Source organism: Agelaius tricolor, unplaced genomic scaffold (genome assembly GCF_023055355.1).
Source record: "Agelaius tricolor isolate 1412-34295 unplaced genomic scaffold, bAgeTri1.0.p SCAF_3, whole genome shotgun sequence".
In the NCBI taxonomy this organism is placed as follows: domain Eukaryota; kingdom Metazoa; phylum Chordata; class Aves; order Passeriformes; family Icteridae; genus Agelaius; species Agelaius tricolor.
In genome coordinates this window covers 38282595-38354683 of record NW_027269263.1, presented here as the reverse complement: position 1 = coordinate 38354683, position 72089 = coordinate 38282595, and positions in this window count along the sequence as shown.

Here is a 72089-nt window from a genome sequence, read left to right as displayed (position 1 = left end):
TTTTATCATGTTCTAGTCCCTTTTGATGCTTTTATTTGGCATTAGGAATAGGTTTACACTTCTTTGCCAATAGTACGTTTTAAGCATCCAACAAAATCCTCTCATAGGCCTTGTGAGATCACAGCAGTGAGGCTATAGAGAAATTTTAGGGCCACATCAATTCTCCTTCTAATACAATAGGGTTGAGGTTTTTTCCTATGTTCTTTAGTATCTATTTGATTCAGGGTTTTTAGTTTTTTGGGTTTTTTTGCTTTACCAGTCTAAGCACCTTCTCAGTTTGTCTTGATATAATTCAACTGCAATTTAAAACAGCAGCCATGACTAATATTCCATGAGACAGTGTGTGAAGAAAAGGCATATTCTGTCCTTCAGCTTCCTCAGTATCTGTTTAAAATCCACTGCCAATTAAGCCCTGGAAGGTATACAGGAGAATCTGGTAATATTTTTGATAGGCACAGCTTAATCATTTCACATCTACTCCTTTCTATAATCATGCAGGCAAGTCATTCCACAGAGGTCCAAGCAGAATGTTCAAGAACTCCAGCAGATTTTTAATTACTCTCCTCTTCAGAGCTGGTATCTGTAAGAAATTTACACCAACTCTTTATAGGCTACATTGTCAAGATTAAGATTAGCTATTCCAAACTGCTTAGTCTTAAATAGAAAAACCCACAGGGAAGGGCCAAACTCCATAATTCTTTCTATAAGTAATAAAACTGCTGCCTTTTTCCTATGGATTTCTGACATATTTCCTCCTAATGTTCCAGGCATGTTATTTAAAAAAAATACTTTATATAAAATATTTATTTATAAATGCTCACTATTGAAATAATACTCTTCTATTTGTTAGCCAAGGAATTCAAACAATTCCTTTGGTATAAAGATTTAATTTAATTCTACTTGGCATGCCCATCATTAAATTCAATAAATCTTTTATAATATGAAATAAATTAAAATTTATCTGGAAGTTTTATATGCCTACTTCCAAGTCAGTTAACTTACAGTGGTACTGCAGTGCTAGACTACCAAAAAATAGCAGTAGGGGATTCTTGCTACCTAAAACTACCTCAGCCACTGAATAAAAATAATGAAGTCATGCAATGAGGTGATTGTTCTACTATCACAGTCAAACTGTAGCTGATTTGACTGTCACTTTTTTCTTGTAGCAGCTATTTTTATAAAATTCAGGAGAAAAAACTGAAGGCTAAACATTAATGGACTAGGCATGTGCTTAACTGCTTTTCTAAATATGTGAAGATTTAAAAACACATTCAGAAGGACACTGGAGACATCCTTGGCTGTTTCTCAATTGGTGTTTTGATTAGTAAATTTGCTTATACGTAACTGAAATATGTACTACAATGTTGTTATTATGTAAGCATAGCTTCCCAGAAATCTGTAAATTAAAAATTACTAAGATTATTGCTAATTCACCCTTTTTGTTAACAGTTAATAATCAAAAATAAATAGTGAGAAAATCTGTGAAAAATTCAGAGAAAAAATTTTTTAAAAAGCTCTAAGTACTTCCATCTTTATATAGAAATTATTCACAAAATATGATTTCAGGCAAGATTAATGGCTAATATTTAAAATAATGTTTGAAGTTTTATATTTATAATTTCCAGCAAGCCTTGAGAAGTTAGATACCAAGATCTCATCTCTATAAATTTGAAATGCCTAATATCACAGAGGCAAGTTGAAAAGGCCATTCATAAATTAATATGAAGTTAAATAAACAAATAGAAGTTGTTTGACAAGCAGGAAAAATACCAGCTAAACCTCCTTGTTGTTCATTTGTGTCCCTTATGGCCCATGCTCCACTTTGTTTTTGACAGCCCTTCCAAGGTAACAGCCATCCTAATGGCCAGTCAATAGCTTGGACATTACACATCTATTGATTTATGGGAAATCAGCAGTCAAAATGGATTGCATGATGTCTGGTATCTAGTGCCCTTTCACTACAGATAAATATTTTCATAAAGCTTCCATCACTTTTTCAAATATAGCTGAAATTGGACAGCTTGCATTCAGGAAGGAATGGAAAGAAAAAATACAGAGGATGTATGGATGGAACCCTTAAACTTGTAAAAAGTTCTGAGACCACTGAAGTTAATTAAAGATATAGGAAGATCTTGGTAAACACTTCTTTATTTCTTTTTCTTCAATGAACGGCTCTTTTGTTAAAAAAATCATACTTTATGGGAAGATAAAAATAAATGGAAGGTCACAGTAATGTGAGGACATTGTACCAGTTCATCAGTTATTTTCCTCAAGTCACTTTGATGACAAATTTCAGTGTGTTAATATTTGACAAGATTTTTTAATAGGTGAAAATAAGACCAATGCTGGAAATAGAAATCTGTTAAGAGTATTATTGTATCATGTAAATGATTTATTTGAGTACCTTAAGATATGAATTTGTAATAGCTTACAAGAGCATTTATTGTTTCTAATATCATCACAACTCCTCCCAAAGCATTTTTTACATGTATGAAATTAATTTTTAAAAAATTTAAAAATTATTTCAATGTTCCTTGAACCACATTTCTCAGATGCAATGATTTGGATTCTACCAATCAGCCTTGCTTCTCCTGAAGGGCACCTCTTCAGCAAGTGCAGGATAACCTAACTCACTGCCAGCCATGAACTTATTGTAAAATGGGGAGGTTATTTCTCTCATATGTTTGTACCTCTTTTTTCAAAACTGTGAATCTGAAACACTGTTCTTTCTCAAGTCTGATGTCCATTTTATCAACATATAAAGTCAATATCACCCTACTCACCAGCTAGAATTCCTGTTTGTCACTCTTTTATACTATGGCAAGCTTAGGAGATCCCTTCATTTCCTCTTGAAAATCTTTTTAAGCCTTGCTGTAAATGGTATATTGTGCTATGCAAAAGGCAGATCTCTGGAGGAAAGATAAAACTTCTCCATTTAGACTTCTAACAAAGATCAGGAAGAAACATTCTCAAAAAAGAAATGTAATCATGCGACAAATCAGTACCAGCTGTAATGAACACCTGAGACCCTTAAATCCTATAGGATGAAAATAGCTTTTTGGCTCCTTCTCTAACAATTTGAAAATGGGGCTTTTGAGGGCGGTATTATCTAACTTTAATTTGATGACACCTGCAGCATACCAATTATCTGAACAGTAACTCAAAGCCGTATCATGTTATCTTTTATTTCCTTTCTTGATTTACTAACAGTAGTTGATTGAAGGATAATTTTTGTTCTTTTTTAGTGTGTAAATACCATAGTTAATTATGAAGCAAGTGTATTAGTCTACTATTTGGGGTTTAGATACTTACTTGCATTGCAAGAAAAACTAATCCTTTTTAGTGTAGCACTGTATTTTTTTTTTTTGTTCATCGTCATAGTAATTGCCTCGTGATCTAGGGTTTTTTTCTACTTTTTTAAAATCTGTTTTTCCTAGTTCTGATTCTCAAAGACAATACCAAAAAAATTAGGTACTACTGGTAAATAAACAGTTAAAAATTGATTTCTTTTTGTTCCCTCTCACTCATTCAACTTGAATGGAGTTACTTCAAATCCATGAAGCAGTGTGAGGAACAGAATTAAGGCTTATCCTTTTATTTTCTTAAGCTTTGTTGCTAGCCTCCATACTTTTTTCCAGCACTAGATTAGAAAAAAAAAAAAAAGCAAACTGAACAGCTAAAGAAAAACTCCTAAACTTCTTAACCATTCTGTAACTAGTGATAGCACACAAAACATGAAAATTGCCATAATTTCTTCTTCCATGTGTTGTAGTCTAATAGGCTTTCATTTGAATCTCTAGAGTAAAAAGAAGCATAATAGAAATTATGCATAACCTGAAGACTGGACCTAGAGCCAAGAATTTATGGAAATAATCACAGATCAGATGCCTTCTAGGGCTTGCCCTCTTTGCTAAATAGAAGAAGATGCTAAATTAAGTTACTTATCACTTACTTATCATATCTAGTTGCTAGAGCATTTGTGAGGCAGCTTAAAAGCTTTGCAGTCTATTCAAGTCCAAGGAATGGACCTTGACAAGAGAGGAGCAAATAATGTCTATGTTTGCAGTCTTCCTGCTGGTTCTCCATTTTTCTGTTTGAATTGTGTCCAGCCTTTAAATTTTTCAAGTGGATTGTTGTTAAAGGAAGGTCAGTGAGGGAAGGGAGGTCAGTCAGATAGGGAAGAGGGGAAAATGAAAGGAAGAAAAGAGTGGAGAATGGCATCAGTGGGAGTGAGACTGAAGCAATGACTCCAGACAGACTGGTGTGAGCTGGAACAAATAACTAAGCGATACCAGGAGTGTTCAGTCTCAAAATTATACATAACATGGATAGTGTCAATGCACAAAGGTTCCTAGGTCAGCAGTAAGCACCAGGAAGCTGAATTACATTTCCAGTATTAAGTTTTTTCTATCTGAGACTCTCCAATCAGGGTGAAATGTTAGCAGAAAGGGAAAAGTGGCATGTGACCACATCAAAACTGCCTTTAAGAATTATTCTCAGGTCTCCCTGAGAGTATCCTGTTAGAATAGGTACTTACCTTAAACTTAAATAAAGTTTAAAACCAGCTATACCCTAGGTTTCCCTTCATCTTTTTTTTTTTTTCATTACACATCCATTTTAACAGGTATACAGAGAGAAGGAAAGCAAGGCAAAAGTATATCCAATACCTGAATCCAGGATTAGGAGCTAAGGATTTGTGACTAAAACTTCAGCTCTCTTGCATTGCATGGCCATTCTTAGAGGTGAATCTTTTGCTAAAAAGAAAATAGATGTAACAGACTGTCAGAGCAGGACTGAGAAGGTGGCCTGGATTCTAACATCTTTACCTTAATTAAGGCAGATACTCTCAATGTGTTAATCTTTCTATGGCCATTATGAATCTTATTTTGTAATTCCTTGGGCCTAGCAATGGTTATGTTCTAGAAACTTTATGGAATTCTTTTTCACTCTCTCTAAATGCCTTTGAGAAGAAACACCCTATTACTTCTATTGACATATATCCCTCAAAGGCCTAGCTCAGATCTGACTGCCAAAACTCCAATGCAAACACTTTCCTTGGATTTTTATAAATTATTACAAATTATAAGTTATTATATATTATAAACACAAAGACAGTTTCTGAAAAATGTGTTTGAAAATAGAATAATATGTGTTTATGTTCTAAGCCATACTAGAAAAGAATATATACTTTCAATGTGTTAATAGCTTTGTTGCCTCTGTAAGAAAATGAAACCTGAAAATTAAAAAGAAAATTTATTTTTCTATTTAAAACAAATAAAACTCTTCACTCAAATAATGACTTTTATCTTAAAGTTGTGATAACTATCTTGCTGCTGTCATGTTTCTCACTTTACTTTCATGTAACAGATTGAATAATCTCATTTTCAAACCATTTCTGATTTGTGGTTTCTTGACCACTTCAAGGAAACTTGATTGTTTACTTACACTTGTACTTTAATAAGTGACAGCATTAATTTGAAGACTGTAAACAGGTTTTGATGAGGAATCAAAGCCTTCAGAAATATAGGACCTATTAGTTTTTTCTGTTTAACTGATAATAGATGCTTTGCTGTTACTTCTATGTATCTTATTTAGTGATCCTAAGTAGCACAAAACTCCCTATAATGGAGAAAATACATAGTTCAGGGTAGTTTTATTTAAAAATTAATCGATGCAGTTTGTACCTTTACATTTTTAAACATTTATTATTAGACAGATCAAACAAATTTCCTTAGTAAAGGATTTAGTTCAATTTTTGATTTTGTTACAGTTCATCTGACTTCTAACGTTTTTCAGTCTTCAGTCTCATCAAGACATGCAGCAGATTTAAATTTAAATATTGCAAAAATATTTACCAATTTAAATATTTTTCCAGAAATAGTTTTAAAATCATGATTCACTTGAATTCATTGATAAAAGAGCTAATGAGAAAACAATGAAGGAAAGCAGGAAATATGTTTAAAAATCAGTGTGAAAAAAGGATGTACGACACAAACAATGGACATGTTTCACAAGTCAGCAATGTACCCAAGCTACCTCTAAACAAGCCCTGAGTGAGATGCCAGGAGCAGTTTCAGAGCAGGATAATTTTCTTCTACTGACAGTGCATTGAACATTGCAGATACACCAAAAAAAAAAAAAAAAAAACCAAAGAAAGAGAAAGATTACAAAAATACCAATAAAATTGCCATTTTCACTGTTGAAAAGTTTGTAAATACTATTTTTTTACATATTTTCTTTTCTTTAAAATGTGAATTTCTTAGAGTATTTCAGCAAATTTATTTAGTGCAGTGCAAGTCTTATTTTTGCTGCTTAGTGAGAAACTGAAAATAATCTAACAGGGAAAATCATGACATATGCAAACATTTTTCACAACCATATTTGCTCATATTTCTATTTATTCACTACATTCAAAAATCCTCCCAAATGGTAACATTTAATCCACTAGGCATTTAAAAACACAATGAAAAAGCAAGTTAGAAAGGAAGTTGAGCATTCAATTTATAATGCATTCTTCTATTAAGAAGACTAGACACATTTAACATTTCACCTAAGTAATGTATTTAAAAAAAAAAGTGACCATATGTAAAATAATTCAAGATTAGAAATAAAAAACTTAATCTTATTGTGTACACACATATGACTTAGGACCAATTGTATATCTTCTCTCTCTAATTTTATTTTATATATTTATGCTTATAAATATCTATATTTATATGTCTCCTTTGTAAAAAATTCCTTAAAATGTAATGTATGTTTTAACCTTTGGTCTGCTAAGAATTGGTTTTGCATCTTGGATGCTGCTTTGAAATTGGTCCCTAAGGCCATTAAGCCCATGTCTTGAAAGAACACTGTTGAGATTAACATCCATTGGTTAAACATTAGGCTGCCTGATTCATTCCGCAGCTTGTTTTGTGCATGCCCTATTAGGATTACTTAATAATTCTGTTTAGATTCATTACAAGAGGCAAAATTAATATCACACTGCTCTTATGAGCAGCATTTGACACATTTACACACTATCAGAATCATGTACCTAGAGCAGTGACATCACTCAGCAGGTTGATTGTTTTAGGGAAAAAAAAAATCTGATTTTAAATCAAATTCTCCTGGGAAAACACAAAAATGTACAACTAAAAATACAACTAAAACAATAAAAATATATTTTGAGGCTATATATTGATTTGAGGGCATCTCTAACACTGGAGGGAGATGCTTAAATCCCAGATTGCAAACCAGAATAGCCAGTGTGCTGGGGAAGTCAAAAATATAAAATCAATAGGAAACCCTAAGATTTCCTGGGGACATATCCCATAAGGACACACATCTGTTTGTTTCATATCCAGAGGCTGGATATGATTCAGGCTGGTATAGATTCTTTTGAAATTCAATGCTTTTTCTTTTAAAATAAAGCTGTGGTATGATGTCATCTACTAGCAAATTCATGTCACTTTTCCTCCTGAAGAATGCTCTAACAAATGATAGGCCATTTTTCTCTAGAAACTTTCTTTACCTGACAGACTGAGATTTTCAACTACACAAAGGAGAATTGAAGATCCATTAGAAACACCCCGCATATGACTCTGTAACCTTGTGGGGTGGGGACTCATCAGGGAAATAGTCAATTATGGGTTTCTTGTCAAGTCTGCTCATCTTTATTCCCCAGAATACTGATAACTAAAAAGCATAAAGGAGCCTCTTGAAGCAAAGAAAGAATTTATGAACACTATAAAAGCTGAATTATAGAATGATGTACATTCTAGGGCTTCTGGCTTCCCATCAATTTCTTCTGTATGGCTGTATATTCCTATGAATCACATAATATTCCCTGCAGAGTAGCAGAGGGAGAAGAAGAAGTGCTAACCTGCTAACCTTAGGCCTCTCAGTACTCTCTATAAGTAAAACAAAAACACCTTCAGGAATGTATGAATTTTAACCCCTTAACCTGAGATCATTGAACCTGAGTGTACAAATACTATAAATCCTTGACATGTTTTTAGTTCATTGTGAGCTCTATTGTCAATGCCAGTCAGTTGTTCTTAGGAAATGCATATTAAATGTTCTTAGCCTTTGGTACTTGGCTGCTTTTAGGCATGTGACAGCTGCTGAGCCCTGTAGACTGCAGCAGTTTTGGTGAATTTCAGTGAGAAAGTCACACTAGGCACTGGGGAAGTTTCAGTCAAAAGGGGAGACACCTGTGAGGTTTAAACATCTGCAAGATTAGACTTTTTATTATCATTTATAGCTTCAGCCTGTAAAATCTGTCTATACCCTTCATTTGATATATGTCTTCGTGTCCTTGGGATACACAGATCTAACAATTTACCATTCACTGCAGAAGGATAAAGAAAAAAATCAACAAAACACAATAGAAAAAAAAAAAGCCTTTGAGGTAGAAATGAAAACAAAATAAAAATATGATCTGTTTTTCTCAAAGCAAAGCAATGTGCTACTTTTGTTCCCTGGCTTACTGGAAAGTTATTTTGTTTGTCTAAATTGTTCAATCTTTTTTTTTTTTATACAAGCCAGAATTTAGCTTGTTTTTTCTGCCTAAGACAAGCAGTCAATTTTAATTAACTCAGTGTGCAGGAGTCTTTGGCATTTGTGGAAACTGGGCACACAGCCAATCCCCAAAGCACGTCTGATCAGTTTGCCTGGAAAGAAGTAAAGAAAAAGAAGATGTTTGCTTAGAGATCTTGGAATTATAGTCTGAAATCTCAACAGCTGGAAATAAAATTAATTACACAGTCCTGCCTTCTTTACCTATCAGTGTAACACCCTTAACTTCCCTGAAACAACTGACATAAGTCCAAGGGAGTCTGCTCTAGATGAACTGTTTACTGTATGGGAATATATATACCAGTTTAGTATTCATGTTTGTGTTGAGTTCAGTATAACCAGAGTACTTAATGCAATAATAATAATGGCAACACTATGTTATTTAAATTAATGCATGCCTGTGTGTGTGCTCATGCATTTTAAAAGATTCAGTAGAATCAGCTTTGAGGGGACAGCTAAAAAGTCATTGAAGGTTTTCTTTAATACATTTTAGACTAGCTCCATAAGACATCATTTTGTTGATAGGAGATCAAATTTTTAAAGCGTCGAGGTTTTTTGTTTATTTTCTTAATCTGAAATATAGAATCTTTTGTATGTTCTACCTTTCCTCTACTCCTCTAATAAAGCATCATGTGTATGAATGGTAAAGCAGCCAGTGTGAGAATATAGATAATTTATTTTACAATTGTCTAAACCTAGAAATAACAAGGTAACCTTTTAAGATTTGCAGTGAGAGTTTCTCAAGGAAAAAAGTGTACTTTATCTAAAAAATCAAATATTCACACTTAGCTTGATGCAGTGAATTCTAATCTAAGAAAATAGAAGATTGTTTTTCTCCTTGAAAAAGAGAAATCAGATTAAAATGTTTTGTACATAATATTCTTTGCATTATTTAAATTCTTAGACAAAAAGATGTTTACAATGTTGAAATTTAAAGCAAAGATTAAAATTGCCCATTGACACTATCAAATACAAACTTTTACTGCATTTTTAGAGCCTTAAAGGACATTTTAAAAAGAAAAAAAACCACCAGTATAAATTTAAACAAACTGAACTTTGGCCATTATTTTTGATACGCAGTGTCTAATCTTGTTTGTTAGATGTTTAAACACTTTTCTTAATTTCACAACATTCTTTATGATAAAGACAATTTTCATCAAGATACAAATGGAAAGAATGTGAAATGGAAAATTATTAGCATTGCATGTGAATACAGCAAATTAAGACCCTCAAAGTCTATAACAGTAATATTCTTCTTGTGGGTAGAGGGTTCAGAGCAAGAGTAAATTGCAAAGTTGGACCCTCAGTTTTTGGCAGTAAATTTGCATAGAAGCTTCAAGATCCAGTGTTTGGCACTTTTGTCAGTGTACCTAAGAAATGAGAAAATTTTCCACAGACTGTTTTAACATCTTTACCTTAAAATAAAGCTTCATCGAGAAATGAGATTTGGGAAATGGTATGTATAAAATTTCTTGATCCCCAGATGGGGAAAAAAACACTGAAGCCTAGCTTTTTTTCTAGCTTTTCTCCCTGTCAAAGGTCTTGAGTTCTGAAAGAACCAGGCTTTTGTGACCTTTATGATCCACTATGCTGTGGGCTTACCTGAGATTCACACTCAAGGTAATGCTATAAGCTTCATTACTGAAAGCTACTTAGTAGGACTTCAATTCAGTCAACATTATTCTGAAACCATAATGTCACCAAAAAACTATTTTTCTATAAATTCTAAATGAAAAATGCTTTCAGTCTGTGTCTAATGAGGAAAGTCAAACACACAGTCTGTTTCAAAATCTCTATTTAATAAACTTTATTAGAAAACTGTACACCTACAGTCTTCAACTTCATCTCTTGTTGCTTTGTCCTGCTGTCTTAAAACTTGAAGGCAACATTCCATTTTGAAATGCAATCAAGGTGGCAATCTTTTGAGAGGTGGAGCAGATCAGTAAGGTCACAGAGCATTACTAAAATTGCCAAGAAAGTTATTCTGGTGCTGTCTGGCACTTATGTCACACACATCTTAATCAGAGCACTGTCAGCATGAACACAGGAATGTCTGTATGTTCATGTAGATTTCTTTTTCTCCAGGATATCTTTCCCTATTTCAGCAACATGAGACACTACATGTTCTTCAGGATAGAGAGTGTCTTGTAGCGTGTGTATTTTTATCATTCACTACCAGATGATAAATTAGACATAAAGTAGGCTCATAGATCCATACAGAGATTTATATCAGGAGATTTGATGTAATGCACAAATATAGCAGCAGGGACTAAAAGAACTGCAGTATCAATTAATGTTTTCAAACCACTTGCTAGAATCTACACAACAAAATTTAAGTTACACTGTTCATTTGTTATTTCCCATTGTTTCTAACATGTTCTTAATCTGTATCTCCCACTTTACAGAAAAAAAATGCACAATATTAATCTCAGGGTGAAATAGGTCTGCATAATGTATCCCTTCACATTCAAAAATCAACAGGCTTTTTAAGAGATGAAGTAGAAGATAAAGCAAGAGAAATGTACCAGCAGCATTCTACACCATGCTTACTAGTCTTTTAGGTGCCAGTCTCCATAAAAAATTGTAGAATAGTCAACTGCATCTTCAGTATAGACTTTGTTGCCCTTTCCATCGTCATCACAATGATTTACATTATCTGCTATTGCTAAATATTTTGCTACCCCAATTATTTGCTGTCACAGACAACCACCAATTTAAAATTCAAAGTATAGCAACTTTTGACAGATGCTTCTCAAGTAACTTTTCTAGGTCACCAAAAGAAAACAATGTGATAGGAAAATAAGTACATTTCCCAAACCAAAATAATGAGTTACTCTGCATAGCTTGGGACATTGTTGTCTGCATCCATTATTCTTGAGTTTTAAAATCAGTTTTATAACATTTAGTAGCTCAGAGTAACATCAGAATATAATCTATTATATGGTTCAAAGTGAGGTGGTGTAGAACACAACACTCTCTATTAATCTTTGCAAAGGTTTAGAGTGGTTTCCACAGAATCTGTATTAAATTTTTATGGGTCTCTTTTTACTGTTTTTAACTCCATTAAATTCTGTGCAGCTGTTCAAAAACATTCTTCTTTTTCTTCTTATCCTCAGCCCTTTCCTCTGACAGCTTTGTTGAATTTAAACTTCACAAAACTCTCTTCATCTGAAAGGAGTCTTCTTGAAAGAGAAAAACAAAATATCCAGAGGCATATTTTCCATGAAATGTGACAATCCAGCCACAAAAGAAACATGCCTAGGAAGGAGGAGAATGCAGTGATAAAGATGGGGCATTAACTTTAATAATTCATTTGAGCAATGTTGTACTTTATAGACATAAAGCACATAAAGACCATCTACAAGAGCTGATAAGCAAAGTAAAAATCCATAACTGGTAAATTATTGAATTTCATGCTTCTATGGCTCAGTAAGCAATCATCCAAATGTTCTTGTACTACTCCTAAAGGTGACCATGGACGGTGACTCCTTATATGTGTTATAATTGATAAACAAAGTTCTTAGTGAGAAAAAAGCAGGACATTAAGCTCTACATTTTTCACCCAAGTTTCAGAGAGAAATGAATTTTGAACTGTACTTCTGCGTAGTCACAGAAACAGGACTCTTTATTTAATTATCAGATCTAAATCCAGCCATCTGGATGGAATTAGATGGAATCCAGCAGGCTGGAATAAGTTACTGAAACCTGAAATTCTTTTCACAAGCTGAGACGAAAAAAACTCTGTTTAATTTCTTTGTTGCAATGAAGATTTAGATTCTAAAACAAAGACGTGGAGGAAAAAAAGAGGCTTTTATCATTTATTTCTTATTACAAGGAAAAATTCCCATGATTATGCGGGAAAGAAATGTAAAGGGAAGGGGGAAAATGTTCTGTTTCACAAAACAGTGTACTCTATTTTTTTATTAAATAAAATATTCTTCCTTGATTTCTAGGGTAAGCTTGGGGTAACTCATGTTAAAGAGCAGAATTTTTTCATTTATTCCAAATTACCTTGAGATGTAACTTACATCTGTAATGTACAGAGACCCTCAGGACACCACCAAAGTAATCAAAGTGCATGATCTGCCACATACACAACAACCATCTGCAAATACCAAACATAAAAGTCTATTTGTACCTAACAGATAAAACACCTATCTATCTTTGCTTTTGGACAACAAAAAATGTCATTTTAATGTCATTCCTGCAAACGGAAAAGCAGGTCATTTTAAGTATTCCATAGGGAGACATTAATTATCAAGCCTACATCTGATGATGATACAGATGATAAGGATCACTGGTCTGCAGTAGACTATGATCAATCAGGAGCAATTATTCTGAAGTACCTGAGCTTTCCTTCTATTGTGTTTTATAGACAGTGTGGAAAATTTCCATCCAGATGAATTTGTCTCATCTTACTAAGACTCTACACTCTTTAGATATTTGTGATACTATTAAAACTAGCATTTTCTATGCCTTCTTTCAGTGCTAAAATCAAGGATTCTAATAATTTTATTTAATTTGTTCATAAATATTTAAGTTTCACTGAATTCTTTTATTACTATATTTATTAGGAAAAGAATCAGAATTTATACCCTTATTATAATTTACTTTTTTTCTCCCTCCAAATTGCTCTCATTTCCTAATCCCTGGGTTTCAAAGACATATAAAAACACAAGTAAGCTTCTTTGCTTCCCATCCCCCTTTAAGCCTTGATATATTGCATATATGTTTCCAGTTGCCTATCAAAAATCGAGATGGCAAGCTTCCAAGTACATCATTGCTTTTCCACAAAGTTTAAAAATTGTGTACTTTTTCAACTGCTCTATAAGAAACTATCAATATTCCACCAGTTAGATATGCATGTTCAGCAGTAAGTACTATTGAAATATATTAGAAGTATTAAACTGAAAGTAATTTCTTAAGTATGAATATCAGCATCTAAATTTCTTATAAAGTGAATTAAAGTGGGCTTTCTTGGCTTACTTAGCCAAGTAACCAAGAAACTTACTTTATGGAAAAATTACTTTATGGAAAACTTACTTTATGGAAAAATTAGCAAAAAGGAGTTCATTCTGGAACAGTTCTTGCTAGTCATCTTCTGCCCAACAGTGTCTTCACTTGACAGCTTCATACTTTTGGGTCCTGAAAAACATTTCCAAACACAGAGTTGGTGCTAAATTCTTTCATTTTTTGTGTATAAAGAGCTCACTAAATTTTGAATATGTCTATCCCTTCAGCACTAAGGGAATCTGATGTCCCTTTCCATAGTTATATTATTTCACTCAAACCACTCCCTCTCTGACCCCAGATTAATGAGTTTTACTAGCAGCTAAATAGAGTCTCAAAGGAGAACCCACAGAAACTGACCTGGGTAGCAATCCTTGTTTATGGTCATATCAGATACTACCATGCAAGGGATGTATTTTCTCCATATAATATTTTAAGTGTTTGTAGAGGTAATACTACATCATCTCATCTCAGTTAAGTCTTCAGAGACACAAATTCACCCTGTTCAAACATTTAAAGTCTTGAAGATAATGTCAGCTGAGTAATATCCATTTATTTGTATTCTTTTCAGCAATATTACTTGCAGACTTCATAACTCAGTCCACCACTCCAAAAAACTCTTTATTCATAAGATAATTTCCTAAATTCCTACAGAAAATTTCCTGTTAAATTCAGAAGTGAGATGAGAAGATGATAAAGTGCTTATATTCAAAAATTGGAAATTTATAAATTTAAATTATGTAACATGAAATTACTGTGGTAGCTAACAGGCAAATAACCTCTTTCTATCTCAGGTTGTATATTTCTTCTTTATCACTGTCTATGTATTCTGCTTACTGAACCCTCTCCATTCTTCTTGTTTCTAATTTTTACATATAAATACAGATCCTATCTCCTATCTATTGAATTATTCTAATACATTTTATTATGGCACTAAAATAAATTACAATTTAATTATAAATAATTATGATATTTATAGATCATAGCAATCTAAAAAATAGAAGAAAATATGTTGAGGGTGACCTGCCTTTTTTTCCTTGGTTGGTTTTGGTTTGGTTTTGTTCTTGGTGGAGATTTTGTTTCTGTTCTCTTGATAAATCTTTCAATTATTTACAATTCCACTTTTTATTAATATTTTCAGTCACAGATTTTATCAAGAAAGTATACTTTATGTTTTTCATAATGTCTTCAAAGCTCACAAAGGAATTTTATTTCAGTATAACTTAGTTTTCTTACTCATACTATTCTGCCATATTTTCATTTTAAAGAAGTAGAGAAGCTTTTCCATGAAGAAGCCAACTGACTTTATTACGGGAAATAACCAAGTGTCTGGTAGCTGAGCCATCCTGTTCTTTGGATTTATCATCAAAAAGGAGGGAAAGGTTAATGCTAGAGAGGAACTAGCTCTGAAACATAAAACAAGACTAAGATGGAATGAAAGAACCAACAAAGCAAAACACATGATGTGTCTAAATAATTGTTTCAAATTGAACTCCAAGCCTCCTGGCACTTGCAGTAAAACTTTTCCATGGTTTTATTTTTTTCATCTGGAAATTCTACCTAGAAATAGTGAGGGCTTTTAACACTTTTCTGAGCTTTCTGGATGTTGGCTTGCTGCAACAAAAACACAAGTAAGCAGCTGATCCTGTCATGCATCCAGGAAATCCTGCATCTCTACAACATTCTTTGGACAAGGATCTGTACAAATGTTGGAAAGGCAGAGCACTTAATACCATGATTAGACAGTTCCTTTGCACAGAAGATATACAGATTTGTTGCCCCAGTCAGAAATACAGCTGCAGAAATATGTGCATATATATACATGAAACTACATAAAAGGAAAATGAAGGCAGTTAAAACCAGGCTTTAATAAGATTCCACCTCTGTACTGTTTAGCCAGTACGACCACATCTGATAACTGCGTCATACTGCAGATTAAGTGATTGTACAATACAGGTATATATATTTCTATCCAAAAAAGTAAAAATTATTACATTCTAAGAAGTTTCTTTTGCATATAACTTCAACAAATGCCCCAGAATACAAAGAAAACGTCTAACCTTTCACATAAATATAGAACTTCCTGCAGTTTCCCCTCCTTCTGATTCTCTGGACTTTGTCACAAAGAGTTTTGCAGACAGAGATTATCCTTCTGATATTAATTTAGTGAAGAAAAATAAAAAGACATCTCATTCTGTACAGACACACATCTAAAACAGAACAGTCAGTATAACAGAGTAGAAATCAGTATCTAAAATCAGAAACAATTTCTTTTTTAAAAAATCTTGATTCTCCTTCTAGAAATTAGTCATAAATCAGTGCAAAAAAACTAGGCTTCTATCTAAAAAATCTCAATTTTATAGCAGAAGTAAAAGAAATATGATTTTCAAACGCTCTGGCTTTCAAATGAAGCTACAAAGACACCCACGAAAATATGATTCCTAAATGATTGTAGTGGATTTACCCTGGCTGTCAGAGAGCCCCCAAAGTTTCTTTGTCACTTCCCTCCACAGCTGGACAGGGAAGAGAAAATATATAGCAAAATGTTCATGAATTTAAAATTAATAGCTTTAGGAGCCAACATTTAATCATTTTAGTTAATGTTATATTTTCACCTCCCAATGTCTTTAGGTCTACGTGATTTGATATTCTCATAATTCCATTGCATTCAAGAGAGGAGTGTTTGGTCTTCTTTTTTTAGCTGACATGTACTAGGTATTTTGGAAAATCATCTCTGTGTGTGCTTAGATGCTCAAGAGCAGCTTTCAAATCAAATATAAGCTGATAATGCAGTTCAAAGAGAAGAGCTAATCCTATCAGCATACAGAAATTCATATCAGATAAACACATGTTGCATTTATGTTTCTGATATGCACAGATATATTGCTGGCCCTATTTTTGCTTTAATTTATCAACTTATCTATCATCACAGAAGTTCCTCTTTCAATTTAATAGTAAATAGACATTTATGAAAGTTTAAATATAAAAAAGTTTCTGTGTTCCCATTGAGCTACAAATTTTGCTTCAATCACTCATTATGGACAAGTAAACATTGAAAGAGCATCTGCTTTTCACTAACTCATCCTAATATCAACTGCATCAATTCAAATGGTCATGCATCTGGTTTTCAACTTGAATAAACAAAGATAAAATTAATTTTAATTTAATGTCTTTGTTAAATTTTATATTTCAAAGAAGAAAAAAAGATTGAATTTTTAATAGAAGAAATGATGGAAAAATAAATTATATGACCAAAGTGAGAAAAGCTAGAGGAAGTAGCTAAGTGGAACAATGATAGGTACAGTGAACTGAATAGAACCTTGTGATACAACAGCTGTGGTTACTCAGAGGCAAAAAGGTGTACATTCAGAAAAAGAAAAAAAAATTAAGTCAAATCAAATAAGAAAACTCAAGGAAAAAAGTGGAGATCAGAATATACAAAAAAAAGAGAACACAGATTTCAAGACACATACAAAAACACAGAAAAAAAATGAAATAAGGTAGGTTGTTGTCGTCACGGTGAGGGAAACTTGGACACTCAATATGAGTGTTTAGCAAGCTTCATTTATTGAAGAGAGCATCAGACTTTTATGCACAAGTAATAAGCTCATACATATTCTGCAAGCTAAGCAATCTATTGGCTATACTACAATATCAGCTCTTCCTCATACCTTAGGGATTACATCTTTCTTTTCTCATGTCTCTCTCACTGCTTGTTATTGTACCACAGCCCTGCTCAAGGACACAGCGTTTTGCAGGTGCAGGGACCCAGATTGGCTGCATCCTCCTGATTCTTGGTCCAGAACGTGGCCCCTGTCACGTAGCCATTCCTCCACAGTTTGTGACTTTCATTCCTATACTGTACTTCAAATATTTTACTGCTAGTTTAATTTAATTTGAGACCTATATTTAAATGTATGAATTTTCCACTTTCCTTTCCTTTTTTGATACACAGCAAAGATAAGATTGATAAGAAAGAAATGTATCCTATTGACAGACTATCAAAAGTGTGGAAATTTGAGAACTGCATATTTCCTACAATTTTTAATGTTCTGATAAATCTCAGGTAAGCTCAGCAACATGAAATTTTTAATAATACCATAGTGACACTGTAAAAAAGTTGACTACATTGGATCAGAGTTCACTTACAAAAGTTGGCTTTCCCCCAGTGTTATGTCAATTAAAAGCCACTCAACTTCCATGTCGTTGCAGTGTGTTGTAATCTGTTATCTAGTGCCCCCCATGTGCTACATTATCAGGGACTCTCTACAGTGATTAGCTTCAAAAATTTAATTAAAATGTAATTAATTTGATGCTTTGCTTATTTAGCAGACTTTTTGTGAAAATAATCTTTTAGATGAGACTTGGATTTAACCATTGTTTTAATATCAACAGCTGCTGAATGTTCTCTAAACTGTGAACTGTGCTTGGCAGTAACAAGCAGGACCCCCATGAATGAACACTCTATCTAGGGGGTAGAAGAGAAAACAGGCTGATTGAATCTGTAGTGAAGTTTCCCAAAATTATTGAAAGTCACACATTAGAAATTTTTTTTTTATTTGTGCATACCTTGACCTGCAGTTCCTTGTGATTATAATTGTAATCTCATTGACTTATCTGTTTATTTTTATGCATAACAGGATCAGTATCATAGGAAGACCTGGCTGCTAGTTGTCTTTTTCCACATGAAGTGAAGTTAGCCTCCATGTTCTGTCAAGACACCTTCTGCTGATTTTGATGTGGCAAAAATGGAAGTGGCACAGGTAACATTGAGGACTTTGAGACATTCCAAAAAACTATGTGAACGAAGTCAAAGCACTTTAAAAAACATAGCTCAGCTGTAAACAAGGCACCAGCTTTAGATACTTTCATTTGAGTTTGTCCCATGTACCTTGAAGCACCTGAGAGTTCTGTTATAGCATCTCCTTTGTACTTAGGGGCTGAAATGGGACAGTTCATACTACATAAGATCAAAGTCGCTTTCATCATCTTGGATGTCTTCCTTGCTAAAGATTAGGCAAGATGAGTCCAGGCCAATGACTTTAAAGCACTTGGTCAGGCTAAAATTGCACTTCTGTTGAAGATGTACTCAAGGTATTTCCTGACTGTAGCATTTAGACAGGCTTTTAAACAAACTAACAAATATACTGTCCAGCTCTGAGCTGCATGTTCCTGAGAACCCCTTGTGGATCATCAAATAAATTACATTATACATTTTTTATTAATTTCCTTCTAGCATCTGGATGCACTTTGCAATTCCACTGCAGGAAGACACTCCCTGGAGAGTTGCCACACTCCTCTATAACATCTATACACTTACACCTGGTTTTTTTCCATGGCAATGCATTTGAGTCTCCTTCAAGGAAGGCCAGCAAAGTATATTGACTATGGGGAAAGTGAAGCTTTCAAATAGCTAAACAGTCTGTCTCAGTTTTACTGGGTTATGCTCAGAGATTATTTTTCTGAAGTGGCTGCAACAACTCCAGGATTTATGGACAAAAAAACTGGACAAAAAAACTGCCCAATGTTGTGACTAAGTCTCAGCTGTTTTGGTAGAACTGAAAGCAGTATAAAATGTGCACAGTTCCTTTGAGAACAGTTTAGAAGGCACAGTCTGTCAAAAAGCTGTCAATATTTGTAATAAATAGCATTTTACTTCACTCAACGCAGGTCTAAATGGCACCCTGTTAAAAAGGAACCCCAGGAGCAAGACTCTGGAAATCCAAAAGCAATGAAAAGCTTTTTTCCTACACCTAATCTCTCAGCCACCCCCTCATCTATTCATGTCACATGTCCCAAGACCTCACTCAGTATCTTTATCCTTCTCGGCCACATCTCCCTGCTCCACATTTATCTGTTACCAGTTACAAGAATCACCCGCCCCCAATTACTACATGCCTGTTCAACAACCAATATTTTAGAAAATAATCTGAATATTGTATGAATTTTCTGCCTCACTCAGTTGTGGTCCTTCTAAAGCCCCTTAACAAAAGCAGATTGTACCAAGCATTTTTTCCTATTTTCTGACAAACTCTGGATTTAAGCTGACAGGGCACAAATGCAAGCTGAATGAATTACTATGGTATGGCCAGACTACCATGAATGGCAAATTGAGACCCTTTGTATCTTTATCAGTAGTACTGGTTAATTTCCAGAATGCATAATTTATTATAAAAAAACTCAACAAAACAACAACTACAAAACTGTTTCTGAGGAAATTGTACTGTAAAAACTTTTGACTACAAAATACACATTTCAGTCATCAGTCCAATTCAGATTTCCAGATTTTAAAGGAATTATTATTTTGATTGGTTGACATTTTAACAGCTTCGTTTTTCCAGGAACAAAGCTCCTTAAAAAGTTTGGGATTTGGAGAAGATATTAAAATCATAGACATCTTCAACAAATATACAAAAATATGGTATTCAAGATAGTAAAAACAGAACTTGAAAACTTTTTCCTTGTGATTCTACAATATGTCATAGACTCTTTTCACTAATCGGGAATATTAGAAATGTAGTATAACATTCCTTTAATCCTTGATCTACTTATTTCTGCTTTCATTATGCACCCTCAATATTCCTTTTTATCATTTCAGTCAGTTGGCAAAGTTTTTTACTGGACTGATATAGATGCCAAAGTATACGAACACATACTTAAAATTTGAGTAAACTTTTCAGATTTAGTAGATGCCTGATTTTTTTTGAGTATATGCTGCCTCTGTTTAAAAATCAAGTTAATTATGCAGTGAACTCATTTGAAATGCTTAGTGTGAACTTTAGCTTTAGTTTAACTATAATAAGCAACATTACTATAATAATCAGCAAGTTTAACTATAATGATCAGAGATTATTTTAATTTAAGGTTGACACTGATATTTTTACTGCCTCTGCACATGAAAAAGTATTTAGAAACTATTAGTCATGATGTATAATACTCAGGAAAAATAATTTTAAATTTTAATACATATTTAAATGGTGTTGGTCAGGATCTACTTTTCCTTAGACTGACAAGGTGTCTCATCCTGGTAGTTGTCTGAGTTGATGAGGCATTTAAAAACAGGCATAATGGTAGGTCTAGCAGTCTGACTGAAGTCAAGATGCTTTTTGAATACTTAAAATTAGCCACATGGTGAACTGTCTTAAACAGGATAATAGTGATTACAGTTATTACATTGTCATTTACAGATATGAAATCACCTCTGACTGGAATTTTTAAACTGTCCAGACAAATACCTAAAGAGCATGCTGTTTAAAAAATACACTGGCTGACAGTGGATGTAGATGAGCAAATTACTTTTTTCAAATTTTGAGATTATTTGATGGCATAAGACAGAGAGATGTGTGGAAGAAAGATTACTCTAAATAAGTTAAAATGTTGAAATACAAGCATTCTAAGATCTAAAAATATGTATTGTTTTCCAAAAAGACCTTTAAGATGTGCTTAAACAGTGAGATTGTTTATATTACATGTATAAACTCTGTATCTATTAATACACACATATATGTCCAAGCATTTTCCTTACTATTTTAGTTAGATATACTCAACTGATTCTATGATTCTAAAAATAAACTTATTATAAGAAAAAAAAGGTGTTTTTAAGGCATTACATCATCCTATCTTCTAGAAAATGTACTATTTTATTAAAATGTTTTCTAAGATTTTTGACTCCTGCTTTCCATCTACTAGATCCACTGAATCAACAGAGATTTACTCTATAACAATAAGCCCACCCTGTTCCCAAAATTACTGCGAATCTGGATATGAAAATTAATGTTTCTAGCAAATTTTTCTCCCTTTCCCATTAAGTTCTGAAACCTTTCCTTAGGAGCCAGTTACATACAAGTTCATCTCTTATGATCTGCATCTCCTCAAAGCAGAGTCTAAATTTATTCAGCTATATCTATACTAGAAAGTAATTTGTTGCATAAGTGGATGAAAGCACTTGGTGCTTAGGTCCATATGCTTACAAACATGGTTTCTTCTTCAGATTAAAATCAGTCTGGAACATATCTCCATGGGCATTTTGAAATTAAATTCACTTAGTGTGGGATGAACTACTGTCTAATTATGCCTATCCATCTCTGTAGAATACAGAGAAAGTAAAAATATTACTTTTAAACCAAAAAAAGTCCATTTTTAAGGCAGTTAAATTCAGGTTAGAGGATATGTACATTATAACTCTTACTGTATTTAAGAGAAGCTTTATGTTCCATTTTTCTGAATATGTTCCAAAACCTGATCATATCATTCAAAAGAGTCCTACTGACTCCAGATAGCCCAATATCAGCAGCCCAAAGGAAATTTTATTCAGCTCAATTTACCCACTGCCAGTGTTTACCCATATACAGGGTTTATTAACACATAGCATCATAGTGTAGTGCAGTTTTTAAATATTGGGTTCTCCAATGGACATTTACTTTGTCTCCTGCAACAATAGACTCATCTTTAATAGCAAATATTGTAGAGTTAGTCTTGAATCCTAGTCAGATGCTTTAACATTTTAAATACAGTTGATGTTTCTACCGAATTTTACAGAATACCTCAATACCGAATTTTTAAGAATACCTCAATTCATGAAATTAAACTATTGCATAACTTTTAAGTCTATTGAGGACTAGCTTCCTAATAATATTTAACTCTACTTCAGATTATATTGTGTCATTTGAGAGTTTTTCTCTTTGACTGCCTCCAGTATAATTAAACCTTCCTGATACTTTGGTAAATCTTCTAGAGTTGAATCAATGGATGCTATCATCTCCTCTACTAAAATAGATTTGGGCAGTAATGAGATTTTTAAGCCTCAATTTAAGCTGTTAAACTCCTTTTCACTTATTTTTAATAGCTAATGTATAACTATTTTTACAAGTCTGGAATGATTAATTGTAGCCTGCATATCGAAATCACTTTTAAATGAGCTACCTCACCTAGCTGGACAATAAGATGGACATTAATAATTTTTTTCAATGCCTGTAAAGATTTTTCAGGCTCTATTGAACTTTGAGCTGCTGATGCCAGACCTTTCTGTTAGCTCATGAAAGTAATTCTTAAGAGAGTTTGTGTGCATCTACCCTGTACTGCAGCTGCAGAGCCCACTATGAACTTTCAGCTTCTCTTGGGGTTTGGCATATATTATATATGGTACAATTCAACATCTTTGAGCACAAGTGTGAGCCTCTTCCACAGCAATTTTATTGGATTTTAAGTGAGATGATTATTCTTTGCAAATATTAATGTGGTTTTTTGACAGTCCTTATTCTAAGGAAATCACCATTTTGTATAGATGTTGGACAGTTACATAGGGCCTGTTATCATCATTGGTTTAATTATAATTTGTAAATAAAATGCAGTTGTTGTAATCACTGGTTAAACCAATTATTTATTACAGGAGAAAAAATGATTATCTGTCATTTCCATTAGATATGTTTTTCAATGATGAAATAAGCACAAAAATATATGAATGGACAGTGCTACAGAGGTACTCTTGGAAAAATCTAAATATTCCTTAACAATCTTTATATAGATATATTTTAAAAAGTAAGGGTTTGCTGTTAATGTATTTCAAATAATTTTAACAACTTGTTTTAGAATTGAAAGATATTTTCTTTTTAGAGTTTTATCACTTTGTACCTTCTATTTCTTTTTTTTTTTTACTTCAATTTAGAATTAGTGAGTTTTGAGAGTACAATATTTAAATGCCCTTTAAACTCATGAGGTTTTCAACACTTAGAGTATTATGTAACTTGCAGAATAAAAAGATATTAAAATCATTCCCTCTGAAGGTCTAGTTCTCAGTTCTTTAAAGATCTATAGTCTAGATCACTAATCTAGACCATAGATCTAGGTAATAGGCCTATTACCTAGAATCTTCACAGATATCTTTAGGTTGAGTAAATTGATTCAGGCAGGATTAAAAGATGTCTAGAAGTCATAATCAAAGCTATAAAATTATTACAGTCAGGAAGACTCCAAGGAGAGTCCATTTTAAACTGTTTACTATCAGGGCATCTAAGGCAGTGACAACATCCTATATAATATTAAGAGACTACTCAGAAAGGAAAACAGCAATCTGAAAATAAAATTTTAAAAATTAAAAAAAAAAAAGGCAAAAAAAAACCCCATGCAAGAAAACATGAAGAAGACAAAATTTCCTAAAGGTTTCTTAAAATCAAAATATTTTGCTTCCCCATAAGCAGCATGTTGCAGTATCAAAACATAGACATAAAGCAGAAGACACAACATGTTTCCAAATAAAAAACACTTTATGTCAGGAAAGGAGAAAAGCATTCCCCATTCTTAGTGTGTGTTTACTGGCACTATGGTAAGATTTTTCCACAGAAATGTAATTCCATATGTTGGGTACCAAGTACTGAGGGGGTATTATTCAACATTTTTGGCACCAGACAAACATTTCTGACTGAAAGAAACCACCTTTTTGGGTAAAAAAAATGTGAATAGTTGATACTATAATATACCACTAGTATATTTTAAAGAAAAAGAACTGATAGTTTAGGCTTGCTCACTTTCAATTGCTGGGTGTAGGAGAACAAAAAATAATTTGATCACTTGTACACTGTGTTATTATCTGTCCGATGCATAGAATGTTTAGAGTTTCAAATGTCATCACTCTAGGTCCATAGGTTCTGTAAATCCAACCTGGTATAAACTTATTTTAGCTTAGTGATTGTATTGACATTATATGTACAAGATAACAATAGATTTCTCAAATTACATTGTATTAGGCAAGCAGTGTTCAGTTCTAACAATAATCAGATCACTAATTTATATGTAAACTTCCTAAATTCAATTACTTTAGTGTCCCATGCCTTTACCCATTACCTTTACTGGTCTTGTTTGACCTGAGAATTTGATTGTCAGCTTTCACAGTCTCTGAAACACAAACCATTTGATTCTAATCTGTTTTCCCCAACATTTTAAGCAATAAGAAAAAGGTTATTTTCTTTTACAAATCTCCAATGAATTTTGTCTGTTTGCCACTCCAAGTCTGTCAGCTATGGCTTGGCCTCAGGAGCCAACTGCATTCTGTATCTCCACAGAAAATGTCAGCCTGGTGTTGAACATATTAATAGAATCCAGTATAAACAATCCCCAATAGCTCTGTGCTTGGAGTCATGCCTTAAAATTGATATTTCTGTTTACTGATTAATTGCCATTTGTTTTTTTTCAGATGCTGTCCATTCCAGGGAATAGGGTTTTTATTTAGGAACCATAGTCATAGGGATAGTATATGCCATATTGTTTTGGATTATGAAACATGGAACATCAAAACAAATTATTTTCAACATTATCAATATCTCAGAACAAGTAGGATGGTATAATCAATGATGAATTAGATAAGCGAAATTGGAACGTTGCTGTTTCTTTGATTAAAAAATATCGTCCTACACAGCTTTGCAGCTTGACTGGATATATATACAAAATACAAATTTCAATACACTTCCCCTCAAGATTCTAAAATCAAATAGACCACAAAACTATCATTTATTGCACAGAATGAAGCAGCAAGGCTAGTAAAGTGCAACACAAAATAAAATTGTTTAAACTATGAATGACAACCCCTGTACATGTTGACACTGCATTATTTTTATTACCCTCTTTTTGTAAATACCCATAATTCACAGGTTCAATAGCAGGTGACTGATAGATTAAACATGCTGATGAATGAGCAAATGAGGAAGATTTTTTTTGTGTCCATGTGATTTTTGAAAAGGGCTGAAAAGGACTCCCTTCTTTTTCCTCTTTATGAGACTTCCAGTTTTCAGAGGTCTCTTACAAGACCATTCAAACAGAAATATATGTCCCTATAGGTGCAAACATTCAAAAGCACAATCAGAAAGCACATGGATATATGTGGACTGAGTACATATGCTCCCTTGCTCACTAAGCTCCATATATCTGCTTTTTTTTTTTTTTTCTGATTGAAAAAGAATTTCAAAACAACACTTTTTATTATAAGGGAGATTTTGCATAAGTAGCTTGGAAGGCACAACTTTAATTTATTAGAAAGTGGATAAGGGCAGGAGGGCAGACTAAAAGGTCGCAGAACAAGTAGGCAATCATCAAAGACTGTAGAGCTCATTCTAGTCTGTCTTCACATGAACCAAGTACTAGCAAAAAAAGAATATATCCCTTACTTTTAAAACAGCATTTACTGCTTTAAACTCTGTTTGAGGGTTAGACCTCCTCCCTCAGGAGTCAGTGCCTGGTCCAGTATTTCTCAGTATATTTGTCAGCAGTCTGAAAGATATGGTATAGACCATGCACAGTTTTGTTGATAAAAGGCTGGGGGTAGCAGTAAATTTCTTGAGAATTGCATGATTTAAGAAAGGGGCAAAGTCAATCATGTGTTACAAAATAAAGGTGAACAAAGAATAGGTTTTGTGAGAGGCAGGGAATATTTCCCCACCACATGTAGAACTGAAGTCAAAGATCAGAACAGAATAATGAAATTGGGTGCTGGAAAAAAGCATCTTCTTATTATGACTGATCACTTCTTACTGCTGATAATGCATTCTGAATTTGGTTTTGATTGTTTGTTTTGTTGTTTTGGGCTTTTTAAAATATAGAAATCAATAGGAATGAGGATATGAAGCATATAGTTGGGAGTTTTTTCCTCTAAAGTTGGAAACAGGAACTTTTAGCAACTTATTATACTATGAAATATTACTGGCACAATTGCTCTTACCAAGCACAGGTATAACCTGAAACAGATGTTTGCAGGTATTGATTATCTGTCATCACTAGTTGTTGACAAGTACAGGATTAGAAAGGGCTTCACATACTTGAAAAAATGGGTCCATGTTATCAAAGCTACCAAAGGTGGAAATCATTCTTTAAAGATTATGGTCCTATTCAACCCATTTTGAATGTGTTGAGAAGTTTACACTTAACATTCTGTCCAGAAGTATGTTCAAGTGTAATAACTAAAACCTCCAAGCCACCCAAGAAATAGATGAAATTTTAAACACACTAACATACTTTGGAAAAATGTTTTGTTTCAGGCAATGTTAAACAATAGCACAATGTTCAGCAAATGGAACCAGATTCTCTCTTTTGAGCAGAAGAGCTCAAAATTACAAAATTTCCCCCATTTTTTCCTTTTCCTATTCTCTTACAAAATAATTTCACAATGTGTGTTACTGCTTCATTTCCAGCCGTTGGCATGCAGAACCTTTTTAAATAACAATGCTAGCATATGTTCAGTAGTTCTGAACTGGTTTCCATTGTTAGAGAATACATTTTAAAACCTACCACCCGTGATAGACTGCCATGCTTGGAATTCATTGAGGACAGCATTAATTCAGTTGTCCCCTTTTCAAACACATGTGCACAATTTCATAGGAAGATTCATAAAGGCTTGGGCCCTCCTCTAAGTGGAAAATCATCTAAAGCAGCCTAATGTACTAGGAAATGTACAAATATGTATGCATACAGAAATGGAGACTTTCACAGGAAGAGGAGCCCAAATAAAGAGAAAAGAATTGTTTAATGACATGTTACATCTACATTTTTAAACTTCTCATCTGAGAGCTGTGCTAGTCTCTTTTTCACTGTTGATGAGTGAATCAACAGAATCTTTCAATCAGCATTAAGAACCACAGAGAACCAATGCTGTAAAGGCTGTAAGAAAACAACCCGTAAATTGTTATGAGTTTTGAAATAGGCTGAATATTCTTGTCACCTCTGGGGAGCAGAAAGTGGACTCTCCATCAAAAAAAAAAAAAGACCAAAAATTCATTACTTCCCTTTCAATGAAAATAAAACATGGCTTACCTTTGAAGACTACTCACTTCTCACTTCCAAAATTGCTTTCTTACAAAAAAGTAATGCAATTCTTACTGCATTCAGCTTTTAGTTTACTAATGTGGGGTATTAGTTTGACCTTGTCTTTCTATCTTTTCCTGAATGCACACTGTAGCTCCTGTCACCAAAATATTATCTATATTGGAAACCATGATTCACAGTTATAATTTTAAATATTCCTCCCCTGGTATAACTCCCCCACAAAACATTACTTACTTACTAAAATCATGTGTAAGTAGGCCTCCTACACGCTGAAGTAATTTCATATGACCTATGTGTATTTAATACCATTCAGGGTACTTGACAGAAAGCAGACTTTCTGAAAAAAATCTGAAATCTGTGCTACACCAAGGAAATAAATAAAAGGGAAGCCTCTTAAGTTAGACACTTCTGTATGATAAGGGTTAGGGGTCCCTTACTTGTCTTTGAGAAAGCAATTAATCTATGGCAACCAAACCCCCTAGTGTCCTTCATGCTATGCCCAGAAAGTCACCAGATGTGAGCTGTTCCGGAGCAGGTAAATAATGCAATATTTTGAAATCCCACTGAGCTAGAAAGGCTCTCCAGAAGCTACATTTTCCTTTTTATAGGAAGAAGGGACCACTCCCAGGATTTCTGCTGACTGCAATATCACAGAGCAGTCAGCAGAAATACCATTTCCTTCATGTCTCAACACCATCCATGTACAATCTAATCCAGATCAGTGTAATTCCCTGGCCCACTCAGCTGGTTTAAGGGAAGGTTGTTTGATATACTCTGGGTGCTGCATGGGAGAAGCAACAAAATTCTCAGGAAGTTCAATAACAAATTTTATTTGCAAACTTTAGAACATTAAGGTAGAATAAGGTACTTAGCAAATTTTAAAACATCCAGGAAAAAGTATGGAACTTCACAAACTTTAACTTAGCCAACTTTAACTTATTCAGACAAAACAAGGCACTTATGAAGGATGTGGAGCAGTGGCCATCCCACCTATACAGAGCTCGCTGCACTCCCTGCCCCACTTCCCACCTAGCTGTTTTGAGTCATCCAGTCCCCTACAACTGGTTTTAATCCAATCTAATTTTCATGCAGCAACTAATGTCTTTTTTTTACAAAGGTACAAAAAATTATTTGTGTATCACTTACAAAGATTTTCTACCCACAAGAACATGATTGCCACAGTAATTGTGTGAAATCAGAAAGGTAAATACTTTATTATAAGACTTCTATGCAGCTATTTTTAACCATGTATTTATAACTTCATCCACCCTATTACTAAGTGGCCTATGGCAAGGGTATAACCAGAAACAGATAGGACTTTACACCATCTGAAACAAGATAACAATTTTAATATTGGCAGTATTCAAGGGCCAAAAAAATGCCAACAATGTAAATTGTGAGAAACAGAGATGGTAGATAAATTTGCTCTCCAAACATGATCTTGCTACTTACATCTTGAAAATATTATCCCCAGAAACCCAAAGGAATAATCAAAAATAGTATAGACAGGTTTATCTTCCCACAAGCATTCTATTAATCATGCAACAGGTTAAAAATTATTTGCATGAATGATCTATTTTAAATTATCAACATTTCCCTCAAAAATCTCTTCTTATACAATTTAAAGCAAATAAACCATAGCAGAAAAGAAAGCAGTTAATCTATCTTTAAAAGAAAATTGGTGAAGAACAATAAGTGTTGACTATACCTGCTGACAAAATAACCAGAAGTGGAGATTATCCTGAAGGCCAAACCTTAGTGCCCAAGGCTTACAAGCCTCTAATGAAGGTTCAAACATTTAATATTCCGCTCATAACTTACATTAAAATGAATGAGCAAAAAAATTCCAATTTGTAAGAGTCAGAGCACTTTGTGTCATTCTTAAAGCTGAAGAGTTTTATATGTGTATCTGTAGCTCACTAATTTTGCAGTCCTTCACAGTATAAGCCTTCAGTGTAGACAATCTTTTTTTACAGATTTAACTACAGTATCATTGAGTCAGTAAATTATAAAATGAGCAAAACCAATTTTCTATATAAATGCTATGGAGATAATACTTTAGTATTACAAATAGTAGCAATATTATATAAGAGAATGTGTAAAGATGTATGGGATGATAAATGCTGATAATACACATGGAGATATCATGGAGAAACTTCCAGACTAAAAAGAAATGCCTTGATGCCTTTGTTTCCTCATGAAATCCTGTTTACCTAATTAGCATGTTGAATTATTCACTAAACTGTGATATTATGTGGTCACACTAGCAGCAGGCTGCATGCAAATTGTAAGTTGCACATCTCCTGACTTTCAAAGCCAATAGCTGAGAAAATTGTGACAGCTACTTAATTTTGTTGTCCATTCTCAATTACATTGCTCATAACTGAAAGAGGGTTGCTGATTTGAATCAACTATCTCTACTTCGTAGGTTTCCAAAGGAAAAAATAATGTGTTTAGCTAATTCAGGAAAATAATTGTTTCAAGCAGCAATTTTAAGATACTCTTTTATAATTGTCAAATTAAAGGCAAATGTCAGTCAAGTCTATGATTTCCTATGAAATAATGCACGGCAACCAGTTTTGAGCAGAAAATCTTATCAGCATGTTTAATGTTTAACTCATTTTAAAGATGGCTAAATTGTGAAAATTTTAATGACTCTTTTCCCCTTTCATTGAGGCTAACTCTCACTGGCTTCACTGGCCATCTTCTGTATTTTCCTTATTCTTCATTTTGTGAAACTGATACAGTGAGGAATTTGTCTGAGTTAGAAATAAATGTGCCTGATCAGGATTAAATGTAATTTATAGCCAAGAGCAAACTGAAAATGAATCATTTCTAGTTTTGCACTACAAAATTTGTCAACTGTGATATATACCTAATGTATTATTATTATTATTATTATTATTATTATTATTATTATTATTATTATTATTATTATTATGGGTTTTTTAAAATTTTTAATTTAATTAATTTATGCCCTTGTTTGGTCTACTCAAACAAATTTAGTCTTTGTTTTTAACTTCTTACATTGCCTTAACAGTTACAGCTAGACAAAACCAAAACAAATTGGACTCTGTTAATAATAATATTTATGAGAGTTTCAGAAATGGAATTGTATGTCTCTCTTAATAAAAGCTGGAACTGCACATAAACATCAACAGAAACATGTTTTACCCAGAGCATAACATTATAGATGGCTTGGGTCATCCAAAGTCTGAATACTAAAATAAGTAGTAAAAATATTTCTGGAGGAGTGGACTGTTATACAAATGAACCATTCTGTTTCTTATTTTTTTCATTCAAGCGTTAATGGGAAAAGAGTAAAAGGATTGAGCTAGTGCATTATATTTTAAGACTTCAATGTATACATTTGCAGCCAAATCAGTTTATCTTTTAGCAGTATGTTTCTACCTTAAATCACAATTACAGAGATTATAGAGAGTTGCACTTGTAATTCTGGGTTCAAAATAATGGACATCATGCAGATAAGTACAGCTTACTTATTATAAGTATCTAGCTTGATTAACAGATTTCAAGGCTGGATACAAAAGAATAAAAATGCCACCAGGGAAGGCGTTAATATGGACTGCTATTGGGCATGCTTCACAAATCAATGTTAGATTTAATATTTGAATAATTTGGAAGATTTTTTTACTCTCTTCTAACCTATTAACATATATTCTTAATTTATGAGGACTTTATCATAGCCACAGTTAGGTTACACAACCTTTTCCACTGTTAGGTTACATAACAGTTAATGAAAACCTCTTAATAAAAATCTTCTCAGCTAAAAAAGATAGAGTGAAATAAAGAACAGAATAAGATGTTATTCGCAATTCCCATATTTTTAAAATTTTCCTGAAATGTTATCTATACACTACATATTTTTAGATTGATGGCCCCTTATTAGAGATATAATTCATACACAAAGTCACTACATCAGCAAATGTACCTTCATGGGAGACATCAGTGAAGTATTGGGCATTTTCAAAATATTACCTACAGTTTAGTTGCCTGTACTTAAGGTACATGCTTCTGCATAGATAAGCCAAATTTTCAATTGTTTTCAGTTACAAAACTGGCCATCTACTTAAACATAAAAAAGGTCTTCTTCTACTTCTGGAAATAAAGAGAATTCCCATATTTTATCCCAGAATATTATGATTAAAATGAATGGAAATTTAAATGTATTCCAGAATCGACACATGAATAACCATCCAAGCAACATTAATCCTATCTAATAATGAAGATGTGATGGAAGAAAACGCTCCACACATTTTCAAATTACTTCACTTTTATCTGATATCTAGAATGATAATCAGTCATATTATCACCATCATTATTATCAGTTGTATTATTTGTATACAGAAACTTATATACTTTCATACCTATTTCAAACTATTTAATGTATTTATTCTGCTCCACCATTGAATAGTCTGTGGGGAAAAAAAAATATTTGAGGAGTCAAACCCTGTAATATGTTTCATTGCAAACAATTCATTCATTAATCTCTCAGTGATTTTTTTCTTTCTATTTTATTCTATTAATATAACAGAATTAAGCTTTCCAACATACAGAACTACAACAGACATTTAGGAAAATTTTGTTCCTGACCCAAGGAGCTAATATTTTAGCAGGATTTACCTGTAGTATTCATTTGTGTAGGAAGAATGTAAAAGGACAAGTTCACTTTCCTCTCTGATAATTTTTCATTTTTTCTGAAGTATTGTATTTAGAAGATGAGCATGATTATTACTAGAACATCAGCAGCTAATCAGGTCTTATTAATATATTCAGTTATATTCCAATATTGTGTAATCCCCCCTTTGATGCAATTTTTACAACTTAGGTGTGGTATTTCTGTTTTCTTTCAGGATGGAGCATATTTTTCTAGTAGGTCACCAATGTGTCCTCTGGGGTGGCACATTTTTTAACATAAGTTCATTAAACTCCTCGTTACTGTTAGAGAGCATGGTTCTTTCTGTAGATGTAGATATTCAGGAGCTGCTGTTTTCTTGTCACTGCTCTGGATCTTACTCCTGTTATCTGAAGCACCTCCTGGCTCACATTTAGGAATGTATTCTTGCTTAGCTGTTGGTTTGGCAACATTCCTGCTCACAAGGTTGTGTGTTGGTGTGAAGAGGGAGTAAATATCATGGCTGAAAATAGCCTCTGAGGATTGACTTTCAAGCATATGAAAGTGATACACCAAATTCTCAGAGAATGACAGTGTGGAAATGGAGTCTCGATTTCAGTGTCATAAATGCTATATGAAAAACATAGGAAGATAGAATAAATGACCATTTAATTTATCATTTAAATAAGAATTAAAATGTTTTTTGACTGTATAAATTATGAATGTACAAATTATGCTATGATTTCTTCTTCCTTCAGTGATGCACACAAGAACTCTTCTCAGTCACAGAGCAGTGATTCACCACTCAAACAGCAGGAGATAGCTGACAGCAGGAAATGGCTGACAGAAACTGTAACTTTTTTTCTGCCTGTGTGATCTGGTGAAGAAAACAACAATCTTAACTGTTTACTTCAGATAAACTCTTCATCTCTTGGTTATGACCATTTGTTTCAAACACTGAGCTACCAGAGGAAAAGCAAGATCTGGAAAAGAGGACAGGAAATTATACATCCTAATATCTTTCCTGAAGAGATTCTGAAACAAAGATGAAGGAGATTAAGCCAGGTCTAATTGTGGCTTTCATGAAAAGCTTAAAGTACTAAAGTATGTCAGTGATTTCAATTAACCTGATTTTCTGTGTATCTACCTTTTTAAGAAGCTGGAGAAGATCTTTCACCACACAATATTTCCATATAGCAATGCAGATTTTATCCATAACTCCTGTCATCTGTTATCTTAAGATTCACAGTAGTTGAGACAAAGAATCAGAGAAAAGCCAGTATTTTCTAATAAGGCATCACAAGATGCAACAGCCACATATTTTCAGTCTTCCTGATCACATATCAGGTTAAGTTTTGTTTTGCTTTAATGGGTTCAGAAGAATCAGAAATGAAGCTTCATTTGAATATTATTTTCTCTGACTTTAGGGATTATTTGGAGTCTCAAAAAGCAATGTATTTTTGTCTCATCTTTGAGCAGCTATATCACAGGTGAATCATTTGTTGGCCTGCTGGTGCAACTCTGTCATGAACAATTTAAAGTGTAATTTTGTCTTTCCACTAATGCATCCAGCATCTCTGTAATGGTGTTCTACTATCCTGCAATTTTAGATAGGGGAAAAAAGGAATAATTTTAATTATGTTATAAAGTATTCACCATGATAACATTGATTACAGGGTTATTTTCTATTTTGCTAAAGATCTTTTTCAGATATTACAGAATTAGGCAAAATTAATTAATTACCATAAAAGAATGCAAAAAAAAAATTCCCTAGGTTTTTTCTACAATAAGTACAAATTTTAGCAGAAGGAGATGGCTGCAATGGAGTTCAGTTTTCCAGTTGTATTTATTATCCATTGACCACGTTTTACATCATGTAAAGCTCATAATGCAAATGAAACTTATTTTTAAAGTACTACTTTTCAGTTTAGAATGAAAATGCAATTCATATTTTTACAGTTATATTTAAAACCTTAGAAAACTCCAAATATTTTTATCTTAGAGCTACTGATTTTGTCAAAGATATACTATTTTAAGAAACATATCATGCTAATAGGAAATGAGAAGTTTCCCTGGTGGTTATAGACAAAATCCAATGCATTTTTAAGCAATATAAAGACTGAACAGTATAAAAATCAGCCAAATATTTAAATGAAAGCCTATTCCCTTTGCAGGATATCAGAGACCTTCCAAAAAGCCTAAACTGAATCTGGACTGAAAACTTAAAATCCAAATACATTTGGTAAAATTCTGGAAGGCAATCACTACAGAATAAGTAAGCAGAATAACCACTCCAAAAAAGAAAAATAAAAGTCTCAAGCAAAATCAAACCAAACATTCTAAACATTCATTTTTAGAAATGTGTATAAAGTCTAGAATACATATATACTGGACAACTTAGAATATCTAAATGCTATAGACACTAGGATTAAAGGTTAAATATAAAAGCAAACAAAAACATATGCAGCTTATTGTTACTGGTTCAATTAACTTGGAGTTTTCTTAAAACCAATTAAAAGAAAATTATTAAAGACCTCTGGATGTGACAGGCAGCTGCTATCTGCCATCAGAATAATAAATGAATACTCCCATGAAGTTCAATGCTTTCAGTTACCTGGGTAAAACTCTGAACTGCTGAAGTCTATAGCTAACTTCAAAAAACAGTAGCTCTGCAAGATTTTTAAGTACTTAAACGAGTTTTATCATGGATTTGTACCTCTTGTCTGGATTTCCTGGATACCTAGGGCAAGTACTTAAGTAGCTTTCCCCACAGTTATGTCCAGTTGTACCAGTAGAGTACAAGACCTTCTGGTCCCTATAAAGACATGACTGTCACAGCAAATGCTGCAGTTGAGATGGCCACAGCACACAGAGTATCATCACATGGGTTCAGAAAGCTTCAACCCATACAGGGTAACACCAAAACACTTCAGAAGGCTTCAGGTGCCTGCACATATAGAGCAATGACATTCCACTTCAAAAGGCTGCAAGCATCTGCTCTTCTTGCTCTTCAGCCCTTCCTTATTAGCCCCTTCCTGTTGCTAAGTTGATTATATAATGTGAATTCTCAAATTTTTGTGATAAGAATTATTATTAAAGTATTGTTATAGTATTTGAAGTTAGCTTTCCTGTGTTTTACTATCTCTATGTGTGATCACCTACAAGACACACGTCTTTTCACGATCCTGCCTTTTTATTTATTAAATACTCATATGTTTTTGGGGTTTTTTTTTAAATCCAGATTGCCAGTCTCTCCGTTTATGCATGACAACTTCCATGACAACTTCCAAAGTTTAGAAATTAGAGATGATGAGGAGCTTCTTTTCAAAAGCACCAGTCTTCCACCAGAAAAAAAAAAAAACTAAAAAGCAACCAAACAAAAGAAAACCTCAAAAAAAAATCCAACCCAAAAACAACAAACCAACCCCCAAACATTTATTTTAATGACATCACTCAAAACACTGGCAATGGTACACCTTTTTTGCTAGGCAGAATGGACTTGAATACTTTTCAGGATCACATCCAGTACTGATGACACACATATGTGAGAACAAGAGTTCTGCTCCTGGTCCCCATTTCAATAGATCTGAGGATTTAGTTCATTGATAACTGCTGTATTAACATTCATTCTTTTAATGCACACAACCACCTACAGCTATTAGAATACAAAATAAATGCAAAATATGGCAACCTGTAGGGAACATAGAATCCTGATTTTTGTAAGAAATAATACATGAAAGGAAAAATATATTTCTTTAATGAAAATCTAAACTAATATTTTAACTGCAAAAGTATTTTCTAACAAAAAACTGTTTTACTAATCTTCTAAAATGAAAAGACAACCACATCCAGAATTATAAGCATTTTAATACATAGTCTTATTGACTTCATAGCAAGCATCCTTATGAACTGCTTTACTTTTAAGATTATAATTAATTATATAAAATCTAATTATATTTAAGTATGGCACACTGTCATGCAAAAAAGGTGGCTGTCAAAACAGTACCTTTTAAAGTAACTATTTTGAAGTCTTTATTCTTTATGACAAAAACAGAATTTCTTACTTCTGGGGGTGGGGGAAATGAATACAATTTATTTGTAGTATTTTTCAAGGAAAATATCAACTCTGGTTTTCCCTGGTTACACAACACATCAGAGAGATATGTTGTGAGAGAGAATGTATAGCACTGTGCTAAATATCTTGTCTAAGGGGTTTGTTGTTACTTCATTCATAAATATTTTCTTTCTCCAAAGTGCTAAATAAACAAAGATAAAATGCAATTTGAAACATGCTGGGAAAGAACATTCTACTCCTAGCTGTACAAACAATTTTTGAGTAGTTGGTCTGGGGGATTTTTTTTTAACCTTTGTTTTGTCATAAGCAGTTTGAGTGGTACAACTCCATTACAGAAAAGAAAGGCTGTGATGGCAGAGGTACCAGAAGGGAGTACCCAACTGTAATATTGAAACTGGGCATGTTCAAACCAGGTCTCAAAGACACAACTGTGTTTAAGTCCACGCAAACCTCACATATCTTGATTTTTAAGACCTATACCCATGTTTCTATGAAGGAGATAAACTGAATTCTTAAGCATAAGTATGTTAAGTCCTCTATAGCTGATTAAACATCTCCAGAGGGCAAAAGCAAGCAAGAATATTGAAAATTTTAACTCCAGAGATCTCCTTCCAGTCTTTCTTTGTGAGTTATAAAGGTTGAAGAATAGAAGAAAAAAATCTGTTCCCTGCCTCCTCAATGGCATGTTAAAAACCAAGTAAAAATTATATTGTTCTCTGTTCCACAGCACCTCCTGGACAGGCTAGGAAAGCTGGGATTCTGTTGATGCTTGGAAAGGTTTTAGGAGATGCAGTAATTCCACAGTTGTTGGCTGATCTACTATTGTTCACGGAACTGTAAGGCAGCAGTGTTCTTGGCACTGGCTATGTTAGTAAAACAAACAGACCCATTTCATGTAGCAGCAGTGAATATTGCATGAGGTTAATTATTAATGGATCTTTTCAGTTCACACTGGCACAGGACTGTGACAGAGCTCACATAGTTCATCTAGGTATTAGCTCATATTTCTCATATCACTTTTCCATCTTTCCAGATTCATTTGAAAGCCAGAAATTTGAATTTCTGCTTGTAGTTTGTAAAGCTTTGTGTTTTGAACAAATGCATGACAAACACTTACAGATCTGAATTACTGCAGATTAAATGCACATATTTCATTTTGTTTTTCAGTATATTTTTCTATCTGAAGAAAGAAAAAAAAATTATGAGAAATTAACCTCTCCAGCAGATGCACTCTAGAGTCCACACTGATGCATAAATATGGAAAATGATAGTTTGAATTGGTATTTCATCATGTTCAGGAATTAAATTACATATATAATATTGCACTGCAATGAGAAAGATTCTAATAATCCCACTTCTTTTCATGTTTATTTTACCTTTATTTTTTTAAGAGAAGAAATAAGCAGTGAAATATTTTTAACTACAATAATCAAAATAAACTACAGTTAATTTATTTTTACACCAGGAATGCCAAAATATTGAGAGGACTTATTGGCCTAGATTCAATAAGAACTTTGAGCTGGGTTTGAACATTAGCCTACTGCCTTAGTTCCTCAAGTACTCCAGGAACTCTCATTAAAAATAGGAATATAGATTTAAATCATGTTTGTCTGAAGAGGCAATTGATCCCAGGCTGCAAGCATTTCTTTCTTCCTGCAGCATAGAGGACTTAGGAGCAAGGACTTAGCATCCTTCTTCCTAAGTCATGATGAAATTGAAGGGGATATATTCCTTTTGGACAGGATAGAGCTAATTTTCTTCATAGTAATTGTACAGAGATGTCTAAGCACCACCCTTCTGTTGGAAAGGAGTGAATGAATTCCTTATTTTGCTCACATGTGTGTTTTTTTTTTTTTTTTGCTTTGTCTATATAACTGGTTTATATCAACTCATGAGTTTTCTCGCTTCTCTTTCAATTCTCAACACAACCATATGAGGGGAAGTGAGCAAGCACTTCTGTGGGGCTTAGCTGTTACTGGATATAAGCCACAAAAGAGGCAAAGTGAGCACCTTGTTTGACATGCCTGGATGCCTCAGTATCAGTATTTAACTCTAGGCATTTCAGAATTTTTACAAAAAAACATGGAGGTGGCTTTCTGACTGAATCTTCAGCAAATAGTACAGCTGTCTTAAAATAAAGGCATTAAAAGCAACCTAAGTCAGATTTCTATCTGCCAAAATTCATTCTACAAAAAATTTGAAATGTGTCTTTTTCTAGCAAGAAAAATAGGTAGCACTGAGAGACATGTAGCTAACACTTGCCACCTTATGTATTTTGGTCCCATCATCTTGGGTTGTACCATCTCTTGGGAGAAGAAGGTGCAGCTGCCTCCAACTCCTCTCCTTTCTCATATCTCACTGCCTCTCCTCAAAATACTTGCAAACAGTTTGTTTCTGTCAAAATTATCCGTTATCTATTATATCTGTTATCAATCTGTTATCCATTATCACATATCAGCCTTGGCAAAGCTCCCTCCAATGACAGCTAATAACTTGGTTTGAAAGCAAGTGTCTTTGCCTGCTACACAGAACCTTCCATTTGCCCTCTCCATCACTGTGAGAAACTTTTTCAAAGGCAGCCCTGAAGTGTAAATGTTCTTTGTGAACATTAAAATGACATTTCAGTGCTTGTCTGGGTATTATTGATTTCATCTAACAAGTAGGTGAAAGTCTCCAGGGACCAGTGCTGTGTAATTGCTGCTGTGACACAGCCAACTAACACCATTCTGGCCAGAAGCTTTTTGATCATAATCAATACCAAGTTTGCTTCTTTCACGCTTAAATTTCCTTCAATAAAATATGGTCATGGATGGTATCAGACTGGCAAGTTATATTATTTCCACTTTGACAGTCAGACCCTCATATCACCTCAGAAGGAAGTTTGAAATCTGAAGTGATGTGTTCCTGTTTTCCTTTATATCAGCCACATTTTTTTTAATTCAGTGAAAGCTTTTTCACCACGCATGTTGCCTGATTCCCTAAATTGATTTAATTTTCAATTTCATTAAATTCCTTGGGTTTCCATTTCTTATTTAGAAGCAATGGGAGAAAGCAGTAAACCAGTAAAAACCAGTGAGGATTGGTTTGATATCTTTTCACAATAAGTATCAAATGAAGGACTATGTCATTTCTACCACCGAGTGGTAATGGAAATTAAATACAGATATATATTTGGGGAAGTGAAGTAGTAAGAGGGTGCTCACGAAAAAGCCGTATGTCCTTAGAAATAAAAGAGAGAAGAAAATGAGGCCTCCAAACATTTTTTCCATGACAAAGATTGGAGTAAATGTGATCTTTGTGTGAGAAAAATTAAACCTAATTTTTTCTCAGTAAATATCTGATACAATTTTTGTATGTATTCAAAAAATATTTTTTTTCAGAATTTCATATTTTGTCTCCTGAGTCAAACTTGAAATTCAGGCAAGCACATTTGTTTCCAGGCATGTTTTTAGAAGGAAGATTATGTCCCTTCGAAAAAGTAGTGAAATGAACCCATAGCATCTTGCCTTTCCACTATCCATCAAAAAGACAAAGAGTGAAAAACAAGATGGCGGGACATATGACAAAGCAAATTCTAAGATTTTTATCTAAAGTGCCCATGACAGATTGGCTGATGGACCATGATCTTTGTCTCTGGATTCAGCCTGGACGTATCTAATGTTGAATCCTAAAGTTAGGATTAACTTTAACTCACACTCAGCCCTCACTGGATTCAGTGGAAAATGATGAAAATATATGTTGCTTTTGACTGTCTTGATTGCAAAAGGAGCCCACCTCGATATTTACGCTATTTCAGACAAGGATGGGTGAATCTAGGCTTTTCCTTTGCACCAAATGGAAATTTGTCAGTGGTGGGGAGGCATGGTGTCTGTATATCAGCTTTGAAATGGTTATCTAAGGTTAAAAAACTAAAAGTAGCAGTGAATTCACTCCTTCCTTCATCATAGCTTATTTCTACAGCTAAAGACCATGGAGAAGATTCAAAACCCTCCACAAGACCAGATTTTTCAGGCTACTTCACAGACATGAAAAATGACATGCAAAAGAAAGTGCACGTCACATTAGCGTCACATTAGAAAAACAAAAATGTTCCTTCCTGCTGCATTGCAACTCTGTATGGAGGCTATCAAAGTCAGAAGAAAATGAGGTGACTTCTTTCTTAACTTCCTTTTGATGCATACTGATAAGCTTTTTCTGTCTTGATTTTTTACTTAGGGATCATTAGGAATTCTTATTGCACATTTCATTGCATGGTTGGGCAATTAACACTTCTAAAAACAGAAAAAACTTCAATTTTTACCCGGAGAATGACAGTTTTTTAAGACTTGATAAACATCCTTGTAGAATAGAAGCTGCACCTTTTGTCAGAAACGTGAGGATCTGAACAATAGACCCTTATTTTCAAGTTTGTAATTTCCGTTTTTTTCCTTCTCTATGCTTTATCACTAAAAGTCTGGCAAGATGCTGGGTTTGTATAAGACTTCAGAAGAAGACAGTATTTAATCTAGCAATGGGATGTCCCTAATAATCTTATGTCACGCTTAATACTGAACTTCTTTAATAGGTGATGGACATTCCTGCAAACAGAGCACGCTAAATATGATGCACTTATTTCTGTTTAAAAAGAACATGCAATGAGAAAAAGGAATTTGGATAATGTCTTTGACAAATTCCAAGAGTCTGACACAATTATGCATGTATTTCTTTTATCTATTATACAATGAAATTACAATTTGAGCACGTCAAGGTTCCAACATTACAGATACTAATAGCACTCTGCTATATCACAGAATCATAGAATGCACTGAGTTGGAAGAAACCTACAAGAATCATCAAGTCCAACCACTGATCCTGCCTGCACAGGACCATCTCCTAGAGTCACACCATGTGCCCCAGGGTGCTGTCCAAATGTTTCTTGGACTCTGTCAGGCTTAGTGTTGTGACCACATCCATAGGGAGTCTGTGCTCAACCCCCTTGTATATGAGAATATGATACTGCTGAAAGTAATTTCTAATATTTAAAATTCAATAAACATCCACAATGCTTAGAAGGGCCTGGTTGCAATTCTTTTCTTTGAATCAGTTCTAGCTTCTATCTTGGCATTTCTTTGTTCAGTATCAGTTAGTGGGAGAAATAAGCATATTGTCTCCTCTTCCCAAAAACTCTGGGGAAAGCAGCTCAGAAACTTAAAACTACGTATTGCATTCTTCCAAACTAACCCATTCAGCAATGCAATGTTGCTCATAATTGAGTACTATTTAGTGCATTAATTCAATTGGGGATTGCTGATAGTTATATCCCAGTATGATTTCCTCAAAGATATCATACAGACCCTTGATAAACAGCTGAGGAAAAAAAATCAGGGGATTAAGTGTAATTATCACAAAGTGGTTTTCTATTAAAATAATTGAATCAAAATTAATTGGATTATGTGTGATCTTCAGCAGCTCCTAGAATTTAAACATTAATTAAATTATCATACTTCTCATTCAGAAATGGAGAGCTTGAATATTAGCTATTTTGACACTACCAAAGCAGAAGAAACAAAATATAAAATATTTGTGCTGTATGTAATGCTCACTGTTACTATGGTACAGAAACATAGGCCCACTTTGGTAATGCTGAACTTCTTATTTTTCACTTACATTCTATTTAATTATTGCTTCTTGATGGAAAAATTCATGATAACTGGCAAACGATTCTTCTTAAACAATTAACAATATAACATCCAATAAGAACAACCTTATTACCTAATTTTGCCTGAAAGCTTTTCAAATGGAAATATGTGTTATTTCTTAGTAGAAATTACATTAAGTGTGTTGGACTATGTAGAAAAAAAAAAAAGAAAAATTTGGTTGTTTTTCTATATTATTGGAGCTTGAATATTCTATACGTAGAATACTATTATTTTTAACTGTACCGTTAATACAATGTATATACTTGTAGTTGATTTTCCCCAATGAAACATTTTTTGGAGAAAAGAAAATACACTTTTTTTAATGTAAAATTGACATGGAGCCCGAGAAGATAAATACTTCATTTAAAAATCCCTTTTAAACACAATTTAAAAAAAATTATTTGAGGTAAGATAAATTTTAAGCAAAAATACATTTTCCCCTATATGCATTGCTATCCCCTATAGCTTAATAATAATAATAATATTAATAATAGCAACAACAACAGCATGATTGTATGATTAGTTCAAACTAAATAATCCAACACAAATGAAAAAAAAAATCTCCATTTAACTTTAACTCCAATCTCCAGATTTAACTTGAACATTCAGAGGAGCAAGTATTTTGTGTCTATATCAAGTTGTCCGTATGTGTATGGGTACTGAGGGTTGCACACAACACAGTCATTCTCTAGGGGTTCATTATACCTTTGTGCCATTCTTTATGGCTCCCCCTAAATGCCAAAGTGTGCATGCAGTGGGTCATTTTAAAAGGATCATAACTTCAGCAAATACTGTCTGCCTTTCATAAAGAGAGATTTTTTTACACATTATGGATGCCATATATTTGGATGTATAATCAATAAAGGCAAGGGTAAAAGGTAATATTGTGGATGACTGTCTAGCACAATGAGACAGGGCCATTGGGGTACTGTTGGAAAAAAAAATAGAAGTTATAACACATTCAATGCATTTTTCAAAATGTACGTGTTGTGACTTCTGTATCCGTAAAAGTCTCTGATGATATAATGAACTGTCTAGGCTGAAACAGTAAATGAAACTTGATGGAAGGTAAGACATAACTGGGAGTGGAGGCAATCAAGATTTTTGGATTAAAAACTTTTTCATTGTCTCTTCTTATTCTGAGCAGAAAATGCTCTGTGAGGGGGACTCCTGATGTTTTTAATAGAAGTGAGGCTGCTGTACCCAGTGGCTTTCAACAAGAGTCAGGTGCCTACCACTGAAAATAATCTTAATTATCTAAAAGAAAACCGACTATATTCAATGTACTCAGGCACTTATTGCAAGCTCCTGTGAAGAGATATTCAGTCCACCATGAGTCTATCAACATTTCTATCACATCTATTAGGCAGTAATAAAAAAAATGAAATGTAAAATGTCATTTTAGGTTTTATAATGAATGCAAATATTTAATTCACTTTATCATTAATTTGCCTTACTTGATCCATGTTTCTTTTTTTAATGTCTCTGCCAATTTCAGCACTGTAAGCTCAATATTCAGAATCATCCACAGTAGTTATTCTAAACAAGGAGGGTTGGGCACACCCAGCATGTATGCTGAGCTTCTTAAGCACGATGCGGTGTTCTAACAAGGTTAAACTGCCTAAACTGTTAGCCTGAATTATTCATAGACTTCAATGCATAAAATATTTTACATATTAAAGTCTGTGTGATCACCGTTAAGCTACTTCAGTATCATCTCCACACGTCACTTCAAGTCCATCCGCCTCTTTCCAACACTTTGTTACAGGCTCTTGATATCCAAGTGTTACTGACAGATAACACTGCAAGTGTGGATGTGGAGGTACTCTATAACTTGGGAACTATCAAAACCTTCATTAAAACTAGGTCATATAAAACATAGTTGAGATAACAAACAGTGATTAAAAAAAAAGTAAGATCCTAATAATAAGAAAATGAGATGACCACATGCAATCAGTTCTGAGAAATAGAGCAGTTAAACTGATTTAAGAATCAATCACATTTGCCACATAGATATAAGACATGAGATTTCTCATTGCATGATACGTAGAAAGCTCATTTTATAGGAGTAGATGTTTCAAACTCAAGTAAAAAAAGGGTAAATTTTCCTACATCATTTACCTGTATTTTCTGGTTAATATTGAGGGGGGGGTCAATTTGAGAATTTCCTCTAGAGTCAAATTTGGTTAGTATTTCTAACATGGTTAGTAAGATTTCAAAGTTTATGCCATACTTGTATGGAAGTGCATGTAATGAGATCCCCAAACTATCAAAAGCCCATTAAATCAATTTGTCAAATGGAGCTTCTGAGAATGTCACAACTGTCCAACCAAGATATTATAAAAAAATGCATTAGCTTTTTAGAAGCATATTTGAAATAGAAGGTAAGACCCACTCAGGGTGTCTCAGAGACCAGAGCTTAGAAGGAAGTATTACTTCTTATTACAAAAATAATTTTTATTACAAAAATAAAAGCAACACACCTGGATAACATTAAATTCTCACAGGTGTTAAACATCATTCATCACAGTAATATACAAAAGTAGGTACAGCTGTAAGCTTTATAGAGACTCATGGAAGTACTTGAAAACTTTTTTTTTAGGTTGTGTTTTGATGTTTATTAAACTAATCTGGAAATACCATCACATTCTATTAAAATTGTCATTAGAATCTGATGCAGGACATCTGATATCTAACCAAGAATGATGATCAAATTTAACTTTTAAACATTTGTTCACTGTCCTCTACAATGTTCTGTCCATATACTTGGAAGGTCAAAACACACAGAAAGATTGCATATTTAGCCAGCATCAGAAAGTGATGGTAACTATATAAAATATGATGTCCAAGTATGAACACCAGCTGTCAGCTTCCATTTGGAAGTAGAAGCCTGTAAGTGGGTTTACCAAGACTAACAAGTGAACCTTTCTGTCTTGCTGTGGAGTTAAAATATGTTAAAATATCACAGTTATAAAAGACATCTGGAAATGGTTTAGATTAGAAAATGAACAAGCAATTACAATACATAATTCTGAATTCCTAACTATATGCTCCTCATGATCAACTATAAATATTTATATAATTTGCATTACTTTGTTAAAGTTATCAAATATTTTGATAATTTAGATAAACTGGCTTTGAGAACCATGACCTTGCTGAGCTCATAGCAACCTTTACAGTTGAGTTATCACCTCTTGAAAAATGACATTATAATGAAACTGCTGACACAACCTTTACTATAGCAATGCTTCCGTAAGGAAATTTATAACAGGCAATCAAGACTTGGGATATCTCAGGTACAGTCATCTCTTGACACATTTCTTGGTACCAAAATGATCAAAGAGTGACAATTAAGATGTTTATATTATTGTAATAGCTTATCAAAGCAATGCTGGAAAGAACAATGAAGCAATTCAATTTTTAATATACTTTTGTTATTTCTTTGGGAAATAAAAAAGTATATAATTCTTGTTTAAAAGAAAACTGATCCTAGAAGACTACAATTATCATTACCTCTTATTCCCACCAAATGTGTCATGGCCTAACATATCAAACCACCAATAAGATCTTTAAAAGAAAAAACATCAAAGATGTATATAATACTGAATTTTGGCTTAAAAGGAAATAATTACCAGTGTGAAAAGGAGGAAAATGTTAATCATATGGTGATAGCTAAATATCTCAATGACTTCACAGACCAACATTTGGCATTGCAGAATTAGCATTTATGCAAGGTTCATGTTGTACTTGATTATGAGCTCTGAAGACATACCCTTACAGGCACATCCTTGTCATAGACACTCAGGTTGAATAATCTGAAGACACTGCTGAACTTCATATAATATCCTAAATGGACCACAAAATTCAACTTTGTGGTATGCTTCTTTGTTTTTATAACAGATCCCCACAAACTACAATCAGGAAATAGTATTGCATTTTCTGAAATGCTTTGTCTGTCACATATTCTGTGGTTCTCTATAAGGATACAACTTTTAATCTTGTAATGTTGCATGTTTTGGGTGTGATGTGACAGTGTCTGCCAAGTATCAAGTAACTGTCATATAATTGATGAACTAAACCAGCATATTTCCATTTCTTATTACACAAACCTTATCAAATTCCTAACCCTGAAGTAGATCCTGAGGGAAAAACAAAACAAGAACTGCATAAAAGATAATTGTATGTAACTAGCATGGGTTTTTTTTCCTTTTATAAATCAATTTTTACAAAGTTGAAAGCCATCACATTAGCAAATGATAAACATTCACTATGCCTAGAAGGTAAGAAAACAGTAAGGTCAATTGCAAATCCAAATAAAAAATAAAATAAAAAACCAACAAACATTTCTCAAAGTTTTTTGAGACAAGATGTATCATATTAAATTAGAGAACTGGCAAATATAGAGGTAAAAGATCTAAAGCTTTGCCTTTGGTATTCTGCCTGTTTAAAGATGAGGTAAAGCGACTTTTTAAACTAATGTATTTCAAGATGTAGCTGAGACATCACTTCAAAGTTAAAAGTTCAATAAGCAAAAGCAAGTTTTGTAACTCAAGAAACAACATTCAGAAAAAGAGACTTCCCCTTGTTTGTCACTGTAGTGAATTCTTAAGTTCACATTTGGGAGAAACACTGCAGTAGAAAAGTGCTATATTTGGGCCTTTGCAGTCCCTGGGGACATGTCAGTATTCCCAGGCATGAAGAAAGAAAAGACAGAAGCCATCTCTGATCCAGAAATAATTTACAAAATGCTAGTTTACTAGAAACACTCTAGTGCACTAATAGTTTCTAGAACGGTCATGTGGGGACCCGTTCTGTTTGAGCTGAGAGCATGAATAGCTCTAGCTAGCAACCTTCACACCCTACAGACATCCAGGAGGGGGTGATTGACCTTGCATGATTTGCTGTTTACAGCCTTTTTTACAAAACTGGAAGAACTGATGACACTCTCTGTCCACAGAAGAGTTGAACGTGTGATGGTGAGAACAGCTTCAAGAGTGTGGACTCTCCTTCCCACAGAAACAGAAGATTGGCTGAATCACAGTCTGTGAAAGCAGCTTAGTTCTGTCATCTGTATAAGGAAAGGTAATTCACAGAGGGGTTTTTTGGTGGGGTGGGGGATAGTTTTGCTTGGCTAATTTATTTATTTGTTTTTAATGTTCTCTCCTGCTCTGTGTAAAGGGAAAAACACCTTGAATACAAATAATGTGAGCAGGTTAAGCCACTACTGATGGTGAGTTTAGATAAGCAGTTTTCCATTTGAAATCATTCTGCTGCTGACATCTGGTGAAGGATTTTGCAAGAGTTTGCAAGCAAAAATCTTTTATGTCTAGGATTAAGTGATTCTTGGTCTATACTGCTGCAAACAGCAGCACAACTGCAATCTTATTTCTGAGTCTTTGTCAGTACAAACCTGCCTGTCCTGTTTCACCCTCCTTTAAGAGAGTTAAGAATGTAGACAGTAACAGTAGTCTACTGAGGAACATTTCTGAAGTTCTGAATTGGGTAGATGCTTTAAATAATTTGACTTTTTTTTCCTTATCTTGCAACAAAACATCATCTTTACAAAAGAAGCCCTGACATTTAAAGTGAATTTCTTCATTATTGCATATATATTAAGATGTCTTTCTAGCTTTTGTTTAGTAACCCCAAGTCTTCATGGACCCTGATATGGGTAAGCAGAGAGCAAAGGTCCTGTCAAGTGAGAGTGACTCAAGAGCTTTCTGTATGTCCACACTTACTTTCTCTGTCTACCTCCTCAGACAAATTGACCTGAGGCATTAGAACCACCATTTCTTTTGTTTGCAGAGATGGATCAGAGGAATTCTGTACCAGACTGCCTGAAAGCAAGACTTGGCTCTTCTTGGCCTAGTAGAGCTGAATTAAAGGGAATACTTAAGTGTCATTGTAGAGTTTCTAGTGCTTTTGTAAGAGTCTGAGAGTTTCCATGCCCTGAAAATTCTCAGGGACTGAGAACTTCATGGATGAGGCTGACTGTTACACAGGGCACTAGCAGTCTCCAAGTTACACTAAAAAAAAATGAAAAAAAAGGTCACATTCATAAATCATGTGAGCTAACTGGACTGGTTATTCACAATACAGTGATTTGACAGAAATATGTACAGCTTCCATATAGAAAAGGAGACCTCGTAATTATTCCTTCTGAATGTTTGCAGTCTTCTCTATAAAAAAGGAATGGAATGATCCAGATATAAACTGAGACATCTATGTGGTAGCTATATGTGTCTAACTGGTGGATACAAATTAAGAAAACAAATGCATGAATATGTACAGATCAGGTTTTTTTTTCTTCTCACTACACAGCAAAACTTTAATGATAATTTTATAATAAAAAAATGATATATGTAATATATGAGTCCAAAAAGAATTAAACTAAATCTAAATAAAATGCATTGCAGCATTAGCAGTAGGAAAATAACTGTAGATATTAATAGAAATTTTTAAAATATAGAAGATAAATATGAGGTTAGCTTAAAAATTCAATCTTCATTATGCTGTTCCAGACTCCGAGTCAAGAGTTTGACTACCTCTCTGTCTGTCATTCTCCTTCTTCAATAATTTCTGTTAACCCTTTGAAAACAAACCTAAGAAAGGCATTTAGATCCTGAAAGATATTAAAATCTCATATTTGTGCTTTACAGCACAGTGAATGAAATTAAGAGTGAATTTTTTTAAGCCTGGTTTGTATAGCTAGCCAACAGAAAAATTACTTTACTTGTTACTAGAGATTGGAGACTGTGCTCTTTTTAAATAGTCAGCTGGGCATGAAAAGAAAAGGTGTCTTCTCTGAAGGTTATGTGGTTCAACTGGAGAAGATCCCTCCTGGAAGAGATGGCTCTTTCCCTGTAAGCAATGAAAGCTGAGAACATACAAGCCAGAATCCTCCAGCATAACCTGGACTAAAAGGCTCCAAAAAGGGCAGAGAGAAGACATACTGTCTAACTAGCACTAGCAGAAAACTGATTTTTCAAAAATACAGATGCAATTGCAAAAGATTGCAACCATTTTCAAGACCTTTTCAAGGATATGGTGGGACAAGGAATGATTTTTTTCCAAAGCCTTACTACCATATCAAAACCTTTAAATTATGCTCATTCATAAGGGTTTTTTCATGTAGATTATGTTAAATTAAATTGTGTTAAATTAAATGCATTCTAACCTCAAACTCCTTTCAGTGTTCTCAGCATGCTCTAAAAAGGTGACTGTGGTAAGAGTCTGACTGAAAACCTACAGAAAAATAATTTGGAAGATTTACAGACAATATATTTCATATTATTAGACCTAATGTTGCAGAAGGATTTGTCAACTAAGTCCTGGTAGAACTGCCATAACATCTGGAAAATTGTAAAATGCAACATATCAGCTGGTCACACACACAGAGTTTTTAAATAATTATGATAATTATCTTTCCTTCTAGAGCTGTGTTCATTTCTGCCTTGGGATTATTAGAACTATCAACACACAGGGAGCAAAACACCTCCACAAAATATGAAGAGAAGAAACAACGCTGCCCGAAGGTTTAACTAATAGCTCAGATAGAAAAATATTGTTAGCTGCGCATGCACAAGTTTGTTTGTACTTCAGAAACAAATTTCATTCCAAGTAGAAGTGTTTCAGTGAAATAATAACCAGCACGACTCTGTAGGGTCTTTTCAGTGCCTTTGACAAGGTGGCAAGATTGATAACAATTCACTTCACCCTGAAGAAAGTTCCCTGCCTGTAATTCCCTTCAGACATCTCTGGGGACCTGTAGGGCTTCGATTTGAAGGTGTATCCAGAGGCAGTTCTTTTGGATAAAGATACAAGGTTTTCACCAGCAGGTATGATGGCAATATTTGAGTACCTTTTGAATTTTTTTTCCCAGATATAGGGCAAAGTATTGTTATGATAAGATCTGTAGCCATTTCTATCAAGTTTTGAGTACAATCTGCTGATCATCTAATAACATATTCCTTTCTTCTAGAACCCAATGGAATCTTTGTCACATTTTACTTCAGAAATATTCTTTTATGTGAGCCAGAGATAGACATTTTGAATTATGTTTTGTCCCAATTAACACAATCAATTTACAAGACTTTTATAGCTAAAATTCTGCATCTAACTCTTCTTTAATTGTGAATCAATTCTTCCAGCCAAGACACGGGATTTGACATGAGCTTTATTTCCAACAACATGCCCGTTGTTCATTCAATCTCATGACCTGACATTGCCATTAGGCCTTCACCCTTTTTCTGCAGTTTCCCTTTTAACTCATGTAATTCAATGTATTAACACCACCCTTCACCCTTGGAATCACTTGCAAATTCCAGGGTTTAAACTTCTGAGCAAGTTATTGCAGCCCAACTTGATACGCAGTAACTATTCATTTGTACATATTTTGCATGCAGCCATGAAAGTTAGGGCATTTAAGAAGCTGTACAAGTAATGTTTTATCCATTTTCATAGTTAAATTGAGACACTTCGGTCCCTGTTGTTAGAGATCTAAAACTGTATACATATCTGTTCATTTCATGTATGATACATTTTTAGGATAAAAAATGGATCAAGACATTATCCTTTATTAATTTATTTGAATCAAGTACATAATGATCTTACCCATCTCATTTGAATGGTATCCTGTAGCTCTCCTCCAGAATCTAGTTCAGATTTTGAATTCTAAAGAACTCATTGCCATTTTCATTTTAATGACCACAACAGGGATCTAACACTTCTGTCTGTTGATTGTCTGAACTAGGTTTAAAGAAGCAACCAGAAAAATCAACATCAGTGCTTCTAGAAACATGAGATCAAGAATTCCTGTGTTATGGACAGTATGATGATAATTCATGGTTGATCTGCCTTCTGACCTATCATTGTCCATTCTTGTCTGTTGCTTACAGATTTAAAGTAATACAGACTTATTTGTTAATCTCCCATATCTTTCTGCCAAATCTTGACTTGTAGAAAAACAAAGCCATTCTTTTTAACTCTTCCCACTTCTCTACACTCACTAGCATTGATATCCCTTTAGCATAAAGAGGTCCCCTGCCATGTTTCTGACAAGAAATGCAGTGATGCATCAAATCATTAAATTTTACACCAAGTCATCTAATGTATGGCTTCAATATGCTACTTTGTATATGTGTATCAGAGGTTAAAATATAGAAGAAAAAGACAGCATACACTGTACTTGATAACTTAAAAGGTTTTACTTTCCATCTGACTCTGCATGCAACTATGATTTATAGGCAAGAAGCCTATGCAAGGTAAATAATCTCCATTTGAGAAGGGCCAGTCTTAAGAAGAAAACCCCACGGTTTCAAATCCTAAAATAGGAAGATTTCATCTTTATTTATGAGGACTATTAAAATAACTATTCCGTACTTTTTCCTCTATATGAATGTGTGACATTGCTAAAAACAGTTGGACCATTAAGACAATGGAGATTTGCTGTATAAATCCCCCTTAAATCTCTCATGACCCCTCTTGCAAGAGTATAAAAAAATTCTCTGTTCCTTTTAGGCAGAAGAAAAGTCCCCAAATCCACTTACACCTAAGACATTTCAGCCCTATGACACAGCATGGAATGCAGGGTAAGGCATTTTTTTCTCTTGTCTCTGAATTTCTGGAAAGCAGGTTACATTCTGCTTTATGGCTCAAGTTACCACTGAACTCATTTATTAAAATTACATTTTAAAACATTGATAATTAAGTCTAATTTTCAATATAGTATGCCTCTTAATCCCATCTCTTAATCTAAATAATTAAAATTATTTAATAGGCCACTGTTTGGCAAGGCGTGCAATAATTCTCTGCTTTGCTCTTGGGCTATATATGCATTTTTTACATTCATCTCACTAACTACCAAAATCCATTCACATTAACTATATTTACAAGGGAAAATAGTCCTTAGTGTTAATTAAATTTGCCACTTCTTGAGACTATTCATTAACTTGTGACCCATTTTGTGAATATCTGATGGCATTCTTTACCTTCCAAAAATAACAAACACATTATGCTTTGAGAGTGGAATGATGCATAAAATGTCTTTACAAAAGTTTTCCAGTCATCTTATAATCAGAAGTAATTATGTGAATTTTTTGTCTGAAAAATCAATACAAACCTTTTACTTTCCCAAGAAGGTCATTAGGTGTCATTGCCATTGTTATCTGGAAATAGGGTCAGCATTAGCTTTCTGTGTCTGGCAGCAGCTCTTTTGTTAGACACGGTTTTTTTCAAATGCTATGATTTGGATACTGTTCTAGGCAAAATTTATGAATTTCACACATTTCCCAGGTTCTGTTTGAGCAGATATTCCCAGGACTGGATTCAAAAAGATGTTTTTGGTCAACAGGAACAAATCAATGGCTCAAATGGAAGAGAAGAAAAAAACAAGGAAATCTTCATTCCATACCTATAATTATTACCTTGATTTGTATAGACTGTGGATTGACCTGAATATAAAAAGATTCCAAAAATTAAATCTCCCAGTGTTGGTCAAGAAAGAATTCGATTAATTTCAGTATCCTAAAGCACCTCAGCAATTTGTAGTTGTATTTCGAAAGGAGCAACTTGTCTCAAGATCTTAACTTGGAGCACACCTGCAACTAGCAGTTTATCCATTGACTCTACTGAAATAAAGATTTATCTGTCAATCTTAGAGCTATAAATTACATCCCTACTTTAGAGAGTACATCTCTAGGGCTTTAGGCTCATAGACATGCCTTATGAATCCTTTATCTAGAGGGCAGAAGCAAAGAGGTGTTATAGAGTGGTAATGGATGTACTGAAGATGCCTGTGGAATAATTTAGTGATGGAAACAATCACTGGATATCCTTTGGTACTCACTCAGGTCTTTTGGGTCTGCTATTTTTAAAAAGGCACAAGAAGTTGTGTTGTGTTCTCCATATCCATTTCTTCACATGCTTACCAATATTATTTTATGGAGATTTTAGGAGATAATAATCTGGTTTGTACTACAAGAGAGCCTTGCTAATTCAGAGTGCAGAAAATATTTAAAATTTAAAAAAAAAGTCCAAGCAATGGCTGAGTAGCTGAGCAGTGGCTTTTCTACCTGACAGAGTAGAAAAGACTTTACAGAGAATCTTACATAAATAGAGAAAATTATTTTACAAATTTGTGTTCTTGCCCTCTTGTGTTCTTCATTCCACCTGCTTCTTTTTAAAGGGCTTTTATGCCTTAGAGGTAATATCAGAATATACAATAAAATTATAGTCAACGCATTTCAAGACGTGGTTATTGCATTTGCACAAAGAGTGAAGCTTGTAAATGAGTAGTTGCTGACCATGGGTGCTGAATCTCAGCAGAGTTGTTTTCTGAAAGGTCTTACACTTCTTATTCACCCTTCAGAATAACACTATCTCAGCTCAGGAAGCTGCTAAAGAGTGTGACACTCTTCAGATTTTAGGTCAGATGTGCTGACATACCATGACTTGATCCCTTTTATAAACCCAAAAGAGCTTCTCAGGTATTTGCCAGCAGATTAGCAAGTTACTCTAGTGTATGTCATAAAAAAAATATTCCCCTGAAACCACTAGAAAAATTTGTCTAAGAAGATTGAACAGTCATGGTACTGTGTCTTAAATTCCAATCAATGCTCCATATCTGAAAAATGAAAAGGGTCCTAGTAGCAATATTTCACACAACCCCATGCCTATCATTGCATATAGCAGCAGAGATTTTCAAACCAATTTATGGAAGTAATAAAATTCTTTCATTTTCTTAGTAAGCATCTAGACATGACAAAGACAAGCTATTATTTCAATAACTAGGAAATCTTTTATGAGAAAAATGGGAATTATTCAAGATTCTTTTCATATAGATGTGGTCACATGAAATTATGTAGATCTATACCTTTCTACTTTTTCTATAACAAAGTCTTATAGCAGGTGTAATTTGCCATTGCATAATGACAGTTCATAGTATTGCAACGTTTTTTAAACCAGTGTGTGGTCTGTGTTCAGCCAGTGTCAAATCTGGTCTATCAGAGAAATTCTTTTGGCATGTGTACCATTACAATGACAAGGCTCTTAAACTCATCTTTAGTGACTAAGATATCTTGGCATACATTGTGTGTATCCTGAAGCAGCTTTCAATAGATGAGATATAGGTCCTAGGTGTCATTTGATGTAAAATGTGCAGATATTTCTGTATTTATTTTGCTACAAGCTGTAAAGTCACCTAAAAATAAAAAAGAGAGAAAAAGAGTAATTAGCTAGCAGACTGCAACAGAGCAGCAAGGAATTATTAACTTTTTTTCTTCAGATAGGAAATTTAACTATAAATTAAACTTGACAAGTTGTTTCACTAAATTTCTTGGGACCCTGCAGCCTCTCTGGGGAATGTGCAGGTGGATTGACCTCCCCACCCAAATGTCTGCTGGCTCCATTAAAAACTATATCCTTTGGTGTCCCTCTGAGCTCTACTCTCCTTTCTCAACCTTTCTGTATGCAAAAATGATAACTTCTCTCAGCTAAGCCTCTTCAAAGTCACAGAGAATGGTTGAATAGTGTGACAACAGCAAACTCTTCCTTGTAGGTGCATTGATAGAAGAATGGATTTTTTCCTAATATTTCACATAAATGGTGCACATCTTCATATACCAGAGAATTGACATTCCCACTGTAAGAAATTTAAATTCTTGTGAATATAATAAATTAATTATCTCCCAAGTTATGTCCAAAACATGAATGAAACATTTTCAATATTAATTCTTTTTAAAAAAACATAGTAATGTTTTAAAGCCTTCCTTAATAAAGTTAAGCATCAAGTTTTTATATAAAAAAAGTCAGTAACAGAATAATTTTGGTAGTTTTTCCCACATAAAGCCCTTCCTTTATTACTCTGTCTAGCCACTCATTCCAAAAGAGAAAGGATATAAACCATTTTTCCCCAGATTGTAGAGTTCTTTACATCGAAACAGACAGAAAGTGCACAAGCCCTTAATTTTCTTGGCAAAGTAGAAGAGAAAGAAGTATGATTGCAGCCAGTCTCTGTGCGGACATTGCTAGTAAATTGAGAAAAAAATTGAGCAGGAACAGAGATTGCTCTCGCTGCTGAATGACTGATCAAAGTAAGGCTGAGGTCCACTGGAGGAATGACAATCGGCCCTGTGGATTTGGTGTAGATTCCCTGCAAAGACATTTTGGGACTCTTGGCTCTAAACAAAGAATTCCACAAATCAAAATACATCTGCATTCCTTAGAATTAACTACACCAACATTAATGACCTGCTTTGCTTCATGAATCCATAAATATTTTTCAAATAATAGTAGCATTTTCAGATGTCCTATTTTATGGTGCTTATAATGTACCTAATGTGTTATGTGTACTATCTGCAATTTTGATGGGAGCACAAGTCAAGCAATGTGAAAAGTAGGTATTCTGTTTAGGGTATATTTCTGCTTCCAACAAATTGCTATTTCCTGTCTCCTCAGGAAATAATGTTTGCCACCATTTCACTGTGATGTTAAGAAGATATCTTTCCTTTCATCCTTTCCACATCCATCAATAGGTTTGGTTATTGCTGGAGGATTTTGCCCTTTTTTAAGCCTATATCGGACAAAAATCGTATCTAATGCTGCTGATTAATAATGAGACACTTCATAGTGAAGCCTCTGCAAAGCAGGAAATTGCACAAACAAGAAGAATTATCTGTCACCACATGATAAAATTTAAGTGTAAGAAGCTTCTTGTCGAATACAATCGACCGACTGAGTGATAGATTAATCTTCATAGCAGTAAAAATAAGCTATAAACCATTGCCTTCTCTTACAATATAAAAGCCTCTCCTTTTAAATACTGTGATGAAGTGCATTAAACAAAATAAAAAATGGTAGTGGAAGAACCAGTGATGTTTCTTCTTCACTCAGAACATAGTGAACTGCGTTAATATTTTTAGTGTTCACTTCCTGTCAAGGTCAATTTAGTTTTGTTACTGTTTTTTCTGAAAGGGTAACATAGACAAAAATAAATCTAGACACTTTCATGATTTCTGGAAGCTTACTAATTTTTCAAAATCTTGTTTTAATTCTGAGGCCTGTAAGCAGCTTTGGCAAATATTACTTGGTTAATTTTTTATTTAGGCTATTTAAATGTTTCTCTCTTTCTTCTGAATGGTCAAAAATATGTATCTTCCAATGGAAAAGTGCATAATACACTGAAAAGCAAGTCTCAAAAAGAATTGGATTTTTATTGTTTAAGAAGCACCTATTTCTAATTTGCTTCCAATCTGAAATATAAGCAATGTTTTTCTTCAGTTTTTCAGAAGAACAAAATCCTCCAGTACTTTATTAGGCCAAATATTTAATTTGAAACTCAGAATAATCCTTCTTGGATTACTTGCACTACTTCTTGCATTACAATTTATAACATCAAATAAATAAATAAATAAATATAATTTTTTTTGTCCTATGACATATTTAAAGAACTCTTGAGTGGTCATTTAATGCATATTTTCTCAAAGCATCTTTGATATGCACTTCAAAGGATACTGAAATATCATGGAAGCAAAAGAATGTACCTCAATTCCTTCTTACTTCATTAAAATAAATTTTATTGTCTCAGAAGATTTATTGATGATCTTATATTATTTGTATCATTATTCTTTGATATTATTGAAACATTAAGCTGCAAATTTTTTGTACCACTAACAAAAAGTAGAATTAATATGCTGTAATTTAGATGCTGCAAATTTGAGTTTTAGGGGAATTTTGTAGCCTAGTCTGTCCTTTTGCACACCAGAATAAGTCTATAAGAAATTCTTGATTTAGTATTTCAGGCAAGAAAAACATCTTCTAGCTCTGGCAAAATGCTTGCTTCTAATTGATCTTTACAAAATGCAGGAAGTTGCCTAATTCAATTCTTCAGTATTGCAGAATACTGTAATTTTTTAAGTATAAATAATGTATGAACTCAAACTGTTAAAGAGAGTTCAGTCTGAAGACTTGAGTGACAGACTCACATTCCTGGTAACTATTCACAACTTTCCTATGAACCTCCTGTGGGATGTTGTAAACAAGATACTTTCTTGTTTTCCTACTTCCTTGACATTTAAAAAAAAGAAAAGGACATGAGATAACATCTACCCCCTTTGACAAGAATTTTGAAATCCCTGACTGTTGGTTTCCAAATTAACTTGAACAGAGAAGAAGAACTGGGGACTGACTCTTTACCTGGACTTCACTGAACTTTGTAGAAGCTGGGAAAACCTCTGGGCAAACTTTATTACCTGTGCAGGTGTCAGACCTGCCCACACAAGCCCACATGTACTGAGTGATACAGGAAGAGCTGTATGAGCTCTGAAGGAACACCAGAGACAGCATAGGAAGTTCCAGGTAAAAGGCTGGCATTACAACTGAAACAGACATAAAATTGGAGAGAGCTCTTATCAGAATTTAATTTAAATGTGTCTTATATAGACTAGAATGAATGCTTATAAAATTGTACCAGTATGAACATTTGGTAAACTATGTATGCCATTAGATTTTAATGTTAGATAGTGACATTTCTGGGAATATTTAAGGACCTTAAAAGAAAGTAAGTAGAACTTTCACAATTAAGAACTGTATTTGCATATCATCACATACTATCCCCTTCTATTTGCATGGTACAATAAAAAAGTGTTATTTAAAAACTTCTCAAACTTCTAAAACCCTCTGAATATTAATACTCATAAGTTTATTTATAAGCTAAATTAATTTATTTCAAGCTTATATTTATTTCAAGCTTATATACAGAAATGTTGTTTTACAGTGTGGAACTCTATCTCCAACCATTGTTCCCAATTAGTAGAGAACAATTACATTTAGGCTCCTTTTCCTATTGCTGCATCATATGAGTTTTCAGTCCCCTTTGCGACCGCACTTTGAAATGGTCTTCTGAAATTAATTTTGCACACTTTCTGAAGGTTGACTTTCTCAGTTTTTAAACATTTACTGCCTGTCACATAAAGAGGAGTTCAGGTGAGCTCTTATCAGTCCGTCCTGAAAAACCATTGATGATTTCACCAATATTTGCCTAGCAGCTCCTTACATTTCCCCTTTTTATGGCAGCTTTATAATGACAACATAATATTAGTCATCCTTCTCTATCATATTCTATGGTGTATCCATAGATATGTACTTTTGGTTTCCAGTTTTTTTTTGTTTAGGGGTAGGGTTTTTTTGTTGTTGTTGTTCTTTGAACCTATTTATTCACAGGTACTTCATCTTGCACATTATAATCTTAAATTTTATCTGTTTCACAGGTTTTTCCAAGGTATTAGCGCTATCAACAAATATGTAGACAAGATTGTACCTAGTAGTGGAATATGTCTTGCTTGTTTCTCTATAACATCTCCAAAGATGCCCAGAAGACTTCTCAGGCTTTCACTGAAAAAAAATGTATTTGGTCTCTGAGGTACAGACTGTGAAACAAGTTTCCTTGCAAGCACCTTTGGAAATAGTGGTTTTATAAGACAGATAGAATTCTTGCAATTCAGAATGCCAGGGGAAAAACTAAAACAAAAACAACATTTTAGGTTTTTTAGGGAAAAACTAAAACAAAAACCCCAGAAACAAAACCCCCAAACCACTAACAAAACCCAACAAACTAGCAAAAAACCCCCTCACAAACAAAAACAAACCCACAAACAAAGAAAACCAAACCAAACCAAAACCAAAACCAGAGCCAAAACAAAAACCAAGACACACATTCCACACATTTAGGGTCCAAGCTGGTAAGAATTCTTAACATTTTCACTCTCAGACCAATGATAGTTTGTGTTCTTAAGAACTTGTGAGCAGCATTCAGAGCTTTAGAATGTATAGATGTGTCCTAAAATGGAGAAAAGGCTTATGCTGTGCTTCTATATTTTATAAACATTTTCTGATCATGCAAGAAATCACCATGATTTCCATGTAAAACAGGTATTGTTTTGCATCCAATATACACTATCATTCACCCCTATCAGGAACCATAAGGAAAAGAATATCTTCTTGTCTCCACTTCTCCTTTCCTACATAGGAAAGAAAATCAAGAGCAGGTCCCATTTCCATTTGAAAGTACTCTTACAATATTCTCTTAGCCTGTCAAGGCAATGGCTTACCTGATTCCATGTCACATGTTCACCCTTCTGACTTCTTCTGTATGTCATTTCAGGACATTCTAAGGAACATACATTGCTTCCACTATTCTTGAGCATTCTTGTTCATAAGTGTTTCACATTTACAATTAAAGACAGCATAACTACTGCATCTGCTTCACTCTTAAGCTTAAGAAAAGCCTCCCTGTTAAGCGTGTTTCTGAATTTCTGCAGTCTCTGATTTCTTTGCTCATTGTTTTTTAGAAATCCACAAAGCAAAGAGAAAATCTTAAGTGCTTTTCATAATATAACTTAGACATTCTGACTTTCTCAATTAGAAATCCAGCATATTGTGCAAGCATACAGCAAAACCCAGAAAGAAGGTCTGCATCTTTGAGAGTACTTCCATCCTTTTACATAAACCTTGAATTTCCATCCATGCATGAATGTGAAGTAATCTAATTTTTTTCTCAGAGTATAAAAAATTAGATAAAACAAACCTGCAGTGACAGATACCTAGTATTTCCTAATGGGGATAACCAAAATGAAGCTGACAGCTTCTCATTCATATAAAGAAATAAATAAATATTGACTTGCCATGGGCAGATTTTATTGATACCCATTGAATCACCTTCCAATCAAAAAAACACCCATCCTTCCTGGTATTCTACAAAAGTTAAATTTCTAAATCATTTCAGTTCAATTATCCCTCAAGAAGCAACTGTTTCTGCCTTGGGATTTATGTACTATAACCACTGAATTAGGAGAATCAAACTTTTTATGCTTTCCATGCATTTTCTTTTTTAACCTGGACATCAAAAATTCCTTTTAATGCCTGTAAAAACATCCACTAACAAAGTAGAAAGAATTTATTCTCCCATGATAGAGATTTCTGTGAAAACTGGGTCACTAAATTATTATTCCATATTTATACCTATTGAGAAGGTCATGATAGAAAAATGTCAGAAAAAATTTTGAGAAGAAAACAGAGGGAAGTGAAAGCCATGTTATTTGATTCCTAACTGACATTACTTCCATATTAAAAGATTCCACAAATTAGCTACTGTAGACTACCTAATGATATTCTTAATACATTCCCATTGAAACTTAAGAGGGCAAGTTCTTGAGTCAATGAAGCTTCACTGGTTTGCTGGAGCACCATACTAAATGAAATGTATGGAGCTGGCCACAACTAGCAGCAGGAGTAACTTGTGTGGGTGTCAAGACACTCCATGGCTCTCATTTGGCAAAAACAGTGAATAGTTGCTCTGCTCATAGCTTTGTGGCACTCTTTTTATTAAACTAGGTAATTAAGTGAGTACCATCCCTATTGGAACATACATTGAGAAACTTCCAAGGGAAAATGACTACTTGAGTTCAGTGATTATAGGGCTTCAAGTTGTTTTTAGGTAAATTTGCAGCCCTGAAGTTTTTGTCATGACTTATTCCCCAATTGCTATGGAATCAACAATTTTAAGCTTTGCAACAGAGAAACGACTGCATTTTATGCCATCACAGAGCACAACTGCATTCACATCGAACCACACCTGCTGAAAAATCTGAATTAGAGTGCATAGAGCTCATAGGAAAATCTTACAGGTTTCTTAAGCAGTAGTGGGATTTGATACATTTTGTGAAAATGATTTTCATAACAGACCTGGAACGTAAGCCATCAAATTGTTTAAGAAATTTCCAAAACAGATAAATGCTGAGCAATATACTAGATTTACACTGCATAAGCTGAAGTTATATATGAAGAAATGAATTGTAACATTTGGGACCTTGTTCTGGCAACTCCTGGACATAGCAGTGGCAGCATGTCCACATGTATATTCACTACTGTAAGCCCTAAAACATACCTCAGAGAACTGTACTTGTTGTTTACCATTTCTTTTCCTGTATCATTTCTGGGAAGGCAGTAAGACAAAACCTGAAAGTGTAGAAAATCTCACTCTAACAAATAAACAGAAAAATAAATAAAAGATTTTCTTTATAGCAGCAGGAAAAAAAGTATGTGCATGCCTGCAGTTATCAGAATCAAACCACTCCTTTCAGCACCTAGGAACACTTTGTTTAGGAAGATTTTCAGCACAAAGCAACAGCAAGCATGAAAACAATTCATGTTGCTTCTGACTGTGAATATGCTTGCTACAGTCTTGTCACATCAGCTGGTAAGAGTATTTGGGCTTTTGACTCAATAGGAATGCCATATTGGTCACAAGCTTCCCATTTCTCACTGTTAGAAATATTTTCATTCCAGTAAAGGAGTTTCCTGGAGGCTTTTATGAATAGAAACATGGACAGATTAGCCTCTCATATGCATAACCACACTTGGATAGAAATAGGACAAAGTGTGTGAATCTGGAGTGTGCTGAACAGATCTACAACATCTAATATTGCTAGTGACTTCATTGGGGAAGAAAACAAATCACTAAAGAAAATCAGAATAAACTTGTGAAAGGCAAAAAAATCCAGAATAGCAAATTAGAAAAATAAGAATAAATTGAAGATACATCTTCAGACATGGCTAAAAATTCTAACAATTTCTCTCTCATCTGTCCAAAGGGAATACAAATTTACATTCACTGACAACATCACCCCTTTGGTGAGACTTGCAGGAATGCTGCCATAATATCCTACCACTAAGTGTTTTAGGAAAGGAGGCAGCTGAAAATAGATACATTAAATTCACCTGCCAAAGTGCTGGCTTTATATATGAAAATGTCAAGATCTTTCACTACAGTCACATGAATTCCTAGTGGATTACTGACATCTAAATTGCCAATTGCAAGTAATTGCAACATATTTTCTCATGCTTTTTTAAAATTTTCTTCTTAAAATAATGAACATGCACATGATTTAAAGATTATAAAATAGCTTAATAGACTATCTCAGAATTTCTCCTCAAATCAAATTCTTTAAAGAGTGATTTAGTGTGAGTTCTGGATTTTACTAGGTCAGAAAGGGTATTACCACTGGGTTAGATAAAATATGCATAAGTGAGCCCTTTGTTTGCACTACATCCTTACACCAGACAGACTCTGACAGAATCATTACTCTTTTGATATTTTCTAGTCAGCCCCTGAGCTCTCCAGCAGAGGTAACCTTAAAACAAAAACCAGTGGAGAAATGCAACAGCTGGTGCTTATCTCTGTCAGAAAGGTTCTCTAGGCAGTGTTTCAGCACTGTCTTTTGCCTCTCTTTTATGAAGAGAGGCCTGGAAGAAGAGTTGGCATCACCCCTGAACATGAAATTGAGAGGGACTTAGAGACTGAAGAAGTCAAGTACAACAGAAAATACATCTCTGTATCTGCAAACAGAAAAATATTAGCCGGCAAGGCTGTGAAAGAGATTTAAATTACAAGAAAATAAAGCAAAACATGGCAAAATACATGTCAGAATGAAGACAGAGTGGCCATATGTGAACTGCAGGCTTGTTTAATTTTTGTCTAATTAGTGAAATGGCCTTTAGGAATTTCTAGTAAACTTTCTAAGGAAAATAATCCCCAACTAATGAACAAGGAAGCCAAACAAAAAAAACAAACCAAAAAAAAAGCCTTATAGTAAAGAGTATCCTGAGTAACACTCGCAGAAATTGATGCAATAATTTGCTCTGGGATTTTTTTTCTCCTCCAACCCGAGCATCTTTTTCTCCAGCATGTGGAACTGATATGCCAAAGGTCTAAAAAATATTTGAAATGCAATCTAGGAAGGAGAAACACTGAAATGGAATATATATTTAGTTTAAAATACTTATTGAAATAATTTTTTTAATAATTATTTTTAATTGGGGTTTTTTTTCATTATTGTGACATCCACATCTTAGGCTGGTAGAGCCCTGCAGATAGGAAGCTCCATGTGAATGATAAAGAGGGACCTGGGAATATAGGCATGCCAAGCATACTAATTGCTTTTATATTAAAATACACAGTATTATAAAAAAAACAGCAGGGGAGTGGGGTATGTTCTGTGTGTGTGTAGGTTTCTGTCTGTGTGTAAACTTATTCAGTCACTACTCCTATGGCTGGTCATTGCTTCTACAAATCTTGAGCTGCAATTCCTTATTCACCTAACCTCAACACATGGTAACTATTGCAAATATAAAGAATGGATAATCCAAGTGAATCTTAGGATGGCTTTCCACCATAAAAGCTAGACTGAAACCTAAGAAGCAACAGGCTCTTAAGGAAGTCAAAAGATATCACATGTACAATCAATAAACTGCTTTTTGCTTACCAGACAATCTCAGGGGGTGATAGAGGTGAAAGGGTTTCAGAAGGAAGAAGCATGAATGAGTGTATAAGCACAAAAAATGAAAAAACAAAATATATAGTGGAGAAATTAAAACAAATCCACAGTTTAAAATAACACCCAAGGAAAGCAGACAGCTGGGGAAAAGAAAGAAAAACATAAATACAATATTTAAGAAGAAAAAGAAAGCACTCTAAAGGGAAAGATATTTTTGTGATCAAAAAAAAAAAAAAAAATCAGGCTCAAGACTGCTTGTCCTTTACAGAAGGTTATTGTACTTATGGTATTGCAAGCTCTCCACCAAATGCTACCCAAACTAGTGATGCAATTAAACTGATCAGACTAGGAAACCACTTATATCTGGGAGCTGGGATGAGAGCCTAAATAAGACAAATATATATTATGAAAACACTTATTAAGGAATGGCTGTGAAATACTATTGTCTTTATAAACATTAAAAAAAGTGGCAGGCATACTTCAAAATATTATGTCATTTCAAATAGTGTCTACATGATTTGCAAATAGCAACATAAATTGACAAAGAAAATTCATGCTGAAAAACTTTGTATTTCATGTTTAACGCATATTATTTGGAGGGGAAAAAGTTTATGAATGGAGAAAAAATAGAGGAAAATACAAGAAAATTAACCGAGGTACAAATATAAACTGAACTTCCAGAATGCAGATCTATGGCATTTCCAGCTTTGTTGGACATAAGGACTAAAATATAGCAACAAATAATATGTATTTTCTTATACATTAAATAATCTGCCATCTTCACTTTATTTTACAACCATGAAGTACACTCCGTCTTAAAGTTCAGAAAATTTGTTTTATCTGGTTATGACTGCTATGAGAAATAAAAGACTTTTAAAGTCACAGTCATTGACCATAAACACTGAAAGGTATGTGGTAAGCTTCAAATGCTCATAATTATTTGCCTTTTCTATTGGCCAGGCAGTAGTAGCAGTGCTGATGATAAAAGCTGGTATATCTAGTCTTGTTACAGAGATCCTGTTTTTCTTTGAAATAGGAACTTTCTAGGCACTGGTACTTCAGAGGCCAGCCAGCCTCTATTAGCAGATAGCACTGTGAAGCTGCAGGCTAGGCAGAATCAGAGTAATGACTCCTGTGATTGGCACTGTTAATGACTTTTTCCCTGAGTTCTTGTTCTGGCTAGTACTTACTATTTTTCTCTGTCTTTGGCTTTTTGCATGTTACACTGCGGCAGTGAACAAAAAAAAAGTTTGAATTGCAGAACACTACTTGTCATCTAACAAATTTCTCTAAAATTTCTTTATGAATCCATGGAATTCCTTTTCCAAATAAGCCTTCCAACCACACAAAGAATGTCTTGATGTTGGACTAGAGGCAATATATGAAGACTAAACTCCATCGGAAAGCAAAGAATTTAATTGTTTTTTCCTTTACTTTTAATAAACAACCACTTAGGTAAAATAAAAGAGGTATTAGTTCCTCTCTAGCAACGAAGGTACACAGTTAGTTTGTGCTTGAATGTTACTGAACTCATTTGAAATTACTACCTCTATGTATATTAAAGGTATACCTCTATGTACATTATGTACATGTAATATGTATATTAATACATGTAATATGTATATTAAAGGTGTACCTCTATGTACATTGAAAGTGGCTATTTATTTTATCTACATCTGGCCTGCATAGGTGCTCAATCTAATCTCTAATTTGCAGAGTCAGTAGGAATTAAGCACAGAGGAGGAGTCCTGTGTAGGTGTCTGAAATAGGGTGCGGATAAATTAACTGCTGGAGAGGCCTCTCTTTTTGAATGACAAAAGAGAAAATAAATTAAATAACTCAGCCAGATTCCAAATCTTAGACAACTAAAGTTAATCTCACACTGAATACCTACACTAAACAGGAAAATTAAGTTGAAGTGTCAATGTTTCTATGACCAAATTTGCTTTAATTTAGTCAAGAGTTTTTTTGCTTCTCCCACATCCTTTAAAATATGATAATAATCACTTTTATTATACTGTACACTTTATGTTTCAACCCTTGCCTCTTATAACAATAATAAGGTTTCATAGGGAGTCTGTTTTGAGAACTGTCTTTCTTTTTTGACTGAAAAGTTGGATTCTACCTTAGCCATGCACACTCCTTTGTTAACCACTGATCTTATTCACATATTAGGCAGGACTTTGCAAAAGTCCAGCATTAGAGTTCGGAACTGCAGAGGTAAGTCTGAAGTCTTTGAAGATTTAAACTCTATGAAAATATGGTCTGGTGACTCCTTTCCAGAGCCCACTGGGGTCACTATAAATTTTTGCATCTATTTCAAAAGCCTCTGGATCAAATCACAGCTACTCCACCTCTTATATAGATAACTATGCTTATTTCAAAAAAAGTTTTGTAATATCAGATTTTAAGGAAATTTTAAATTGACCACTCAGAAATACTAATGTCCCCAGACTGCCTGCTTAATCTGAGAATATATGAGCTCCACCATGTTTCTGTACTGAAAATGGCTTTCTTATTTCATGGTAGAAAGTAACGTGTGTTTAGCATTCTGCAGATGTCTATGCAATGCTTATCTGCAGCCAGAATGAATAATTCTAAAAGGCTGATGTTTGAACACATACTACAGCACAGCAGAATTAAAGGTGAAAGTTCAAGTGCTGCAATTTCAAACTATTGATCAATGGTAATTTTTGGCACCCCTGGGTTAGTGACGTTGGCATATGGCAAGCAAGCAAACCACAAAGGTTAAGTATGAATCATCAGGACAAACCTAACTCACCTTCTTCAGTTTTCTTAGATTTAAAAAACTTTTGCTGTTAGGTGTTTTCTCCAGCACATATCTGTGCACTGCAGCAAGGCATATCTTGTAGACCAGGTCTTCTGATCACATCAAATCAGAGAGAATGTTGAGAAAGAAAGCTGCTGGTCTGTTCTAACCAATTGGTTGGATAACCAGAAAAAATAATTATTTACCTATTACCACTATGCTTTATTACATCAGGGATGGCTCAAATTTTCTCCCATTTATCTTTACACTTTCAAAATTGTCATAAAAAGATCCCTTTATCCTACAGTTATTTTGCTTATTACACTAGAAGTTATAGAAAGAATAATCTGTTTCTTAATCTGCTTACTTAACAGACCTTGTTTAACTAAACATAATTTGGTTAATACTCATTGAACAAGGATATTAAGTCAGTTATACTGAATGGTGCTGCTATGTCCTTATCATTCAGCATTGATTTATTCACTAGGATGACATGTAGAAACACTCCTTTCTCAAATTCCTGTCCTTTTGAACAGTATAAAAGATCTGGGTTGGGCTCATTGGTAAGAATTTCAAGCATAATTCTACTGTTTCCAAATATTAGGAGAAAAAATATTTTGCTTTCTTACACTACCCGTGACCATGGTCACAGGGGTTTTCAGGTGAAGGAAGAGACGAGAATGCTGACTCCATGATCAGAAGGCTTGATTTATTATTTTTTGATATATATATATACATATACATATATATATATATATATTACATGATAACCTTACTAAAAAGAAAAAGAAGGGCAGGGTTTTCTCAGAAGCTAGCTAAGCCAAGAATAGAAAAAGAACAGAATTATAACAAAGGCAGCTCTCTCAGACTCTGTCCGAGATAGCTCGGTCCTTGATTGGCCGTTAATTATAAACATCCAAGATGGGCCAATCACAGGTGGACCTGTTGCATTCCACAGCAGCAGATAACCATTGTTTATATTCTGTCTCTGAGGCCTCTTAGCTTCTCAGAAGGAAAAATCCTAAAGAAAGGATTTTTAGTGAAAAGATGTCTGCAACAAGTACCTCTGTAATGTTATTACAAGTGCTAGTTTTATTCACTTTGTACTCTGATGATCTATATACATAGTAAGATGACTGCTGATCTGTATGAAAAGAACAGGTATACCATTCATTTTGTAAGAACATAGCCAGTAATAAAATCCTGTCAGATATTAATTGACTATAAGCTTTGTACTTAATTTACACTGTTTCAGGACTGTGATTTGCTCAACTTTCTCTGCCTGCAACTTTGTTTTTGTTTGGTTTACCTGCAACTGTAGTTTCTCTGAATGAGCAGGTGTCTATGCCTCATTTGTTTTACTTTCGTTTATCTTTGCATTGTAGAATTGTAGAATCATAATATAATTTTTATGCACATAGCAGTAGCAAGCAGTTATTTCTTGTATAGTGAGGTATTTATGAGTCTCACATGGTATTCTAGTGTACAGAAACACAGACCTGGATATCAGGAGACTTAAGAAGAAGAGATGCAGGGTGGAGCACTGAGAAGGGCAAACACAGGATGGTAAAAAATGGGCACAGTCTGGCCCCAGAGGCAAACAATTACAAACTACTCAGCCTTGGTCAGTTACAGAAATGCAGACCTGGAACTGTGCAGAACTGCATTTAGGAATTACAAGCAGAACACAAGACTGATGTCAAACATACTGGAAGCCACTATTCATGGCAAATCTGGGTTTCACCTGGAGCTTCAGAATAAGGAAGAAAGAGTAATGTGTGACAGTGTGCAGGCAAACACACAAAATGACCCCTAGTGAATCCTAGAGTCAGGAAGGAACCATCAGCAAGAACTCCACATTCCTCCTGCTGATGAAAGACTCTGGATGCCAGTGACTAACTTTAAAATCCTAGAGCTAGAATTAAACCTCCAAACTCGCAGCCCAGAGAAGAAGAGTGAGCTCATCAGGAAAAGATATAAAAACTTTTCCTATAAACTATCTTTTCCTATAAACTATCGCTTATAGGAAAAGATACAAAGACAAGCACTAAATTATTAGTTTTTCTTTATGCAATTCTTTAGTCATTATGGACTAAAAAATATTAGATTCTAAAGATTTCAATTATATGAGTAATAAATCATTTTCATTCCTCAAATATATATCAGGTGTGCTGCCTTTTCCTATAAACAAATTTGGAGCATAAAAGCTTGTGGCTAAACAATGCCCTGAAGGTATTCCCTTACTATACATCATTAACAAAAAAATAATAGGACATACGTAATCAGATTTGGTTTGTAGGAAGTTAATTTCACCTTAGAGACATTTCAGTGATGATTTCATAATTTTTTCATTTGTTTTACAATCATCATGCTTTAGAGGAAAGATATGCTGTCACATCATAAACATCCAAATATAATTTGAGAGAAAAAATACCCTTAAACATATATTAAGTGTCTTTATTTCAGAGTCTCAAATGAAAATAGGAACTTTTCCTTTTACCTGAAGAAGAAACATATATAGCTTATAATTACAAAGTAAAAGAAGTGAGTTTAATATGTATCTAACAGAATTTTAAGATGCAATTTATAATTCAAATCTCCTCTGGGAGTTTTAGGCAGTTTTGGGGGGTTTTATTCTGGTTTTCTTTAAGTAATTTTATGTGACATCAGCAAAGAAGAGTTATAGACTAAAGCTGCAAATGAAACCTGGGTTAAAAAAAACTGTGAACGGGAAATTAAAATAGTAATGTTTTTCCTTTACATAGTTCCACCAGGGAGTAGAGGGAGGGGGGGAAAAAAGGTAAGAAATAAGAGGAAAGTAAGTGTTTTTTCAAACACACAAGCAGATAAAACCTGCACAGTTCTTGTGTTTTAAGTAAAATAAAACCAATGGTGGCAAAAAAGTGGATTTTTACTGGATAAAAGTTACAGTTTTTCATGTAAAGGGGTAAGCATGGATGTAGGAAAGTCAAAGCCCAAATTTTTAAAATTTTCTAAGAACCAATGCATTCATTATAATTACATGATTCTTGAAGCTCTGGTGTCTCATGTGCAGTGCCTTAGTAGTGTTCTTTTCCACATGACAATATTAGGGTTTCTCATATGTATACTTTAAATCTGAATATCCTTAATTCACAAGCTGAGTTTGAGCATAATCAGAACATCTCTGTGTTGCATTTACCTAATGAATATGATGCCATAGCTTCGAGGTGGTACAGCTCTATCCAGAAAAATAAAAATTAAATACATTAAAATAAAATACAGTAAATTTCAAAATATTGAAAAGGCTTTATCTTTTCCTTTCCAGAATTCCAGATACACCTAACATCACTGATTCAGTAACTCTTACCATAGGCATATGGGAGAAGTAAATTGGAAGTTATTTTTAATCTCTGTGGAGTTATTTAGGATAATTTTCTCCCAGCTCTTGGGAGAAAGTTCCTAGCAATTTCCTTTTTCTGTTTTAACTCTTTTGCCTTTTAAAGGCAGAATTTACTTTTCTTTTTCCTTTCATTAGAATCTTGATCCCTTAGGGATTCAGCAGCACAACTTTCCTCTATTTGAATGTCTTCACTACTGTATTGTAAAACTCTGAGCAGAGGACATGGATTGAGGAAATGGCTCTACCTACATCACTACAGAAGAGTACAATGAGGATGACATTAAACCCAGAAGGGTCTTCTGCTAAAAGAGGTCCATGTCCATTGAAAGGTACACTTGCTCCCTTCCTCTGTCATTCAGTTATTTAATTCATGCAATGTGGAACAAAATCATCTGTGCCAATTTGTTCCACTCCTGCAGGCCTAAAGGCTAGCATATATTGAAAAAAACAAAACAAAACAAAACCAAAAAAAAAGGTGAATTAAATAAAGAAAACAAAACATTAATCCTTACATGTCCCTACTCTGGACATGTGTCCTAGCTCAAAATTATACCACTAAAGAAAATGTAGTCAATTATGTGCAAGCAGCAATTCAGGGTTCTAGGTGGAAGTCTCCAGTAGGTACTTTAACTGACGCAAGTCCATCTCTCCCACTCTACTGGCTTGAGTTTGAGAATTTTACTGTCACACATGGGTAACTACTGGAGGTCCCGCTCACTGCGATGCATAAATCCTTAAAATTTTACACACAGTGCTAACTGAACAGAATTCTAGCTGCTTGAAACACTTTTTCAAAACCCACACAATGCTTTAGCAGAATCATGAAAATAGTGGCTAACAGACTGACAAAAGCTAAAAGTAACTGCTTCTTAGACTCAATGAAATTCTGCTTTCCCATTTTTCTGTGTGATCTTCCCCACAAATACAAAGAAATAGATTTAATGCATGAAGAGTTAGCAAAGATAACAACAATCATCTCACATTGTGTAGGATGATTGTTGAACCATATGTTTTATTTCAATTGGTATAAAATCTCTCTTATTGTCCTGCAGTGAACCAGACAGTTGTGTCAAAAAACCCTGTTTCCAGTGTTTTTCATCCTTTCACTAGGAAACAGCCTGAAGCCAACTCTCTCTTCCATCTCTGTCCAAAGCAACCAATAGAGAGAGCCCAACTCCCACTCCTTCTACACATTTGGAAGCCTATATACAATGGAACTGTCAAATTCTTCAGAAATTAAAGCAGGCATTCAATAAACACGGACTATAATCTGGAATATGTTCAACCCATTCCTGTTTAAAGTAACCTGGAGGATTGTGGTTTCAAATGAAAAAAAATTAGAAAAAGGAAAAAATAAAAAAAGAATTGAGAAAAAAAAGGAGGACAGGGAAGAAAGAAAGAAAAAAATTCAGTATCCCTATTTCTCTTTCCTGTGAACCAAAAAGTCCCTTAGGAGTACAATAGGAGTATTTCTGTCTGCTGTATTTTACAATCATCCAGAAACTGAAGGTTTTATAATATAAGGTGACTCCCTAGCCTTAGTTGATGAATGGCTATAATTTTCCATTGGACATCCTGAATCATCCAACTTGCCACAGCAAGGAAGCGCTCTAACTCTGAATTGAAGCTATAATTCTAACACGTAAGAGTCCGCTGTGGAAGGGTTACACATCAGTCGTGAATCCCTGACTTTCAAGCACTGTCGAGGAAAAAAAAACCGAACAAACAAAAAACAAATGCTATTTTTTTACAGAGAAAAGGATTCTGAGTAAGCTTAGTCATTTTAATGCTGAGCACAAAACCCTAACTGGGGCCCAAAAGAAGATTTACAACAGGACAAAGCAGGATGCAGGAGTAGGCGGTACCACAGTCCTCAAATATAAAAGCATTATCAAGAATAGATGACTCAAAACAGGTCAAATATAATGACCTAAATTAATAACATGGAAGTAGGTTTATTTGGCCTAAAACCCAGGGAGAAAATTTCCACCCTTTTTCTTCCCTAGAAATAGGAATTTGAAAGAAAGAGGCTGAAATAAAGGGATCATTGGTTATTAAAATGATGTAATCAAACACTGACTTCTCAGGATGAAAATGTAGTTAATATTTCATGTATTAAACACTCTAAAGCTCTAGCATCATCAGAACAAAATAATGTTAAAAAATCAATATTATTTCTAAGTGAAACTTGTTTTGGAGATCATTGAGACATACAGTTGTAACTTAGTAACGACTAATGTCTGAGAGACATCAAGAATAATGGCAATATTTTGTAAGATGGAAAATAAAGATGAGGACTATTAGCGAACTAAAGGTGAGAAGTGCAAATGCATAATCAAGATAATCTTGTGAGAGAAGGGATGTATGGTATAGTTAGGTCACTTGACTACCTTATTGAAGATCTGAGGTTTTTTGCTGGAGCAAGCACACTAAATCTTCTATGCCTTGACAGCTGCTGAAGGCCCTGGGGATGTGAAATATGCAGGACAAGTACCAAAACCTTTCAGTGCTTCAGTTGTTAGCTCTACAGTAAAAAATGCTGTTTCCTTTACCTCTTCTCAACTACACTTGTGTATGTCTCTGAGATTCCTGCTCATGTTCATTTCTGGTTGGACCTACAAACAAGAATGTGACATGCCTTAGCCTGGTCAGAAAGCCCCAGTTCACAGAGCAGTGGGCTGGGCTCCAGCAGCCAGACAGGATTATTCTCAGCCAGAGAAGTTGGAGATATTTTCTATAAAATTGCATGGAAAACCCCAAGTCCACTCAAGCCAGTGACAGAGATGCTATCACAGGGGTTGAACCAGGATTTCACTATTCATTTGTACTAATGTACATTTTCCA